The sequence below is a fragment of the Oenanthe melanoleuca genome, chromosome 2 (assembly GCF_029582105.1).
Source record: "Oenanthe melanoleuca isolate GR-GAL-2019-014 chromosome 2, OMel1.0, whole genome shotgun sequence".
Lineage (NCBI taxonomy): Eukaryota > Metazoa > Chordata > Aves > Passeriformes > Muscicapidae > Oenanthe > Oenanthe melanoleuca.
In genome coordinates this window covers 1,720,300-1,790,112 of record NC_079335.1, presented here as the reverse complement: position 1 = coordinate 1,790,112, position 69,813 = coordinate 1,720,300, and the positions used below count along the sequence as shown (strand labels likewise).

At 48.6% G+C, this 69,813-nt stretch overlaps 2 protein-coding genes across 15 annotated transcripts; one reads left to right on the top strand and one right to left on the bottom strand.

Moving 5' to 3' along the window:
* Positions 1–5,622: 5,622 nt before the first annotated feature.
* TOP1MT (DNA topoisomerase I mitochondrial) lies at positions 5,623–17,781 on the bottom strand. The gene is made up of 13 exons (XM_056484327.1): positions 17,210–17,781; positions 15,306–15,421; positions 14,071–14,192; positions 13,423–13,545; positions 12,874–13,061; positions 11,943–12,087; positions 11,124–11,267; positions 9,647–9,832; positions 9,143–9,211; positions 7,918–8,032; positions 6,848–6,975; positions 6,249–6,343; positions 5,623–5,776 (listed from the first exon to the last, which is right to left on the bottom strand). The coding sequence occupies exons 1-13, from the start codon at positions 17,779–17,781 to the stop codon at positions 5,623–5,625; spliced, it is 2,157 nt and encodes a 718-aa protein (XP_056340302.1).
* An 8,758-nt stretch (positions 17,782–26,539) lies between these two features.
* Positions 26,540–53,715, top strand: RHPN1 (rhophilin Rho GTPase binding protein 1). Of its 14 annotated transcripts, none has more exons than XM_056485197.1 (17): positions 26,540–26,610; positions 27,061–27,158; positions 27,268–27,447; positions 34,614–34,729; positions 38,292–38,420; positions 40,468–40,543; positions 40,805–40,882; positions 41,820–41,944; positions 42,332–42,498; positions 42,941–43,128; positions 43,242–43,398; positions 45,390–45,509; positions 47,236–47,430; positions 47,637–47,713; positions 48,429–48,575; positions 49,675–49,833; positions 50,624–51,669. In XM_056485197.1, the coding sequence occupies exons 3-17, from the start codon at positions 27,358–27,360 to the stop codon at positions 50,819–50,821; spliced, it is 2,022 nt and encodes a 673-aa protein (XP_056341172.1). In that variant the 5' UTR covers positions 26,540–26,610; positions 27,061–27,158; positions 27,268–27,357; the 3' UTR covers positions 50,822–51,669. The 14 variants fall into 14 exon arrangements, with proteins under 14 accessions (XP_056341172.1, XP_056341163.1, XP_056341167.1 ...); XM_056485188.1 differs by having other exon boundaries at positions 34,611–34,729; XM_056485192.1 differs by lacking the exon at positions 27,061–27,158 and adding an exon at positions 53,205–53,715 and having other exon boundaries at positions 26,550–26,610; positions 34,611–34,729; positions 50,624–50,932.
* The last annotated feature ends 16,098 nt before the right edge of the window (positions 53,716–69,813 follow it).

The window sequence follows — 69,813 nt, the reverse complement described above, 5'->3', positions numbered from 1 at the left end:
ATGATATAGGAACCTAGAAAGAGTTATAGCATCCCTTCTACCCCTAGTTTTGGGTTACAACACTCCAGGAGATATCTCCTGTTAATGGGCATGGAGTCCCAGTGCATGACTGATAAAATTCCATCATCCCACTGGGAGATGCTCCAGCCAGGGGGAGGAGCCAAACATTTCCTACCTGGATAAAAACTGAGATTTGGAACACCAAAGCTGCCCTCACCCACTGGTTTCCAGGGGACAAGAGCTACCAGAACTTTCTACAGGATCACTGCTCCAACAAGATCACTTCATCTGGGCTGCTGCCACCACTCTATTCTGACTCTGTCAATGGTTTTTCCTTTGTGCTATTGCATGTATTTCATTTTTCTCTTTTTTTCCCCTTTTAAACTGTATTTCTGACTTGGAGTCTCTCACTGGTTTTGCTTTCAAAACCATCACATTGTGGCTGCCCCATGCCTGGAAGTGTTGATGTCCAGATTGGATGGGGCTTGGATCAAGCCCCTTCATGGCAGGGGGATGGAATTCCATTATCTTGAAGGCACTTTCCAACACAAACCAATCCATGAGTCCATGATTTCTCTTCCTTCCAGGCTCATGGCAGCAGAAGGAATTTGGGAGCCTTGCTGCAGCTGGGAGAGCCTTTATCCCAAGGCTTATTGCTGAGCCAAGCCAATCAAATCATAATTGCAGCTTAATCCCAACTTGGATTAAGACTATTAACAAAGTAATTTATTTGGATTTCTCCTGCCCCAGCCTGCAATGGCTCAGGAATAAAGCCTGGAGTTGCCAATCTCAGAGCTTGGGACAACTCAGCTGAGCTTTTCCCAATTTTTAATTTTGTTTTGAGTAACAGAGGTGTCCACTGGCCAAAACAGGGATAGGAAGAGCCAGGCTAGATGTTATCCACTCATTCCTAGTGGGAGATGTGCAGCCAGCCTCACCCCACAGCCAGTGTCAGTGGGTACAAACCTGAGATCCTGGAGTTTCATCCTTCCTTGGGATCCTTTCCTCTGCCCCTCATTCACCAGTGCTTCAGTTTATCCCAGGGATTCCTCCCAGCTTGCTTTCCTTGTTTCCTTCCAAACACGTGGATAATGGCTCTGGAATTCGGGCTGGTTCTCTATCCACCGAGCCTGGCTGAGTGTGAAGGGACACAAACCCAGGGAGCTCTTTCAGCACATGTTTTATTCATGCCAAACCACAGCCCTGCTCTTGTTCCCCACCAAGAAAGATGGAAAAGGAAAAGCCTCCATTCACTGAGCTCAGAGACAGTGTCTAGATCACAGCAGCCACAGCCTCAAGTGTCCTTTTCCTTTCCTCTCAAGCTGACAAAACATTCCCTTGAAAGCTTCCCTTCCTTATTTCCCTTTTTTTTTTCTCCTTGTTTTTGCAACATCAGACCTCACAGGGAGAAGGGCAGGGAGGAAAAATCCTCTGGAAATCCTTCACTTTTATTTTTTCCCTCAAACCCCCGTGGGGGTTCCCCACCTTTGAGTCTACCAGGCTGCAGGTGGGTGGTTTTCCCTTCATCCCATCACTCCAGGGACTGGATGCAAGGGAGAAGCAGCAGCCAACGCTCCATCACCTCCCCTTCCCTCTCCAATTCGGATAAATCAGCCAGAATTCCATCTCTCCCTAAGTCTGAAGGCCCCACCACGAAGCAGAGAGAGCAGCCAGGCAGAGCTGATGAGCTCCTTTTCCCAAAGAGGCTGAGTCACCATTCCTGGAGGGATGTGACAGACATGGAAATGTGGCACTTGGGGACATTGGCCTGTGGAGTGCAGCAATTAACAGCTGCTCTTGATGAACTCAAAGGGCTTTTCCAACCTAAATTCCATCATTTAGATCAGCTGATTGGCCAGGGGAGGGGAGGACCAACCTGGAACTGGAATGTGGCTCTGGAAAACAGGAGGCTGATGAGGTTTTTTTATCCATAAGGAAAATAATCTGTTGGACACAGAGCAAGATTCTGACTCATCCCTCTGAGAGGGACATGGGAATGTTCCTGATGAGAACTCCAGAATTTTATCTCCAGGCTGCTGATGCAGAAACAAGGAGCAGGGATGGATCACACTGGATCTTCCAGCTGCTCAAACAAGTTCTGTGGGAAGAGGAATTGCTTGTAGAGCCCCCAGCCATACTCAGACTGGGGGAACCAGAGCTGAAGCACTGAATCCAACTCTGGGATCATCAGCACAAGGATGTGGAGCTGCTGGAGCAGATCCAGAGGAGGCCATGGAGATGCTCCAAGGGCTGGAACCAGTCTGGGAATGTCCAGACTGGAGAGGGGAAAGCTCCAGGGAGAGCTCAGAGCCCCTTCCAGTGTCTAAAGGAGCTCCAAGAGAGGGACTGGGGACAAGGGATGGAGGGACAGGACACAGGGAATGGCTTCAAATTGCCAGAGGGCAGGGAGAGATGGGATAGTGGGAAGAAATTCTTGGCTGTGAGGGTGGGCAGGACCTGGTATGGAATTCCCAGAGAAGCTGTGGCTGCCCCTGGATCCCTGGAAGTGTCCAAGGCCAGGCTGGACAGGGCTTGGATCACCCTGGGACAGTGGAATTGCCTGGGATAGCCCATGGCAAGGGGTGGAATTCCATGATCTTTAAGGTCTCCTCCAACCCAAACCATTCCATGATTCTTTGATTTTAAGTTCTAAATCCCAGAATTTGGGGCTAAATGATCCCATGGAATGGACAGGCTGAGGAATTGCTGCCTTGAACAGGGACAATTGCAGAGCTGATGTCCAAGGATAATCTGGCTCTGCACAAAGAACAAGCAGCTGCTTCCAAGATGCATCAAGGGAAACCCCAAGCAGCCACAGGGAAGGAAAAGCTTTGCCAGGGCAGTGATTCATTGCTCCATCATCCCTCAGGGTCACTGTTTTGGAAATCTCCCTCCAGAGAAACACTGAAATAAGGAGAAATTTGAAATCTGAGAAAACCCTGAACAACCCAGCCAGAGCTTGAGCCCTCCAGAGATCCTCCCAACCCCGGATTTTTGGGAAGAGTCTGGGCAGGAGCAGCAGATACCATAACAAGACAAAAAAAATCTTCTCCCCACTTTCTCCCATCCTTAAATTTATCTTCTCCAACAACTCTTCTACATCAATGCTGCCCAGGGCAATCAGCATAGGACATCCCCAGGCTGCAGGAAGGGAACAAACTTTTCAACCCTTACATGCTCTTTGGGGATTTTTTCATTTGTTTGGAGTTTTTTTGTTTTTGTTTTTTTCTTTTGTTTGTTTGTTTGGGTTTTTTTGGGGTATTTTTTTTTTGTTTGTTTGTGGGGTATTTTTTCTTTTTTTGTTTTGGGTTTTTTTTGGTTCATTAAAGCTCCATTATGTACCTTTGAACAGCCCTAAGCTCCAGCATCAGCCTTAGCAGTCAACTTTGTCCCTGGTAGATTTTGGGTGAGGTCTCCTCCCAACCCACAGTGAAAAAAAAAAAAAAAAAAAAAAAAAAAGACTTTTATGAAAACCCATTTAGGCAACCAAGAAGTCACAGGGGAAGGTGTCATTTCTGGTTTTGTCACAAACCACAGCTTCCCATTTTTAAATAAAAAGAGGAAGTCATCACAATGGAAAAATGTTAAACTTTTGCCTTGGAGTTTTGCCAAATGCTGTCATGACCTTGGGTTGCCAAAAGGCATCAAACACGGGTTTTCCTCTGCCTACAACCTCAAAAATTTGGAAAAGACCTTCAGGATCATCCAGTCTGACCACCATGTTCACCACCTGAACCAGATCCTCAAGTGCCATTTCCAGAGGGGTTTTTTCAGCACTTCCAGGGATGAAGACTTGGAAAAACATTGGGAAAAAAAAAGGAGCTGAAACCATGCCTGGAAGGGCTAAAGTGAGAAGGGATCATCTGAGCACATCTGAGCCACCAAATAACCCCAAATTATTGGGGTGGGAGATGGATCCTCCTGTCTGGGATAGGAGAGTGATCCTGAGCAGGAGGAAAAGCTCCTGGGGAATTGCTCCTTCATTTTATAGAATTCCAGAATGGTTTGGATTGAAAGGAACCTTGAAGCTCCTGCCATGGGCAGGGACACCTCCCACAATCCCAAGTTCATCCAGCCTAACTTTGGCCACTTCCAGGGAAGGAACATCCAGAACCACACATGGAATGAGTTGCAAAAAGCCTCCAGTCATGGATACTCAGGGAAAAAAAAAATAAATAAAATTACTCCTGGTTTTAATTAACTCCATTTCCAACCAAAACAGCAACAATTTCAACATGAGAATGAGTGGAAATGAACACATGGGAAGCACCAGGAGCTTTGGAATGCAGAGCTCTGGATGTCAGCCCTGAGGTGCCAGGAGGTTTTGCTGCCAATGGAACAGTTTGCTCACACCTGGGGTTCACTGGATGTGGGAATTCTGCCAGGAATGTGTTGAAATTACCTTTCCTGGGGATGTGGAAAGCAGCCAACACAACCAGTTTATGCTGTTGGTCCCTGCCTGCTCCATTCCCAGCTGGAGTGAATCCTGTGATGATGCCAGAGGTGTCATCCCAACACAGGAGCAGCTCCAGGAACACTGATCCCACATCCCACAGAGCCTGGCCCAGCATTATCCTATTCCCTGGGAAATTCCTTATTTCCTAAACCTCTGGCTGGACAGTTCAGTTCCTGCTCTGGATACAGGAGCTGGGCCAGAGCCAAGTGAAGAAAATCAGGAAATAAACATGGTTTCAAGTCAGATGTCCTATCCCAGACAAAAATTTACCCACATGGGGTTGCTTAAAATAAACTTTGTTCATGACCAAGGTGAATTTTAACCCCCTGCAATGTGAAACTGCTTTTAAATCAAACATCTTCCCCTCTGATGACATGACACAAACTCCCTCCCAGTTTTTTTTTTCCATTTAATATCCCTGCAATTGCACAATTTCTCCTCTCCTGGAGGTGAAAGGGCACAAAGTCCCCCAAAATGTAAAACCCTGAGGTTTTTCCTTTCCCCCAGTTGCAGTTCCCCATTTTCCTGCTGTCACCACCTCATGTTTCCCCATCCCTCCCACTCAGTCTGGAAAGGGCAGCACAGCTCCACTACACCAAGGAAACAGGATTAGACCTGGTCTTGTTGATCAGCACAATTAAAGCTCTTATTTAATCTCCTTACAAGACTCCAGAGGAAGAATGAAAAAAATCCCAAGTACTTGGAAACTCTGAAGAGGAATTCAGAGTTTCCCAAAGTCCAAAATCCCAATCAGCAATACCTGTTTGAACTGGAAATACAAGTGTTTGATTTTCTATACAACAACAACAAAAAAAAAAAAAAAAAGCTTCCCAACAGCAGTAAATGAGCAGGATTTGGGATTTAACATGGAAGGCACCAGCTCAGAATTCAAAGTCCTCGCCAGCCATGTCGATGGCCCAGGCAAATTTCTCCCTCTGGGTCTTGTTGTAGATCTTCTCGATGGGAATCCCAAATTTCTTGCACCTGTGCAGAAAAAAAAAACACCAAGTGGGGACCAGTAATCCAGCAGTGTTCTCTGCACTGCATCCCTGGCAGTGTCCAGGGCCAGGCTGGATGGGACAGCAGAAGGTGCCTCTGACCACTGAACACCACAAATTTTTAGGTTCTTTCCAACCCAAACCTTTCTATGATTTCACACCCAAGACTCACCAAGCCACACTGATCCTGGGGTCCAGGTAATTCAGCTTGGATGTGCCCAGAGCTATTTGCTTGTTCTCTTCCTTGTCTGTGGCCTGGACATTCAACTTGGCCAATTGCTCCTCCAGCCTCTTCAGCAGCTTCTTCTTCTTCTCCACGTTGCTGAAAGCAGAGAAGGAACAACACAGAATGTGCCAAAGCCCAAAAATTCTCTGGAATGGCAGAGTCAAAGGTGCCATTCAGCACTAACATGTTTTTAAAGGGTTTAAGTATAGTGAGATGCTTTTTTAATATTAAAAATGGACAAAAAAAAAAAAACAAACATGCAATTTCCACCACCAAAAGTGGGCAAACAAAACCTGGAATGGGCTGCTCAGAGAAGCTGTGGCTGCCCCATCCCTGGAAGTGTCCAAGGCCAGGCTGGACAAAGCTTGGAGCAATTTGGGAGAGTGGGAGGTGCCCCTGAAGGGAACCACCCACAAGATCTTAAGCATCTTCCAAACTCTCATGGGACAAGCAGAACCAATCCCAAACATGAGCATTTCTGTTCTGATGGGGGTTGGGACACATCAGCCCCATCCTTGGCCCCTCTGGCTCCCTCTGCTAGAGAGGATTCCAATGAAAAACCACCCACGCTTCTGCTTTGGCATCTCCTGTGCCTTTACACTCATCCTCAGCTTTTTTCACTTCTTCCTCAGCTTCCTCCACCTGTTTCTTCTTGGCATCAATCTGTGAAGGTGGAAAAGTCAGACAACACTTCCAACCTCCCTCAAGGTTTCAGCTCCCTCCCTCTTTTCCTTCACACAGCATTCCTCAGTTTCTTACCAACCCTACTTCCCAAATTTGTCCCTGCAGCATTTTCTGGGCTCAAGGATTTTTTAGCATCTTCTAAAATATCATCCCAGCCCAGATGCCACAAACACTTGGAGCTCCTAAATCTGTTCATCTTCTGTATCTGCCTGAGGGAATTGTGACAGCACCAGAGCCCTCAGAAAAGTCCCAGTCCACCAGTGGGGTGTGAGCAAAACCTGAGGACAATTAAAATTGGGGTGAGCAGCTTAAAAATACCTTAAATTGCCAATTTAATTTGTCCCCCCTGGGCTGCAATCCACTATTCCCAGCACATTCCCTGATGCTCCTGACCAAGATGATTCCTTCAGACATCACCCCAGCCCAAAATTAAAACCCAGAGGCTGGATTAGGTGTGGGATCTCCCAGCTGGGTCTGTCTCACCTTTTCCTGCAGGGCTTGCATGGACCTGGCAAAGGTCTTTGGCACAGACCTCTGGTGGTTGCACAGGATGGCCACGGCTCGGTTGGCTCGGTTGTAGGACAGGAGCTTTCCTGCAACGCTGTCTTCAGCTGGAAAGACAGGAAAGCATCACCCTGACTCCATTCCAGGAGCTGGGAAAAGCTGGGAAATGCAGGGAATACAGCAGAAGGAAAGGCAAACAAGGTGCCATCGCATCCTGTCCCCCAGGGAGGGCAGAAATGGTCGTGGGAACTGGGGAAGGACAACTGAGCATCACAATCTGATGCTGTGGCTCATCCCTGGTGTACCCAAGGAGGCAGAAATAGTGCAACCAACCAGCAACACAAGGGAAAGAAGGAAAAATATTCCCATCCTGGCCATAGTTACCATTTCTCACCTACCAACACCCCCAACTTGCTGCTCACCCCCACGTGCTACTCCCACCCCACTGTGGGGAGCATCAACTGCCCAGGTGGGGCAGTTCTAGGGATCCCAAGGCAATGGATGGACATTCCTGAGCCCTTTGGTCCCAGCCCTGCTCTGGTGACAGTTTTAGGGATCCCAAGGCAATGGATGGACACTCCTGAGCCCTTTGGTCCCAGCCCTGCTCTGGTGACAGTTTTAGGGATCCCAAGGCAATGGATGCACATCCCTGAGCCCTTTGGTCCCCACCCTGCCCTGGTGACAGTTTTAGGGATCACAAGGCAATGGATTGATACTCCTGAGCCCTTTGGTCCCAACCCTGCTCTGGTGACAGTTTTAGGGATCCCAAGGCAATGGATTGATATTCCTGAGCCCTTTGGTCCCAGCCCTGCTCTGGTGACAGTTTTAGGGATCCCAAGGCAATGGATGGATATTTCTGAGCCCTTTGGTCCCAGCCCTGCTCTGGTGACAGTTTTAGGGATCCCAAGGCAATGGATGGATATTTCTGAGCCCTTTGGTCCCAGCCCTGCTCTAGTGACAGTTTTAGGGATCCCAAGGCAATGGATGCACATCCCTGAGCCCTTTGGTCCCAGCCCTGCTCTGGTGACACCCCCAGCACTGGAACTCACGGTTGGTGAGAGCCTTGAGCTGCTCCTGCAGGGTGATGGAAGCATTGTAGGTCCTGAAGACTTTGGCTGTCAAACCATCCATGAGGTGCTGGAGGTGTTTGTTCAGGAAGTTTGTCTGGAGGAGGGAAAACAGGGAAAAGTGTGAGAATACTCACAGCAGGGGCTCCAGTGACAGGAAAAGGAGGAATGGCTTCAAATTGACAAAGTATTTAATGGGATATTGGGGAGGAATTCTTGGCTGTGAGGGTGGGGAGGCCCTGGAATGGAATTCCCACAGAAGCTGTGGCTGCTCCATCCCTGGAGTTGCTCAAGGCCAGGTTGGATGGAGCTTGGAACAACCTGGGATAGTGGAATTGTCCCTGCCCATGGCAGGGATTTGGAACTTGGCAGTCTTTAGGGTCCCTTCCTACCCAACCCATTTCATGATTCCACCAAGGAATAGAACAGGGAGAAGCCTGGACAAATCTCTTTTTAGACCATCTTCTGCCTAAGCAACCAAAATTAGGCATGAACAGCAGTCCTGCAGCTTGTAGAGCTACTTCAGGTCATCATCTACACAAAACTGGCCTAAAATTCTGCCTAAACCCACAAAAAAACCCAAAACTCTAAGTCAACAATTTCTGCCCATCCATGTCCAAGAGGACACACTGGCACTTGGGGACATGGTTTAGTAGTGGACCTGGCAGTGCTGGGTTATTGCTTGGATTTGATGATCTTAGAGATCTTTTCCAAATAACCATTCCTGATCTCACATCCAATATCACATCCCTGTTCTACAGAGAACACAGAGCTGCTCATCCATCCCATATCCCATCCCAAGGCAGATGAGGGAGGAGGATTTTCCAGGAGGGAAGGCAGCTCATCCCTCCAGCAACCTCTCCCACTTCTGCGGGGCCCTAATGAGGTGCATCCAAAAGCTGAGGTCTGGCACCTCCAGTAATTCCCCAAAATGTGGGCACACCTTCCCAGGCTAAAAAAAAGCCCAAGGGGGAGAGTTGGAGGAGGGAAGGAGCAGGATCCAGCTCCTCAGCAGGGATGCTCCAGGGCAGAAAGAGGCTGAAAAACCTCACAGGGTGTCCAAACAGTGACAGTGGTGTCCCCTAGAGAGCAGAGAGCTAAAATAAGGCAAAGGGATGACCAAAGGTGGCCAAAGGTGCCATGGTTTGGTTTTTCCTCCCCCAGGGCCACCAGTGCTGTTTGAAAAGCTTTTGAGCTGACAACTCACAGTGAGCTGGTCAAAGAGGTCATCAGTGGGCTCCTTGTTCTTCATGAACAGCTGCAGGTTCTTGAACACCTGAAGAGGTGGAAAGGACAGCCCTGGTCATGGCCAAGGAATGAACTGCTCCCAGACATCTCCCTCATCTCTCTCCTCCTCCAGACAGACTCTGATTCACTCTTGTGTTGGCACATCCCACCAACCTTCTCAACTTCGAGGTGCCCTGACCTTCCAGTTTCTCCACCAACACCATTAAAATCTTCTTTCCCATGAGCAGAGGAAAATTATTCACTATAAATGGAGAAACTTCAAGTCCTGACACCCACGAGCCAACTGAGGCTGCTCCAGCAAGAGCTGGGACTTCTCCCTCGTGGTTCAACCTTGGCAGTCCTATCCCAAAATTTCCCCCCGTTCTCCAGGGTTAGAGCACATCTTGGGGTGGGAATTTGGGACTGATAAACACGGAGGGAGTGCAGAAAACCAAGCTCTTCCTCCAACTCCTGCCCTGCTCACCTGCTTCTCCACGGACACTCTGTTGTAGTAACGGATGGAGTCTTTCCCAAGGAAGTCAAACTCCACCACGTGCTCCTGCCCATCCAGCTGGGGGTGCAGCTGGATGTGCTGCACCCTCAGGGAGCAGCAGCCCACCGTGTCTGCAGTCTCCCCTTCCTCCTTCTCGTTCCCAGCTCGCAGGGCCAGCTGGGAGGAAACGAGAAAAAACGCCAAACTTATTAGGATTTTTCCTTAAAAGTTAGTTATTTACTAGAATCAATTAAATACAAATGGATAGACAGGCCTTGCTGAAAATGATTAGAAGGAAAACCAGGCTTGAGGTAGTTATCTGTAACTGAAATAATTGATTGTCTGTCACTTCATGTTTGCTCAGCTGCGCTTACAATGGGAAAAGACAAAACTAGTGAGCAGATCCAAAGGAACATGGACAATGCAACCAGAAACCCATTCTTTGGAAAACTGGACTATCCCCAGAAGTCATTTGTATTGTCAGTGATAGAAAAGGTTGAGAGTTTAGGGTGAGGAAGACTCACATTACTTCCTCCTTTTAAGAACCCTCATGACAAAAAAACGACCCCAGACTTAATTTAAGAAGTCAATCAATGCTTGAATAGCTATTAAGCTAATTACCAATGGAAGAGAGGAATGGGAGGGGCTGTTATTATGAATATGTATTTGTTTGAATCCTTTGTCAATAAATAGACTCTGATCACCTGTGATTTTGCAGTTTGTATTGGAGGATTACCTCACACTGCTGCCCAGCACTGAATAAACACACACTTTGTAACTTTAAACTGTTAGAGAGTCTTTTGTCTGTCACAGCTGAGTATCAATATTAGACCAACACTCTATTATTAGAGTATTATATAGAGTAGAGTATTAATAGAGTATCTATTAGACCAATATTCAGTATTTACCAATACTTTGGTAAATCACAAAGAATCATCCATCCCATGACATCTCACCTTTGGTAAATCACAAGGAATCATCCATCCCATGACATCTCACCTTTGGTAGATCACTAGGAGATCATCCATCCCATGACATCCCACCTCAATTCCCCCTTCCCAGGTTGTTAAAGTGGGCTGGAGGGAGGAGATCCAATCATCTCCATCTATGGATTCATGGAATTATTTGGAAGGGACCTTCAAGATCACTTGGTTGCAATCCCCTGCAGTGGGCAGGGACACCTTCCACTAGAGACAATTTTAATCTTGCACACCTCTGGAAATACTCAAATCCAGGCTGGATGGGTCAAGTGGAAGGTGTCCCTGCCCACAGCAGGGGGTTGGAATGAGATGATCTTGAAAATCAACCAAACCATTGCAGGATTCCACAATCATTCCCAAATTCCTCATACAGAACCAGCCTGGGTGGCAGAACCAGCAAACCCCAAAATCTACACGGTGGGGAGGAGCAGGGAAGCGAATTCCCAAATTCCACATGGATGAGGGACCTGGGGTGAGGCTGTGGGTACCTTATCAATGAAGTAGAGGGCCACTGCTCTCTGCCTCTCCTTGATCTCCTTGGATTTCCAGTCTCTTCTGTACTGAGCCCGGATTGTGTGGACAACACCCTTCAGGCGCCGAGCAACCTCGTATTTCTCCCAGTCCTTCTCCCCCTGGGATGGGAAACCAGGATATTTTATCTTTATTCCACCCCTACCAGCCAAGTCCTGCTCTAGAAACACCTCCAGCATCTAAATCCTGCTCAAACCCCACTGTTTTCTTGGGAAAAAAATAATCCATGAAGGGAATAAATTGGGAAAACAGCTCCTGCAGGGTTTCTGTGCTCTCTGCTGGCTGTGCTGGGTCTGGATCCTGGCCAGGTCAGTGTTCTCCACCAGCCAGAGCCTGGCAAGGACCAAACAGTCAATCCATGGCCAAAGGTGCTCCTTGGACACCAGTGTGGACTGGCACAGAACTGGCTCAGTTGTGTCCACCTGGGCAGCATTCCTACTTTCCTTGAGCCATTGGAAATAACCTTAAATCCCCTTTATCTTCCCACAGAGCTTAATCCCATCTCTTCCTACCCTGCATTCCATAAATTAACCCAACTCTGGTCCCTGTGGATCCCAACATGTGGCACCAGGGTGGCTCTGCCAGGAGCAACCAATTCCTTGGAATTGTCATTTGTCATTTTTGTCATCTGTCCTTTCCCTCTCACCCCTTCATTTTATTTATCCACTTTTAAGAGAAGAGCCAGGGGAAAAAAAAAAATAAAATAAAAAAAAATTGCTATTCCATATCTTGGCTTTCCCAGATTTTTTTCAGCTGACCAAGGGCACCACTACAACCTTCAGCTTGGAGCTGGGATTCAGCATGATGTACTTGAAGGTGTTCTGGATGTTCTCTGTCCACGAGGCCAGCCAGGTGACCGTGTTGTCAAAGCGAACCTCCTTCCACTTGTGACCCTCTGGGGGCTCAGGAATCTTGGAATCCCTGTGGGAAGAGCAGGATTAGAGCCCTCAGGCCATCAGGAATGAAGTTTTCAGTGAGCCAAGGGTGCTCACATTGGAAAACACTGAATCCACCTGGAATTACTGCACAACATGGAATTATTAAAGTTGGAAAAATCCTGCAAGATCGAGTCCAGCCATGAACTGGCACTGCCAGGACCTCCAAACCACGTCCCCAAGTGCCACATCCACACAGCCTTCACATCCCTGCAGGGCTGCTGGCTCCACACTGCCCTGGGCAGCCTCTTCCAGTGCTTGACATCCCTTTCTGTTGAGTTTTCCTTAATCTCCAAACTAAACCTCCTCTGGCACAACTTGAGGCCATTTCATTTTCTCCTAACCTTTCCTTTTTTTTTTTTTCCTCTCCCCCCCTGGGAGAAGAAGCCAAGCCCTATGTGGCTTCACCCTCCTGTCAGGGAGTTGTACAAGGTCCCCCCAAGCTTTCTTTTCTCCAGGCTGAGCCCCTCCAGCTCCCTCAGCTGCTCCTGGTGCTCCAGACCCTTCCCACAATCAGTTGTTTATCATTTGGATGCTGGGAATAACAGGAAAACTTGCTGGACTGGTGGGGAATGTTTTGAACCAAGATCTTCAAAAATGGGTGGCTTCAGACCAGTCCAGCTCACATAACTCAGAGGGGAAAAAGCACTCTCAGGATAAGGAAAACTGGGATTTTAGAGGATGGAAAAACCCCAGTTCTGAGCAGCAGAAGTTCCCAGTTCCCCCAGTCCCAAGGGAAGCCCAGGAGCTCAGCATTGCAAGGACAGCCCACCTGCTGCAGTTGATGATGACATCTTCTGGCATGACCCTCTTCTTCAGCATCCCCATCTTGGGGTGCTCCCCACGGCCACGGAAGAGCCCTGGAGGTTCAGTTTTGAAGTTGCCAATCTTCTCCCTGTGCCCATCCAGGATGCAGTATCCATATTCCTCCTGGATCTTATCTGCCTCCTCCTTCAGCTTCTGAAATCAGGACACCACCAAAAATAAAAAAAAAAAAAATATATAAAAAAAATAAATAAACAGAATGGTTTGGATTGGAAAGGATCTTTAACATTCCAACCAAGAAGTCTGAGTGCCATCATCCCCCTTGGCAAAGTCCACAATCCTCTGGGCATGGAAAGACTCCAAAAAATATCCAAGGATGATTGGCACCCTGCAAAGCCATGGGATGATAAAATTCAGGAAATGGGGACAATGACCATGGAGACAGAGCTGGATTAAGGAAGTCCAAGCTCAGGGCACAACACCAGGAAAGACAACAAAAAATAGCCAAAATTCTCAAAACTGGACCCAAAAATGTGTCACAGGAACCAGCCCTGACCTGCTTCTCCTCCTTGGGAAGCGCTTTCCGAGCCTCATTTTTGTCCACAAAATATTTGTGGATCTCCCTGAAGTCACATTTGTCCAGCTCCTTGATTATCTCCTGCTCCTCTGAGGTCATTTCCTGGGAAAGAGAATGATGAGAGGGGCTGGGGAAATCCAAGAGGCAAAACTGATTCCACATGGAGCTGCTGCTTGTGCCTGTCCTTGGAAAAGGGAATAGAGACTCACATTCCAGCTCTTGGAAAAAAAAAAACAGCCAGTTTTGGGGTGGAAAAGCCTAATATGGGAAAAAAATCCCCAAACACAACTGCAGGGACAGCACCAAATATATTTGGGAGGTGCAAACATTCCTTAGAAAGAGTTTTGGGTTGTTTTGGGATGAGAGGTCATTCCTTCATTCCTTTGGTGCCCCAAACTGGTTTTGGAGCTGTTTGGAAGACCCACCAGCTGTACCCATCACTAAAACTCAAGAGGGAGCACAGAAAGCAAATCCCAGCCCAAACCCACAAAAAACATGGGAATAAATCAGGATTTAGAACTTCATAATTATAATTAAGGAACAAATCCCCCCATTCCCTCCATCCCACACCACAGCCTGGGGCTGGTGGGTTTGAGGGATATCAAGGAGCCCTTCCAGGGGTGGTACCTTCCTCCAGTCATGGAAAAAGTTGTTCTGGAAGATCTCCTTGGTGGTGTACTCATGATCCAACATTTTGGCATAAAATGTGGCAATTTCCTCCGTGGCCAGGCTCAGCTTCAGGGGTTTTCCTGGGAAAAGAGAGGCAGGGACACTTCTCACTATCCCAGGTTGCTCCAAGCCCTGCCCAACCAGAATCTTGGATTATTTCTTAGATTTTCGAAGGATCTTGAATCATTTATTGGAGGCAAAGTCACCTTCCCCTCCTGAGCCCTTTGGCTGGAAAAATGCAACAAAACCAAGGAATGTCTTGGCTCATCATAGGAATTACTTGGAAATAACTTTTTTTTTTCTAGGAAAAAGTCCTCTGCAGATGTCCAGGGAATGGTTGATTCCTATTTGAACCACCTTTTTTTGGGATTTCTGGACTGAAGGGAATTGAGCCTTGCAGCAGCCCCATGACAACCCCCACACCCCAGCTCATCAACCTGGGGTTGTTGCCTGTCCACAAACACTTTTCCACCCAAGATCAGGGTGTTAGGAAAAAAAAAAAAGTCAACATCAAAGATCCCAAAGCCCCCAGCCCAGATCCAAACACCTCAAAGATCACAGAGAAGGTGCAAACCCTGTCAAGGCTCCTCCTCATGGAGCCAAAATCCCTGACAGCCCCATGGATGTCCCAGCAGTGCCTCCTGCTGCTGCCAGGCACCCCCTTTTCCCAAAATTGCCTTTTCCCTGCTATAAAAAAAAAAAAAAATATGGGAAGCCCCAGGGAACTGAGGAACACCAAGGGAAAGTGATCCCAATGCAACCCCCAATGTCTTTATTTTCCCCTCTCCCTTTGATCCATCAGAAATGAGTTGAGGGATGAAGTGAGCAGGGAATGGCAGGAAAGCACAGAGGAAAACTTGGCTGTGGGATCTGTCCTGCCAGTGACAGCCTGAGCTGCTCTAAGGTGACATGAAGTGACCCAGGGGACATCAGGAGCTTGGATGTGTCAGTCACTGAAGCCATGGGTCAGTAAAATCCCATTTTTCCAGCTCGTGGGAAACCACAGATGAGCTGACAAACCCAGAACTCAGCTTAATGAGGAAAAACCAGGCATTAGGATCAGCTTCCCAAAAAAACCCCCCACAATTCCAACCATGTGTAAGATCCTCCAGCTTTAACCCATGGCTTTTCCAAAGGGATATTCATCTTCCCTGAGGAGAGGGCAGCACCCCAAGGTCCCATCACAGCTGTACCATCATAATAAAACTGCACATCCTCGGGCAGGGGCTCGTAGAGGGGCACAAAGTAGGGCCCCCTGTGCTCCAGCTGCATCCATTTCACTCCATCCTCCTTCTTCTCCTCTTCCCACCTGCAATGGGCACACAGGAATCCATCAATATCCCAAATCTACCCAATATCCCCAGGTCACACTGGGAAGGTGCTCAGAGCAGTGAGAGCTGGCACAAACTCCAAGCTTGAGGGATTTTTAATTTTTTTTTTCTGCTGCTGCCTCAGTTTCCTTGTTCTTTAAAAGAAGGAAAAATTAAATTGAGGTGTGGTGACATGGAGGAACTCAAGGGGAGAATAAAGAGATCCTCATTCCAATTATTTTCCACCTTCCATTAATCCAGGTTGCTCCAAACCCCAGGAAAAGGAAAACTTCCAGGGATGGGGCAGCCAGGGCTTTTCTGGGAAACCTGTCCCTCATAAATATTTAAAACTTCGATTTTAATGCAAATAAATATTAAGGAATCTTTCCCTGATTTTAATGGAAATAAATCTTAAGGAATTTTTTCCCCCCTGCTGGAGAAAATTGGATTTTAAAGCCACTGCAAGTTTTAACTGTGAGGATTTAAACAGCAACAAAAATCCAATAAAATTAAATTTAAAAATTTTTAAAAATAATCATGTCAAGAAATCCAACCAGAAAAGCAGGGCTTTAAAAAGAGGGATAAAACCACAGGTTAGGGACAGAGGAAGAGCGCTGGTGACAGCAGGGGACAGACAGGGATCTGTGTCCCACAGCTCAGCACCAGCCAGGCTGCCACTGACCCCTTAATCCCAGCATCTCCAGGGGAAAAAAAAAAGATTTCTGGAGAAAAAAAAGCAAGATTCCACACAGAGAAAGCAAAATTCCTGTTTCTCACTCAGCAGTGCCCCAGAAGTTATTTGTGATTTTTTTTTTCCCTCCCCATAGGGAGCAGAGTGGAATAAATCCATTATATCCAAAAAAGTGTTTTGTCATAAAAAAACAGAGGAAGTTAAATAGTCAAGAAAAACCAACAAACTCCAGGAATTTGGGCTGAGAGCATCAGAGAAAAGCAGCAAAAGGATCATTTTGTGATTGTCTCTCTTCCCAAAATTCTGGGATCCCAAATCCCTGCAGAGCATCCCCCAAGCCCCTGAACCCACCCAGAGGCCAAGGAGGGTGACCCAGGGGAATTTCCTCGTGGGAAATGTGGCTGGGGATGATTTTTTGGGATTGAATTCCTATGGAATTCCTGGCCTCTCTCCTGGGATCCAGCCATTCCAAACAAGGCATTGATTAGGAAAAAAATACATAAAAATCCCACTTTTCACTTCACCCTGGATCCTTCAAAGCTCCCAAAAAACATCCCAAAATTCCTCCCACCCTGTCCCAGACCTTGGGGAGATCTGGGAGAGAGTGACACCAAGTGGTTAAAGTCACACTTCCAAAAAATAATCCAGCAGCCACATCCTTTCCTGTAAAAAACCTGCCTGGATCATCCCAAATCTGCTGGAGAAGGAAGTGGGGAAGGAATTCAGCCCCTTCTGCATCTCCCTGAAAGAAGTGCTGCTGTCTTGAACTTATTATTATTATTATTATTATTATTATTATTTCCTTCCAATAATTATGAGCTGCTCCCTTCCCAGAATGAGCACCAGGAAAATTATCAGAGGAGATATAATTATCAGCATTATTTTTTCCTTTTAAATTTATTTATGATACAAATCCTGCTGTGCATCCAGGACCTTTCCCTTATCTCTCATCCATTTCCAAGGAGTGGCAAGTTCAAAGCTAAAGGGAATATAGAAAAATAGCCAAAAAACCAGGAATTTTCACCCTTTAGCCCACAAAATAAAATTAAGATCCCAATCCCAGGGTTAGACCTGCCACAGGCATGCTGGAATTTACCATTTCCATTTTTTTTCTGCCTCTTTTTCTTCTTCTTTCTGTTTTTTGGTCTTTTTATTGTTCTTTTCCTTCTTTTCTTCTCCCTCTTTGGATTTCCTTTTCTCAGTTTTCCCTGGGGTTTCATCCTCTTCACTCTTTTTCTCAGTTTCTTTTGTGTCCCCCTCTGGCTTTTTCTTCTTTTTCTCTTTCACTGGAGCATCTCCCTTCCCTTCATCCTCCTCCTCCTTCACCATCCCTGCACTCCCAGTCTCCCCCAATCCTTCCTCCTCTTTTTCATCCACCTCTTCCTCCTTTTTTATTCCTTTTCCATCTCCACTTCCCTTTCCCACCCTCTCCTCCCCTTTCTCCATCTCTTGCTCCTCTTCCAGCAATTTTTCCTTCTTTATTTTCCTCTTCCCCACCTCTTCCACCCCCTTCACTTTCCCCTTCCTGTGTTTCTTTGCTTTTCCTTTCTCCTGCTTTTTTTCCCCATCATCCCATCCCTGGCTGCTGTTTCTTCTTTTTTTGGCTCTTCCCTGTCCCCCTTCCCAATTCCTGCCCTCATCTCCCTCCTCTTCCTCAATGCCATCCATCAAATCCTCCAATTTATCCTTCCTCCCTCTTTTTCCCTTCAATCCCTTTCCCTGCTTATTTTCATCCTGTTCCTTCCCTCTTTTTCTCTTCAATCCCTTTTCCTGCCTATTTTCCTCTTGTTTCTTCCCCATTTTTCCCTTCAATCCCTTTTCCTGCTTATATTCCTCTTGTTTCTTCATTCTTTTTCCCTTCAACCCTTTTTCCTGCTCATTTTCCTCCTGATTCTTCCCTCTTTTTCTTTCCAGGGTTTGGGAATCCTCTTCCTGCTGTGGGATTGGGGGATCCAGCTCCTTCTCCTCACTCTCCATCACAGCTGTGAGCCCCACATCCCTTTCCAAAGGATGTCCAGAGGGGGATGCAACCCCACCAGCAACACCTTCATTCAGGACCTGTGGGAAGCAGGAATAAGGGAAGAGATGTTGGGAAAGGAAAGAGGTGATCCCAAATCCCAAAGATTCAGGATTAGGTGCAGTTTTCCTACCCCAATTCCATTCTGGGTCTCCAAGAGCTGCTCTCCCACTGCAGGTCCTGTTCTCTGGGATTTGTCCCAGGACCTACAATGACACCACAGCCAGTTCTCACCACCAGCACACCCCAAATTTGGGAATTGCTCCCTCATTTCCCTCCAACCATGGCAGCACCACATGGAGATATCCCAGTGCAGCAGGGAATGAATCAAGCTGGATTTTCTGGGATGAGGAAGCTCAAAGGAGCAGATCCAGGAGTGTTTCCCTGCTCAGCAGAGAGCTCAGGTGAATCTTTGGGAATTCTGTGGGATTTGCAACCACTACAAAGCACCAACCTGCCCCTATAAATTCTCCCAAAGCTTCCAGCCAGGCAGGGAGCTGTGAGTCTTCAAGTTGTTCATATTCCAGAAAAACCAAGTAAAATAAGAATGAGGAAACAGCTGCACAGCCTAAACCAAGCTCACGTCTCCTAGGCTGAGCCTACAGCTCCAAAGGGTGGATTTAGGTGGAGCATTAAAAAAAAATTCCTGATTTCCAGTGGCCAAGCACTGGAAGAGGCTGTTCCATCCCTGGAAGTGTTCCAAAAACCTTTGGGACAGGGTTTAGTGGTGACTTGGGATATTTTTTCCAACCCTAAGAATTCCATGAGTTTAATGTTGAGGTGATGGTGTCCCTTTCCCACTGGGAAATCTGAGGCTTTTCCTTCTGGGTCATTGTCACCTCCCAACCAAATGCTCTGCTCCATCCTAGCTAAGCCTGGAGTTCAGCTCAAGCCAGGAATCAGATCCATTCCCTGCTTTTCCCAGCTCCAGGAACCCAGCACAGCCAAAAAAAAAAATAAATTTGGAAATCCAGTTTCCTCCTCCCAAGCAAGACCATGATCACTCTTCCTGGACTTCCAAATAGAGAAGAGCCACAATTCCTGCTTTTAGCCAAAATTTCTGTGAATTTTGGCCCCTTCCTATGAATTAATCTAAGCAGATAATTAATTACCAGGCTGTGGGACATCAAAGCAAGGAAAGCCTTTGAGCTGGCTTGGGAGGGAAATAATTTCCCAATAAAAAAAAAACAAAACCAAACCAGGAGCAGGATGCTTTTTCCACACTGGAGCACAGATTACACAATCCCCACTAAAATCCTTAGGGAAAATCTTCCTGCAAAACACACTCAGCCCCTCCATTGGCAGATCCAGGACTCAAAAAGCAAAATCCCAGCGATTTTTTGGGATTGGCTCCTTCCAATTCCAAATTCCAATTCCAAAAGTTTTATTAGAGAACTGGCAATTTTTAAGAGGATTAAGCAGCTTTAGGAATTTTTGCTTCCCATCTCTGCCAGGATCTAGAAGGAAAGAATTGCCTCTGCTCAGGATTTGGGAGGTTCCCCAAATTTATGTAGGAATGTGCACCTGAGCAAATCACACCCTGCTGACTGGGGAGGGTGGATGGGGCTGGGACTTCCCTCTCCACCCTCAAATTCCTGAAATTTGGAAAGCTTTAAAGTCATAGAAAACACCAGGATGTGGGGAAGCTGCTCTGGGGAGGCACCAGCGATCCAGGAGGGAAAACCAGGAATGTGCAGCTCCACAGGGAGGAGAAAAAAAAGACAAAATTCCAGTTCTCTGGAAGAAAAATAACCCAAAAAAATGACTCAACTCACCTAGAAGAGTCTTCCAGCCCCACTGGTGACCCTTGAGGGGGATTTGCTTTGGTCTCCTGGAAAATATCAAGGATTTGGGAAAGGTTCCCTGGCACAGCATCACCCTCAAACCAGCACTTTTTCCTCCCTCTTTCCCTTTGGCTGGAATCCAGGAACTCAAAATACCAGTTTTTCCCAAGTTTTGAGGTTTTATGGGGTTAGGAAATCCCTGGTTTCCTTCCAGCAGCACAATAAAGGAATTTTATGGATAAATACAGGAAAACTCCCAGTCCTCCTTAAGCACCTGCTCATGGGAAGCACTGCTGGGAGAAAAATCCAGGGAACAGAAGGGATGGGAGGGCTCCAAAATAAACATGGATCAAATTCCAGGTGCTTGGAAGATGAAATCACCCTTGCAGCAGATGGCAAGAGGGGAAAGAGAGCTGGGGAGCAAAGGCACAGGGTGGGAAATACAATGAGGATGAGCAGAAAGCAAGAAAAAAAAATACAGAAAATGGGGAGAGAATCTAAAAGAAAATGAGCTCAGAGGGGACACAAACAAATCCTTAAAATGTGACTCTTGGAGGCCACTAAAAATCCTGGAGAAAGGAAAAAAAAAATCAAAATATATGGAAAATGGGGATAGGAGCTAAAAGAAAATGAGCTCAGAGGACACAGAAAGAGATTTCTAAAATTTAGCCCATAGAGGTCACCAGAAATCCTGGAGAAATGAAAAAAAAACCATAAAAAAAATAGAGAAAATGGGGACCTAAAAGAAAATGAGCTCAGAGGGGACAGAAACAGATCTTTAAAATGTGACTCTTGGAGGCCACTAAAAATCCTGGAGAAAGGAAAAAAAAATCAAAATATATGGAAAATGGGGATAGGAGCTAAAAGAAAATGAGCTCAGAGGACACAGAAATAGATTCCTAAAATTTAGCCCATAGAGGCCACCAGAAATCCTGGAGAAATGATAAAAAAAACCATAAAAAAAATGGAGAAAATGGGGACCTAAAAGAAAACGAGCTCAGAGGGGACATAGAGCCCTAAAATGTGACCCATGGAGGCCATGAGAAAACCTGGAAAATGGGGGAAAAATAATATAGGGAAAAAATAATATAATATAGGGAAAAAAATAATATAATATAGGGAAAAAATAATATAATATAGGGAAAAAAATAATATAATATAGGGAAAAAATAATATAATATAGGGAAAAAAATAATATAATATAGGGAAAAAAATAATATAATATAGGGAAAAGAGGGACCTTAAAGAAAGTGAGCTTGGAGAGGACACAGAGCCCTAAATCCTGTCCCTTGGAGGCCACCAGAAATCCCATCCCACTGTTTCCACACTTGTTTCCCCAGCTGGAACCATCTTCTCCTGCTCCTGACCACACAAAGCATCCCAAAAACTCATCCCAGCCTCAGCCAGGGCTTGCCAAGCACTGGGGTTCTCATTTTAAACCCTGACCTCCCCAAGTTTCTCTTCCCAAGGCTTTCAAGGGAAGCCAAAACCACTCAGGGATTTTGCCCTGAGAGCTGCTGGGTGAATTCATTAAGGGGCCAACAAAACCCTGAGTTAATTACAGGTTGGTTATGTCCATATAAACTTTCATTCCCTGGGAACACTCCTGCTCCTGGATTCACAATCCTTCAGAAACTCTGCTGGGAAACTCAGCCATGACATCCCAAAGTCATTTTTGCCTGTAAAAATGGTTGTACCAGGAATGTCAGGGGGGTTTCAAAGCTGCTCCTTGGATTTGATCCATCCAGGAGAGTTTGGGGATATTTGGGATCATGTTTGTGAGAGGGATGGAAAGAGGAGAAGAAGGAAAAGCATCTCTGCTGGATTTATTAATGCAAATTAACCCAAGAAAAGCAAAACACAGTGGGAATTTGCTGGGATTTGTGCTCTCCAGCACCAGCCAAAGACCATGGAATGGTTTGGGTTGGAAAGGATTTAAAATCTTCTCATTTCACCCCCACCTTCCCCTGTCCCAGGTTGAGCCAGGTTCCATCCAACCTGGCCTTGGACACTTCCAGGGGGGGCAGGAACAAGGAATACAGTGAAAAAAATCAAATTTCTGAGGAAGGGATTCCCAATCCCAACCTCCTGCTTAGGAATTGAGAATCATTCACATCCTGCTGCTCCCCACTGGTGCCAGTTTGGGCCAACACCAAAGTGTGATGGATTCAACCCCAAACCCAGGAAATTCCTGCCTTAATTTAACTCCAGATGCTCCAAAGCTCCTTTCAGGGAGCACAGGGATGCTCCCCAACCCTTCAGCCCACATACCAAGCTGGGTGCAGCTCCCTCCTGGGCTTGGATCCCATTCCAGAGGCTCCAGCCTTTCCCATCTGCAGCCTCCTGCTCCAGGGAGCTTCTTGGCCAGAAAGGGACAGAGAAGGGACACACACACGTTTTAGGATCATGGAATTGGAAGGAATCATTTTGTTCCACAGGCAGGGACACCTTCCACTATCCCAGGTTTTTCCAGCCTGGCTTTGGACACTCCAGGGATGGAGCAGCCACAGCTGCTCTGGGAATCCCCTGCCAGGGGCTCACCACCCTCCCAGGGTGGAATTCCTTCCCAACATCCCATTTAAACCTTCCATCCTTCAGCTTAAAATGATTCCCCTTTTCCCATCACTCCATGCCCTTTATTTTTCCCTATTAAAATCTCCTTCTGATAACACAAGCAGAGCTGATTGTGGCATTTCCCAGCTGGAAAATCCCAGCCCTGCAGATCCCATCCCAATCCCAGGGCTGACCTGCTGATGATGTTCTCCTGCACTGGCTTTTCCTTGACTTCTGATGGATTCTTCTTCTTCTTCTTCCCTTTTACTGTGGAAGGCTTTGCACCAGGACAGAGCAAGATAAAGGAAAATGAAGTTCCTGCCATGGGTTTGATTCCCACAGAATTTTTGGGATGATTACAAGGCTCCCCCCAATGCTCAGAGGGGTTGGTACCTTCACTGTGGATTCCAGCTCCTTCTTCTTTTTCTTCTTCACTGGGAGCACCTTTGGCTTCTCCTGCTCCTTTCCCAACTCATTCCTCCTTTTCCTGGGATAAGAGAGAATTGATCCCACTGAAACCAACCCCTCAGTGGTGACAACAAACCATGCCATGATGCCACACTTCCTAATCCTTATGCCCAGCAGCACCAAAAATTGCTTCCCAAAAGGAATTCTGGGCCAATTCCCAGAAAAACCAGCGGGACAGCAAAGCTGGAGCCCCCCAAAACTTCCCTGCCATTCTCTGTGGTACTCACCTGCTGCTGCTCTTCATCCCACTGGCTTTTGACACCCCCATGGCTGTGGCATCCACAATTTCTTGGGAGTGCTAAGGCAGAGAATCCAAGGATGGGCCCTGGAATGAGATGGAAGCAGCACAGGGTTGGTGCCGCCCCAGGTTTGCTTTCTAAGGAAACCCCAACAGCTCAATCCCAAAGTTTGGGGCACACAGGTTCAAGCTCAGCTTTAACAAAAAATAAATTGTTGAAAAAAATCCTTTAGCTCAAGTTCCTGAACTTCTGTTGGAGGTGGCAATATAAAATACAAGAAAAGGAAAAAAGAGGAAATTTGCTAAAATTGCTCAGGAATTCACACCACCACAATTAATACTAATTAAGCACAGCAGAGAAATGGGGTAAATTGAGATATTCCAACCACCACCTCTCCCCTCCTTTCTTCTCATGAAGCAGCCAGACTCTCCCAAATCCCTGTTTTCCCTAGAAACTCAAGAGAACACAAGGAATACAGGTCATATTCCTGGTCTCCATCCATGAAAAACCTCCACACCGAAAACAAAAATTTAAAAAATCAGGATTTCTTAAAGAGTGAAACCCAGTATGAAACATCCTGAAAGTTTTCTGGGAGTAGAAAACACTTGGAAAATATGGAAAAACTCCATATTTTACCAGGCTTTGCTGTTCCAAGAGCATTTGGAGTGAAGCTCAGTTGGTTCAGAAGGATATTCCCAATCCAGCCAGCCTGAGAACACCTCACTGCTCACCCAGCTGCTTCCCTAAGGAAAATCCCCCACCCCAGGAAACTCCTTTAAAGTTCCCTCAGCCTGATTGGAGGCTCCCAGCCCAAGATGCACCCTGGGAAATGAAGTTTTAGCCCAAAAGCTGAATTTTTGGGACCACCCCTCAACCAGCAACTCCTCAGCAAGGAGACTGGGAAGCAGGGAAATACTTTGGAGCACTCAGGTGGAGAATGGGACCAAAAATACGGATTTAAAGTTAACCTGGAAAATCCTACTTGGCAGGAGATGCTTCCTCTTCAATTACATCATTAAATTAATCTCCCAATCCATTTTTTCTCAGCTGACTCTCGTCCATCAGAGCTCCATGGTTGGATGTGGAGGGGTCTGGGAACAAAGCCCAGATCCCACTGGATCCTATTGCCCATAACTCTCATCCTGAAACTCATCCCACATCCTGAAACCCATCCCACATCCTGAAACCCATCCCACTCCTCCCCAGCCCTTTTCTGGGATGAATCCATTGCTCCCACCTGCCCCTGATGTCTCCAGGATCCTCATCCCAGCTGAGCCTTGCAAAGTCCTCATCCATCCCAAACCAGCAGAACACCTGGGAATGGGATGGGGACTAGGGATAACAGGGAAAAGTTTCCCCAAATTAGGGGGGGAAAGAAGGATCCAAGGAGAGCTCAGAGATTGTTCCAGTGTCTACTGGGGCTCCAGGAGAGCTGGAGAGGGACTGGGGACAAGGGATGGAGGGACGGGACACAGGGAATGGCTTTAAACTGGAATAAAGTGAGATTAGATGGGATTTTGGGAAAGAAGTTTTGGCTGGGGGGCTGGAGTGGAATTCCCAGAGAAGTTGTGGCTGCCCCATCCCTGCAAGTGTCCAAACTCTTGGATCACCCTGTCCTAGTGGAAGCTCTGCCCTCTATACTGGATGACCTTTCAAGCCCATTCCGACCCAAACCATGCCATAATTCCAGCAAAACTCAAGGATTTGGGGCCGACAAAGGCCACTCCTGCCCGTGGAACCCCCAGGCGGGATGAGCGGCGGGGGGACCCCGCGTTCCCTTGGGAAGGTCCCGCCCGGATGGAGGCGGGGAGCGCACACCCCGGAGGGAGGGCTGGAGCTGGGAAAAACCTCTTTGATCCCTGTTGCACCATCCCAGGAAAACACAGGCAAGCCACCTTTCTGGCTGGATGAGTAGAGGCTGTCCAGGGATGCGAGCCAGCCCCAGGGAAGGACAAATTCAAGCCAAGGCTTGTTTGCCCTTGTCCACCTCCTTCCAAGGACAGCTTGGGTTCGAATTTCTCCCATTTTTCCCTGGATTATGTAAGATTTTTTCAGCTCGGTGGAGGTTTCTCCGAAGTTTTCTGTGTCCTTGATGGGAAAAATGGGTTTTGCAGGGATGTGAGTTGGGAAAAATCTGTCCTAGCCTAGAGCAGCTCCAGTTTGCCCCTCAATCCAAGCACAACATGGATGAATCTCTTAAGAACTAAACTGAGTTTTGTGTATTTTTATACTCTTTGCAATAAGGGGAAGGGGAATGGGATGGCTCCATCCAAAGCTCTGCTTGGGAAAAGTGGAGCACAAAGGAGGTTTGGCTCATCCTTAGGGGAAACCAGACTGGAGTGCACTGTCTGGGGATGTATCCATGAAATATTCCAGATTCATCAGTAATTCCACTCTTCTAGTACAGCTGTTCCTTTTGGATTGAAAAATCCTGGAGGAAGAGAAGCCCTTCCTTGGGATCACACAGTCCTTGAAGCCCTGATGAGAAAAAATAACTGGGAAATGTGGAACAGGTTTAATAAACACAGTCATAAAATGAATCCACACCCTATAAAATATTTAATAACATTTTCCACCCAATAAACAGCTGGATCCACACGGAATTCCCTGTGTCCCATGGATATGAATGGGATTTATCACTCTTTAATTTTATTGTGACCCATGTAGACTCAGGGAACTTCTTGTAGTCGCTGATAAAGGTTCAGACTGGGAATATGGGGCAGGATTTGCCTGCAAAAAGGAATAAAGCCGGTTTATTTCTTCATTAATTTTTTATTATATTTCATATTGAACTATGGTTTATATTAGAGCTACCATGGCTACAATAGGGTAAGGGCACAGCTGGGGCAGAATGAGGGAGGGACCACCCGGATGTGGCCAGGGGGGTTAGAAGTGGAGTAGCCCAGATGTGTCTGGGATGGGGATGTCTGGGATGGGGGCGGGGGCTCCTTGTGGTAGGTGGGGCCATCCAGATGTGGCCGGGATGGGAACAGACAAGCCCCCAGATGTGCGGCAGGCAGTGGGGACAGGCCCAGACGCGGGTGGAATGGGGGAGGTCTGTCCAGATGTGGCCGGGATGGGGAAGGCGCCCCTTGTTTTGGCTGGGCTCATCCAGCTGTGCCCGCTCTGGGATCCAGATGTGGATCCGCGGGGGGGGCCGAGTCCAGCCGCTCCTGGGGGCGTGGCTTAGCGCCCCGCCCACCGTGACGTCACCCGCGTTCTAAGTCCCACCGTTGCCACGGGCAACGGCCCCTCCGCTCCTCCCCCCCACCGCCTCTCCCAATCCCGCGCTCCTATTGGGCAGCGCCGCTGCCAATCAACGCTTCCCCGCGCTCTCATTGGCTGTGCCGCGGCTAAGCCCCGCCTCCCCGCCCTGCTTATGCCCCGCTCTCGGCGCAGCGGCCGCGGTGGCGGCGGGGCCTGAGGGGCGCCGGGGGTGAGCGGGGCACGGCAGGGCCGGAGGGTCCGGGGCTCCCCGGGCTGGGATCGGAATAGGAACGGGGGCTGGGGCTGTAGGGCAGCGGGGTTTGCTCTGGAGCGAAGTTTGGGGCGTCCCCTTAGCTGGAGTGTCTCTAGGAGGGGGATTTGGGGGTGTTGGAGCTGTGAGGGGAGGGTTTAACCCCACCCCCCCCCCCCTCCCTGTACGAGGTGGGGTTTAAATCCCTGTAGTTCTAAAAAGGTTTAAACTTTTCCTCGCCCCCTATTTAGGATAGTTCTGAAAGGGAGTTTGGAGGGGTTCCCTCCCTGTAAAGGAGTTTTTATGGGGTTTAAACCCCCCCCCCCATCCCATTTAGAGTAACCCTTGTGAGTTTGTAAGGGTTTAAACCCGTATTTAGTTCAGGGGACTTTGGGGGTTTAAACTCCTTTTTTCCCTTATTTCAAGTAGCTCTTCCAAGCGGGGTTTGGGGGGTTTAACCATCCCCCGTTTAGGGTCTGGTGGGATTTAACATCCCTTTTCCTGGCATAACCCTACAAGGAGGATCTGTGAGTATTACCTAAATTATTTCAGTTGAGGGGGAAGCTGTGGGCTCGCATCTGGCCAGATGTTGATACAGCAGAGCAGGGTTTAGGGGGGGTTTAAACCCCCTTTTAGGACAAGCCTGGCACCCGGATTAAAGGAGGGGTGACCCAAGAGCAGCTCCAGCCCCCGTCGGCAGCCGGTGGATGCGCAGCCCCGCAGGAGATGATGCCCCCCGAGGAGGAGAGCCCGGACGGGGACGGGGACAGCGACCTCGCCCTCCCGCACGGCCCCAGGAGCGGCAGCGCCCGCAAGGTGAGGGTGGCATGGATGGGATGGGATATCCCCAATCCCTGCCCCATCCATAGGGCTGGAAATCTTTTTCTGCCCCATAAACAGCTCCTCATCCCTAAAACTCCACTCCTGAATCCCATATTTTCTGGCTCTATCCTTGCTTTTCACCTAATTCCCCAATATTTTGGGTTTTTTTTTTTTTTTTCCTTTCTTGCCTGTGGGTAGCTGATCCAGCCAGGTGTTCCCACAGCTGGTGCTTCCTGAAAAGTGTTTTTCCTCAGCAGCTGATCCCAGGAAAGTCGGGGTGTGTGGCAGAGATGGGGCTGATTGCTTTGCTTCATCCTTGTTTAATTAGGAACAACTGGGATGGAATCAGTGGGAATTGTCCTCAGGTTACCACCAGCCCCTGATTTCTTGGGGTCAGAGAGTTTTTAGGCAGCAAGGAAACACGAAAAACTTTTTTTTTTGTTTATTTAAGCATTTTACTCTCTGAGATCCACTGGGATAAACCAGCAGCAAGTTCACTCCATCATCTGAGCTCTTCTTGCAAAAAGTTCCAAAACCTAAAACACCCCAAAAAAAAAAAAAAAAAATCCTAAATAACCAAGAAAGCCAAACTCAGCCAAACTCTGGAAGGGAATTTTTTTTTTTTTTTCCCCTCTGGATCAATCTGATCTGGAGTCACTTGAGCCTGGGCTGCAGCTCAAGGGGTTGCAACCTTAAACCAGGTCGAGGTTTAACTGGGGGCCTTGTCTAAGGAGCAGGTGCTGCTGCTGAGGGAAGATTAACAGGAAGGATTTGGGACTTTTTTCCCAATTTTTTTTTTTTTCTCTTTGGGTCTGGAGCATAAAGAAAACCATGGAAAATATTACCAAGCTTTGGAGGGAGAGCTGGGCAGGGCATCAGCAGCCTCTGTCATAATATGATTGTTTTTTAAATAAAGCAGCAGAACACCTGATCAGCTCTATTACTTTATTTTTGTTATTATTATTTAAAAGAAGTCATCAATACAACCTTTTCCTGTTGTTTTTATCACTCTGACAACATCAGGATCATGGATCCATATTTTCTCCCTTGCAGGGGGATCCTGGATGCTGCTGAAAAAGTGAATTTTAATCCCTTTTTTTTTTTTTTTTGCCAAGTTTTCTGTCCTAGGAGTGAAGACTTAATCCACCTGTTTCCTGCTGGCACCTTGCCCTGATTCTGTGCCTCCCCCACCTCCTCAGAGCACTTTCACCCTCCTAAAATTCAATTTTTAGCTGCAGTTTGTGCTGTTTAGAGCCCCCAATCCCCCAGATTTTTATTCCCACCCCTGGGTTTATTTTTTCCTTCCTCTTGCTGACTGCATGAACCACCAGTGAGGCCACTTGGGAAATTTAAAACCTTAATCCTCCCCTCATTTGTTCAAAGGCTCTGTGATGTAACCATATTCTCAATAAAAGGTTTTAGAGGTTTTAGCTGCTCCTGTCTCCCACAGAAACCCAGCTCAGAGCCAGGGTGCTCCATGAGATTAATTCCATGATAGGGAATTTCCTATCTAAATAGATTTTCAAGGAGTAAAAACCCACTTACTGTCACTTCCTGCTTGTCTTATAACAACTCATATTAATTTCTTAAACTCTTCTGGCTGGAAAAAAAAAAAAAAAAAAAAAAGGAAGGAAATTCTGGATAACCATGGGGAAAAAAAAGAGAATTTCCAAGCTTGTTTTTGTGTGTGGATGGTTCCCTGGCTTTTGTTTTCCTCTCTGTCCCAGGGGACAATGTGGCTAAAGCAGGGTCACTTGGCCACTTCTGTGCTGGCCTGACTCATAAACTGGTGGATTGCAAAGAGGAATAAAAATTCCAGCTGACAGCTCTGTGAAAATGCTTTCAAGACCAGTGTGGCTGTGGGATTAAAGCAGGTGCTCAGTGTTATCCTGTTCCAGGCTTTCCAGCTGCTGGATCATGTGTGCTCTTGGAAAGTTCCTGTTTGGAGGAAAAACTCTGTGTTAGGAAATGCTGGTGCTGCTGAGAGGGTGTGGAAATAAATCTTTGGTTTTATTTTCTTTGGGTTTTTTTGTTTTGTTTTTTTTTTTTTTTTTTTTTTGAGTGGGAGATGATGTAGGTGTTTAGTGGGAGAAATTTATGGGGTTGAGGTTGGAGCTGCAGACCATGGGGTGGGATCATGGATTGTGGTGCAGCTTTGGGCTCCAACAGCACAAGGATGTGGAGCTGCTGGAGCAATTCCAGGGGAGCCACAGAAATGTTCCAAGGGATGGAGCCAGGCTGGGAGAGCTGGGAATGTCCAGCCTGGAGAAGGAAAGGATCCAGGGAAACCTCAGAGCCTGAAGGGGCTCCAGGAGAGCTGGAGAGGGACTTGGGACAAGGGATGGAGGGGCAGGACACAGGGAATGGCTTTAAAGTGGAGTAGGGTGAAATTAGATGGGATTTTGGGAAGGAATTCCACCTTGTGAGGGTGGTGAGGGGCTGGACTGGAATTCCAGAGCAGCTGTGGCTGCTCCATCCCTGCAAGTGTCCAAGGCCAGGCTGGACAGGGCTTGGAGCAACCAAGGTGTCCCTGCCCAGGCAGGGGGTGGAATTCCATGATTTTGAAGGTTTCTTCCAACCTAAACCATTCCATAATTCTGTCATCCCTTCAGGATCCCTTCTCCTGGCACAAAAGGCTCTCTGTGTGTTCCCCACTGCCCTGCCAACAATCCAGACTGGCTGGAGTCCTGCTGCCCTTCATTCCCTGCCCCTGTCTCCCTGCAGGTGGGGCAGGCTGTGGAGCTGAGCTCACTCTCTGCCCACATTATGGATGTCTCGAGTTTCCTTGCAAATTAAACTTCCTCACTTTGTCTCTGGCCATTCCCCAGCTTCCCTAAGTGGGAGGAATCCTGGTGGTGACTCCTTTGTGGCCAGAACTGGTCCAGTCTTGGGCAGCTGAGCTCCTGGGATCCAGCCAGGTTCTCCCACAATCTCCAGGAGCTCTTCCTGCAATTCCTGCTGGGGCTGTCACTCCCTGTTAGCAACCCCTTCCTCATTTCTCTGGAGAGATCCATGCCTGGGTTTTACCAGCACATTCCTGATCTGTGCCAGCTCTGCAGGAACTGCATCTCCATTCCTCTCTTCCTTAAAACTTTAACAGCACTTCCAAGGATCCCAGTTTTCCCTCTTGAAATTTCACTTAATATCCTTCAGTTTCACTTTTCTTCTGTTGCTTCCAGCTGCAAAATCCCTTTGTCATGGAATTACCCTTTGGGCTCAGTGACATCCACCTCCTCCTCCAGGTGCTCCAGTTTGTCCCTGGTGCTGGAAAACAGCCTTGTTTTTGTCACTGAGGTTACAAATCACTCTCAGGGTGTGGCTGTCACCCAAAGCTTCATCTCCTGGGGGTGGCAAGTTCAAAGTCCAGCCTAAGCAAACATTCCCTAAGGACTCATAATTGCTGCCCTGCATGGGCCCTCTGGAGCTGGGAGAGGTGGCTGCAGGTGGAAAACACCCTTGAGTCATTCCAAAGATAAAGCTTGATGAGCTTCAAAGGGGAGCTGTTGGTCTTGATTTCCATCTGGAAAGGAATTCTTATGGAATCTTTTCTCCTTCGAGTGGAGAGTCTGGATTTTTGATTCCATTGCTACTCCCAAAGGGATTTCCCCTAATTTTTATGGGCCTAAAGAGCCTTTTTGAATAAAATCATAGGATATGGGTTGGAATAGACTCCTGGGGATCACAGAGTCCAATTCCTGACCCTAATTCTGCTTTGTCACAGGTGATGAATGTCAGGGCTGGCCACACCTCCCTCATTTCCATGGATGTCTGATCCATCATTCCCTGTGTACAAACAAAAGCTGCTGTTCCATGGCTCCTCCACCATTTGTGCTCATTCTTCCTTTAAAACCTTTAACAGGAAGGACAAGTCAGATTATCTCCAGAGCCACTTTTTAAACCCCAAATTCCCTTTTCCAGGTGCACCCCAAAGCCTGGAGGAAAGATCCCCTCTTTCTTCTGAGCTTACAGGGCTGATCTCCAGAGCTTGAGCAAAGAAGAATTCAGTGAGGAAAATCCCTTTTGGAACCTAACAGTTGGATTTTGTTGGGATTTTTTTTTCCCCCCTTTATGTAAATCATGTTTAAATCCCTAGAAACTCATTCTGTGGCTTTTAGTTTTCAGTTGGAACTCTGACAGGAAAAACTTTGGGTTCCTTTGATCTGTTGGAAGGTGGAATTCTCTTCCCTTGACTCCTTATTTTCCTCATTTATATTTGGATTTGAAGATGTTTTATGCTTTCCTGGAGCAAAATTTCCATCTTGCCCCAAGATTTGGGGCATCACAACATTTCTGTGATGCTCCAGGAGCTCCAGCAGATGAGGCTTGGTTGTTCCTCATGGAATGATGTTTCTGTTGATCCATGCAAGCCAGGGGTGAATTTTTGGGATCAAGGCAGAGCCTCTTGAGGGCAGATGTGCAGCAATCTCTTATTCCTGCATTTTGCCTCATAAATGTTGAAGAAAATAAAAAAATTGATCTTAAATTCCTGACTTAACCTCAGAATGCTTTGGGTTTCTACCAGGGGCTCCTGGTTTTCCAGCACCTTTTTGCTGCTGACTTAGGAGCCTGGATAGGGTTTGAGAATTTATCTCATTAAATCTGATGGAGAAGCCAGGGGAAAAAAAAAAAAAAAAAAACAAACCCTCACAGCTCCATGAAGAGCTTTAGTGCTTCCCAGCAGGAGAAGTCAAATCAATTTGCTAAATCCTTTCATGGCTCCTGCAGGGAAGAGGTTTTAACCCTCCTGGAATATCTTGTGGAGCCATCCCAGTATCTTCTGCATCCCATTCCTTTCCTTCCTTCATTAATGGTGCTTTCCCTCAAGACAACAATCTTTATTTTGGGTTTGGATAATCCTTCTACTTGTGCCTTTTCCATCATTCCACTTCCCAGGCTTCTTCCCTGTGTCTCCACTCCTTTTTCCTCACAAAAATTCCTTTAAAATCCTTTGTCTGCTTCCAAACAAACCTTTGCCAGAGGTGGAAAGGACTTAAGGGTGCTGGAATTTGCAAGAAGAGATGGAGAAACTTCCCACCTGTTGAGCTTTGCATGGATTTCTGTGGATCTGGAGGCACAGAGAGGGAGCCTGGAACTGCCTCATTTGCATAAATTTGAGTCTATTTGCATATGTTTGTCTGTGGATCTGTCAAGCTCTCAGATCTCATCTTGAAATTTGAAATTAAACCTTGAAATTTTAATGAGCACCTTCTCTTTACATCTTGGCTTGATTTCCTGATCCTTACCCCTTTTTCCTCTGATTGCTAGATTTTTATTTTTTTTCCCTAGGGAGCCAACAGGATGGGTGGATTCCCCCCCAGGACAAATCCAGAAGTGGCAATTCTGGATCAAGCTTTCCTCTGTTTGCTCCTGAGTGTTTCAGACTCAAGATTTATGCAGCTATTGGGGTGTTTTCCTCAAATCCCACTGCTTTTCCAGTATAATTGGGATCTTGTGCTTCCAGCTTGCTCCTTTCAGCAAATTCATGGATCAGTGTAAAGCATTAATCCCACAGATTTATGGACCAGCTGGAGTCTCTCTGATTCCTCAGTCTCCAAGGGATCAATTAGGAGCTCAGATCTTTCCCTTAAATGAAAATCCCAGTGTGAATCCCAGAGCCTTTTTCAAAGGAAGCAGCTCTTGCTGGACTCCAAATAGGAGGAATTAATTTTAAGGAAGCTGAAGTCTATGGAAGTGCAAAATTTTCCATTTCCTCCTTGCCAGGTCCCAGCAGAGAGGTGATCAAGCATTCCATGGAATTATGGGATGGTTTGGGTTGGAAGGGACCTTCAAAATTCCCATTCCACTATCCCAGGCTGCTCCAAGCCCCATCCAGCCTGGCCTGGAACACTTCCAGGGGCATCCACAACTTCTCTGGGAAACCTGTGCCAGGTTTGAAATGAAATCTTAGACCTCTTCCAACCCAAACAATTCCATGATTTTGGGATCTTCCCATGCTTTGCAGGCTCAGAACTTTCCATGCTCTTAAAATTCCCAGCTTTGTGCCTTTCCAATTACAGATTTTTTTTATCCAGGGATCTTCTAAATCTTCCATTGCACAATGGGAATTGTCCCCACTTTTATGGCCCTGGATTCAGGGATGCTCCATTCCCTGAGTCATCCCATAATAACCCTGTGAGCCAGAGGGGAAATTTGGTGGCTGCTATTTCCTGAAGTGGGGAATTCAGTGTGTTTTCCCTGTCTGCAGGAATCCTGAGCCAGAAAGGATGGAATCAATTTAGTGCTGTGTGCCCCTCATTCCTGCATCCCCATGAACTCCTGACTCAATATCCCACAAATGGCCTTGGGATCACATTTCTTCCTGAGCTTTGGGGTCATACTGAGCTCATGTCCACCCCCCTGGATCTTGGCTCATGTCCAGAGCCTGGGAAGGGGATTTGGATTCCTGTTCAGAGCTCAGGGAAAGAAATCCCTGTTGGCAACACATGGGATTGGGGAATGAAATGGTTGTTCTGGGGGGGTGAGAAACTCAACATGTGCTCACATTCAGAAATTCCCAAAGTTCTAGGCTCATCCCACAGTGTGGGCAGCAGGAAAGTGGGAATTCTGCCCCTCTGCCCCACTCAGGTGAGATCCCACCTGGAATTCTGCATCAACTCAGAGTTCCAGCTGCAGAAGGATGTGGAGCTGCTGGAGCCAATCCAGAGGGGCCATGGAGATGTTCCAAGGGCTGGAGCCAGGCTGGGAGAGCTGGGAATGTCCAGCCTGGAGAAGGGAAGGATCCAGGGAGAGCTCAGAGTCTCTTCCAGTGCCTGAAGGGGCTCCAGGAGAGCTGGAGAGGGACTTGGGATGAGGGACAGAGGGGCAGGACACAGGGAATGGTTTTGAACTGGAATAGGGTGAGATTAGGTGAGATATTGGGAAGGAATTCTTGGCTGGGAGAGTGAAGCCCTGGGATGGAATTCCCAGAGAAGCTGTGGCTGCTCCATCCCTGGGAGTGTCCAAGGCCAGGTTGGAGCAACCTGGGATAGAGCAAAGTCCCTGATTATGGAAGGGATGGAATTCCATGATCTTTAAGCTCCCTTCCAGCCTAAAGCAGTCCATGACTCTGGGCTCTGTAAGTGCACAGTATGGACTGGAGGGATTGTTTAGAATCCCAAGACATGGATTTGGGATGAGAGCCTGTCCTTACCTCTCAGCAGGGCTGTGACCCCTTTGCCCAGACCCAGCGCAGCAAACTGCAGCACCGCCGGGCCCGGATCAACCAGCAGATCAACAAGGAGATGAGGATGAGAGCAGGAGCTGAAAACCTCTTCAGGTGAGTCCTGATCCCTGAGCATCCCCTGCCTCTGCCCTGTGGTTACAGACAGGAACAGAGTCTTGGTATCCAAGATCCAGCTGGTGGGTGATTGTTATAAAAGCAGGATGGGAGCAGATGGGATAAGGAGGATGAAGTTTTGGCTGAGTTGGGAATGCAGAGCTCTGGCCTGAAAACCAGCAAGTGGAACCAGTGGAGCTGTTGGAGTGAATCCAGATGTTCCAAGGGCTGGAGCCAGGCTGGGAGAGCTGGGAATGTCCAGCCCAGAGAAGGGAAGGATCCAGGCAGAGCTCAGAGCCACTTCCAGTGCCTGGAGGGGCTCCAGGAGAGCTGGAGAGGGACTTGGGACAAGGGATGGAGGGACAGGACACAGGGAATGGCTTTAAAATGGAATAGGGTGAGATTAGATGGGATTTTGGGAAGGAATTCTTCCTAGGGAGGATGGAGAGGGGCTGGAAAGAAATTCCAGAGAAGCTGTGGCTGCTCCATCCTGGGAGTGTCCAAGGCCAGGTTGGACATGGATTGGAGCAACCTGGGATAGGGAAAAGTCCCTGCCCAAGGCAGAGGGTGGAGCTGGAGGTTTCTGAAGATCCACCCCAAACCATTCCATGAAATCCAGCTTTAGAATCATAAATGGGTCAAAAAATCCCTTCAGGATTGAGTTCAGCCATTCCCCCAGACTGCCAAGGCCATCACTTGTCCCCAGGTGCCACAACCACAGGGATTTTAGGCCAAGGACAACTTCTTTTAGTATCTTTTGTGTTTATTTCATTTTTCCTTAATATTTTGGAGCACATTCCAGGCTGGGCATGTCTTCAGTATAAAAATTTCCATAAATCTGCCTTAAAATACCTTAAATTTAATGTCTTAATTTTTGGGGGAATATTTTACCAATTTTTTGATTGTTTCTATCCCAAGTAAAATTAATTTTCCACCTTGGAACTAGAATTATTTAACACCAATGGAGTGTTCCTGTTGCACCTGGAAGAAGGGGATAATGATTGAGCCATTAAAAATTGATGTTTTCCTGGGGGATGAGATCCCACTGCTCCATCAACACTGCTGTGCCTATTTTAATTAAGAAAAAAAAGCCACAGAATCCTAACTTCTACCTCTCCTGTGTTATATTTTAAACAAAAAAAAAACAACAGAAGAGGGAAATGTGCTGGCTCAGTAGAAATCAGCCTGGTTTTGGTTGGGATTGGAGCTGTGGGAAGAGGGAGTGAGGGAAACTAGGGTGCAGAACACATCTTAATTATCAGGGAAATGCACTGAGGGGGCTCTTTTTGTGCTGGCTCAGCACTTTGGGTGTCCTTTGGAGCAGCCACTTTCCCTCCCTGCCTGCCTCCCACAAATCCAGCTGAGTAATAAAGTTGATTTCTTGGCATTCCTGTGCTCCAGGCTTATGAAACTTGGGAAATCTCAGGGTGGGGGGGGGAGAAAAAGGAATAATCAAGCTTGAAATTAAAGGATGAGGGGGAGGGGGGATTATGTTGCAAGTCTAAAGGATATTGCTTCAAAATTAAATGTTTGTGGTGCATTGATAAAATTCCTTTGGATCTTCAGCCTGGGAAAAAAAAAGCTGTGGATTGTCTAGTTTTGAGCTGCATTTGTTGGGATTTTGCCTTTGAATTTAAAAACAAACTACCCCCATGCTTGGGAAAAATAATCCTGTTCAGCCTTTCCTGGAAAAGTTGGCAGGAATGGGGTGTTGGAAAAAAAAAAAAAATCCATGTGGTGTTTGCTCAGTGGATTTGTTTGCTGGGTAAATCAATGGGAAGAGCCAGAGCAAACCTTTTCCTTCCTTGTTCAAACACTGGGATTGAGTGAAGGGATGGGAGAGATAAAAATGTCCAGGATTTTGGAAAGGAAGGAAGATAAATCACAAATGAAATCCCAGAAATTCCCAGTGTCCTGGGCTCATCCTGTAGTGTGAGCAGCAGGAAAATGGGAATTCTGCCCCTCTGCCCTGCTCAGGTGAGACCCCACCTGGAATTCTGCATCAGCTCTGGGCACCAGCAGCAGGAGGATAGTGGAAAGTGTCCCTGCCTGTGGTGGAATTCCATGATTTTGAAGGTCTCTTCCAACCCAAAACCATTCCAGGATATTTCCTGTGTGTGCCACTTGCAAGTACTCCAGGAAAATCTTTACCTGGTAACAGATCCCTGGCAAAATCATGGAGCAGATCCTCCTGGAAACTGTGCTGGAAAATAATCAGGGGCCTGCTGAGAGCCAAAGAAATTGTTGGCAGCTGGAAACAAGGAGGGAAAACTCTCCTTAATCCATATGGGATGGAAATCAGACCAACAGTGTCCTGGAGGTGCTGGGATGTGTGGGGGATAAATAGGAATTAAATCCTGGTTTATATGGAAACACAGGGTGATGCTGCCTGGGGAATTGCAGCAATGCTGAAGAATTTTTCAGTGGAAGCAGCCACAGGGATCTTTGGATGTGCTGTGGTTTGGTTTGCTTAGAATCCAAAAATTCCTTGCTCTTGGAAAATCCCAGCAAAGGGGAGGCTGAACCACCAGATTTTCAAAGGAAAACCCTGGAGCTCCTTCTGCTGCCAAGGATTCAATCCATTAAAAAATCCATGTCAAAGGCAATACTCTGGAAAGGAAGGGAAGCATTTCCTGGTGGAGCAGGGCTTGTCCATGCGTTGTTTTCCCTACATCCCAGCATGGTTCAGCAGCCAGAGCCCCTCTCAGCTCTGGGTTATCTCTCCCTTTTTTCCTTTGGGGGAGATAAGCAGGGAATAATCAGCCTGGGAGCTTGTCCTGGAATCCATCCCTGGTGTTTACAGCTCCTGCTGGGAGCAGGGAAGGGAGGGCAGGAGCTCACAAATCCTTTCTTTTCCACAAGGATTCTTTGCACCCAAAAATGGGATTTTCCTTCTCAAATCCCACCCTTTATTTAGGATGGGAGAGCACCTGGACTGGTCACAGCCCAAGCTGGATCTGCACTGGAGGTGAAGTGGGAATGGGCAAGGGGAAGGTGGCTCTGGAGCAGGAATTCTGGGAGTTGTACCTGGGCTCAGCCTTTACCTGGATGTTCAAACTTCTCTAATCCTGAAAGGTTGGGAGAGTTGGGAATGTCCAGCCTGGGGAAGAGAAGGATCCATGGACACCTTCCAGTGCCTGAAGGGGCTCCAGGAGAGCTGGAGAGGGACAGAGGGACAGGACACAGGGAATGGCTTCCCACTGCCAGAGGGCAGGGAGAGATGGGATTTGGGAAGGAATTCTTCCATGTGAGGGTGGTGAGGGGCTGGAATGGAATTCCCAGAGGAGCTGTGGCTGCCCCATTCCTGGAAATGTCCAAGTCCAGGTTGGATGGGGCTTGGAGCAAGCTGGGATAGGGGAAAGTGTCCCATGGCAGGAGTTGGAATGGGATCACTCAGAGATCCCATCCCACCCAAACCTTTCCATCATCACCTGGAGAACCAGAGGCACAATCCTGTGGGAAGGTTGCACAGGGATTGGCACTGCTGGATAACTGAGTCTGGAGTGGAAAAAATCAATCCATGGATAAAAAGAGGGAAATTTGATCCATTGGTTTCTTGCAGGGCCACCAGCAACCACAAGGTGAAGGAAACAGTGGCTCTGGAGCTGAGCTATGTCAACTCCAACCTTCAGCTCCTCAAGGAAGAGCTGGAAGAGCTCAACAGCAGCATGGATGTGTATCAGAATGACAGGTGGGTCTGGGGAGAGCAGCCTGTTCCCCTGGGATTTCATTTTTCCCTCTGTTATGGAATTTTTCTGCTCTGGTTTGTCTGCCCTGGGATGACCTTCAAAGGTTTCCTCCCTTTCCATGGTCAGGGACCACGAGGTGGTGGCTGGAGGAGAGGGGAGGATTTGGGCATGGACCAGAATTCCTGGAATTTTTCATCCTGGGAATGTCATTGGCTCTCTTTTAGAGCTGCAAGGAGAGAAAAATCAGCTTTTCCTAAGGGATACTGGGATGCTTTGGGATAGATGGAGCATCCTTTGGATGCTGATGTCCCAAAGCAGGAGGAATAGGGAAGAAAGAACCATCTTCCCTTGTATTGTCCCTTTTTCCTGACAATCCCACCAGAGCTCTTCCCACCAGGATATTTTGGTGGTGGCAATCACCGTGCCTGGAAGTGTCCAAGGAATGACTGGATGTGGCACTCAGTGCTCTGAGCTGGATGGGATTGCTCACAGGTTGGACTGGATGATCTTGGAGGTCTTTTCCAGCCTAAATAATTTGGGGATGCTCAGATTTTTTTCCTCATTTTGTTTTTTTTCCTGAGGTGGATGGTGTTGAATGGCAACATGAGGTGGTGTGTGTGTGACATGGGATGGGATCCAGAGGGACCTGGATAAGCTCCAGATGAGCCTCATTAGGTTCAACAAAGCCAATGAAACCTCCTGCACCTGGGATGGGCAATTCCAAGCACAAATCCAGGCTGAGGGGGTGAAAAGATGGATAGCACCCCTGAGGAAAAGGATTTGGGAGTGTTGGTGGATGAAAAGCTGGAAATGCCTCATCCATGGGCACTCACATCCCAGAAATCCCCCCTGTCCCAGGCTCATCCCACAGTGTGAGCAGCAGGAAAATGGGAATTCTGCCCCTCTGCCTTGCTCAGGTGAGATCCCACCTGGAATTCTGCATCCAGCTTGGGTCCAACAGCAGGAGCAGATCCAGAGGAGGTCACAGAGCTGCTCCAAGGGCTGGAGCTGGGCTGGGAATGTCCAGCCTGGAGAAGGGAAAGCTCCAGGGAGAGCTCAGAGCTCCTTCCACTGCCTCAGGGGGATCCAGGAGAGCTGGAGAGGGACTGGGGACAAGGGATGGAGTGACAGGACACTGTGAATGGCTTCCCACTGCCAGAGGGCAGAATTAGATGGGATTTTGGGAAGGAATTTTGCCCTGGGATGGTGGTGAGGGGCTGGAATGGAATTCTCAGAGAAGCTGTGGCTGCCCCTGGATCCTGGAAGTGTCCAAGTCCAGGTTGGGTGGGGTTTGGAGCAGCCTGGTCCTGTGGAAGGTGTCCCATGGCAGGGGGTGAACATGGATGATCTTAAAACCCCTTTCCCACCCAAACCATTCCACAATTGCACCTTTCTGTGTCCATCCACGTGCTTTTCCAGGCACATTCCCTATCAGGGATGCTCAGTTATCCCAATTTGCCACTTGCTTGCCCTGGTTTGAAAAGAAATCAGGAGCAGCAGCAACAACCTCAAACCCTGCCCAGGCCAAACAAAAACCCCTTTGTTTATTCCAGGCATTGGATCCCTGTGGAATTCTCATTAGGGAATGAGCAATAATGACTTTCTGAACTAATTATAGCTCCTGGAGCTGTTTGTTCCAAGGAAAATGTGGGTGCAAATTCCCTGCCTTGCTCTCCTGGTTTTCATAACTTCCTTTGCCTCTTTTCCTCCCTGATGAATGATTAATTAATGAGTTATCAGCAATTTGGAGGAATAATGAGAAGGGTTGTGTTGGTGAGGGCTTGATCCTGCTTTGCCCACCCAGCATCCAAGATTCCTCTGAAAAGCAGGAGCTGGAAAAATAAGATGATTTGGGGATTTTTTTTTTGCACCTCTCCTCTTATGCTGCCATTCCCAAATTTTTTTGGGAACAGCATTTTTCTATGTGGAGTCTCTTAATAGGAGCAGCACAAGCCCAGGGCAAGGAGCTGCTTCCTTTTAATCTCCAACCCACAGGATCCATCCAAGATTTTTAATCCAACCACCAAACAGGTTCTTGTCCTCTTCCAGTGAATCCATCAGCGTTCCCATGATCCCTCTGGGACTCAAGGAGACCAAGGAGCTGGATTTGCTGGTACCACTCAAGGTGAGCTTTGGGGTTTCATTGATCAATGCTGAAACAGCTGAAATTCACTTTCCAGTTTGGAAAAGCTGCCAAAAAATAAATTTATGGAGATAAATTGGACTTAAAACATGGGAATGTGGGAGATGAGGCTCTGGGGAAGAAGGCAAGGAAGGAGATTATTACATAGTGGGGTGGGCAGAAGGGGAAAATTCTTGCACAGAATTGCCAGAAGTCTCTCTTTAAAGCATAAAAATCAGGATTTTCTCCTGTTTCCCAATCCAGGATTTCATCAGTGACCACTATGGAGAGGAGGGTGTCCTGTTTGAAAAGGAAATCAAGGAATTCATGGAGCTACGACAGGTTGGTGTCCCTTGGCTTCCAAAGTTTGGCTTGTCCAGGGTCACTCCTTGGAGATGCCACATTTCCCTTAGGGGAGTCCCCTCATCCTTTCTCCAAATTCCATTTTTATCCTTGTATTTCAGGGTGCAGCATTCCCATGCTGAAGCACCTTGGATTTGATTTATAGCTTCCAAAATATTACAGATGATTCAGGAAGTGTTAATTTTCCCTGTCCTCAATGCCCTGCTGACCTACAAATGAGCAGCAATAAAATTTATAGCACAATCATAATATTTGAGTATTAATTTACCCCTGAATTAAGGGGTGAAGTTAAGGATAAACAACTTCTCCAGGTGAGAAAAGGAAATTTCAAGCAGTCTGGGAAAGGAGAGGAAAAAATCCTGTTTATTCCCTAGGCTTTATAAAATCAGAATATCCATGAGTTTTCCCAGGCTGCTGCTTCCACATTTGGGTGTCCCAGCACCCAGACTTTCCCCATGGATGAAGCTCAGAATCATGGAATGGTTTGGGTTGGAAAGGCTCTTAAAGATCATCCAATCCCATCCCCTTCCATGGGCAGGGACACCTTCCACTATCTCAGGTTGCTCCAAACCCCATCCAGCCTGGACTTGGATGCTTTCAGGGATGGAGCAGCCACAGCTTCTCTGGGAATTCCATTCTAGCCCCTCTCTGGAAGAAGAGGAAGAATTCCCTCCCAAATCCCATCTCTCCCTGCCCCTGGCAGTGGGAAGCCATTCCTTTTGTCTTGTCCCTCTGTCCCAAGTCCCTCTCCAGCTCTCCTGGAGCCCCTTCAGGCACTGGGAGGGGCTCTGAGGTGTCCCTGGAGCTGTCCCTTCTCCAGGTGAACATTCCCAGCTCTCAGTCATCCTTTGAGGCTCTGACTGTCCCAGGGAGCCTTTTCCTCATCCCCATCCCCCTCTCCTCTCCCGTCCCCCAGGCCATGCGCACCCCGAGCCGCAACGAGGCCGGCCTGGAGCTGCTGATGGAATATTACAACCAGCTCTACTTCCTCGACAGCCGCTTCTTCCCTCCCACCAGAACCCTGGGTGTCTTCTTCCACTGGTGGGTGCAGCTTTCCCCATCCCACTGCCTGGGGAGGGAGTGGGGACCCAAATTTCCATGATGGAATCTCTGCCGGGGCTGGTGGACACCAGGATCTGGATTTGCTGTTGCCTTGGGTGGGTTAATTTGGGGAAGGAGAGGGAAACACAAATCCCATGGGATGTTCCATGATGGGAATGGTGCCTGCAAGCCCATCTGGGCACTGGAAACCCTTCAGGCTCCTCCTGCATCCATGGGGATCATGGAGTGATGTAGGTTGGAAAGGACCTTCAAGATCATCCAGTTCCAGCGCCCTTTGCGTAAATGATGCTTTTTGGGAACCGTGACAGGGACACTTTGGGGACCATGACCAGGGGATGGGCAGTTGTTGGCTCTTCCCTTCTCCAGGTATGACTCCCTGACAGGGGTCCCATCCCACCAGAGGGCTCTGGCCTTCGAGAAGGGAAGTGTGCTCTTCAACCTGGGAGCGCTGCACACCCAGATCGGAGCGCGGCAGGACCGCGCCTCCCTGCCCGGCCTCAGCCAGGCCATCGATGCCTTCCAGAAGGCAGCTGGTAGGTGGCTTCCCCTCTTCCTCCTCTTCCCAGGAAGCTTTTCCCAAAGGTGGGAGTAATCCACAGAAGCACAGGAAGGAGTGGGAGCAGTTGTAGGAAGAGGTGTCTCCAAGGGATCCCAGGTGGAGCTCCAGGTTGGTTGGGTGGGTTGGGAAGAGGAGTTGGGATGATCCAACAGCCACCCCAAAAGATGTCCCAGCTGTCAGAGGAGAGATGCTGGTCCCTCTCCCCATGGAAAAAACAGAGCCTGGAACTGGGATCACCCAGGGCTTTAGAGAAGAAATTGGGCACAAGGATGGTTTAGATGGTGAGGGTTGGACCTCAGATCATACCCACCATCAGTAGTGAGATGTTTGTTCTTGGAGAGAGACCTGCCTAATCCCAAAGTTTGATTCTCTTCCTCACAAGCCTGGTGACTTCCAGGAGCTTTTCTCTCCTCCAGGTGCCTTTAACTACTTGAAGGAAAACTTCTCCAACGCTCCCAGCCTGGACATGAGTGCAGCCTCCCTGACTATGCTGGTGAGGCTGATGGTGGCCCAGGTCCAGGAGTGTGTCTTTGAGAAGATGACCTTGCTGCGTGCCCAGAATGACTTCCTGGCCCGCCTGCAGCTGGCTCAGGAGGCAGCAAGGGTGAGGATTTTGGGAAGGAGAGGATTTGGTGGGATTTTGGGGCTGGCAGAACCTTCCAGGAGAGCACAACCTCCTAAAGGACATCCTGCATCCCAACTCTTCTCTCTTCCCAGGTGGAAGATGTTTATTCCCTGGTGCACCAGACCATGAGCCAGCCCCATGTCAAGGATTATGTTCCCTTCTCCTGGACCACCATGGTCCAAGTCAAGTCAGAGCATTTCAAAGCCCTCTCCCATTATTTTGCTGCCATTGCCCTCTGTGACTGCCCAGGTGAGTGTCCAGCCTGGAGGGAGCTTCCTGCTCATCCAGGTACCAATTCCACATCATTCCTGGGGTTTGGGGAGGGATTCCCCAACATAAAAGTTATGGATACAACACCTGAAGTTTTTGGAATGCTCTGAGCTGTGGATCTTCTTTATGGACTCAGGAATCATCCCCAAGGCAGATTTTCCCATATTCCTGGTTTTCATAGGGAAGAGTCCTAAGAAGGGGAGGAAAAAGCTGCTGGTGGGATGTCACCTGCTGTCACCTTTGGGGGTGGATGGGGAAATCAGGGTCAGCTGCCTGCCAACTTCAGCCCAGCATCCTTTGGGTTACCTTGTACTGGGCCAGCTGAAGGCTTCAAAAATAAAATTAAATCCAAAAATACCTTGGATTTAACTTCCAGCCTCATGGATGGATGTCCTGGGAAGCTCAGGGTGGTGGCAGTAAGGTACACAGGGTTCCATGGAGTCACTTGGAGTGTGACTTCAAGATGTGACCCTTGATCTCCATCTGTGCCACCACCCTGGGGGCAGTTTTGGGATGGAGCAGAGGATCTGGGGGTGGGCAGCAGATGCTCCTGGTGACTTTTGGTGCCACCAGAGGGGGGGGACTGACAAGCTTTTTGAGGGCTGGCTGCCAAAACCAGTGCTGTGACAGTGCCAGACTGTCCTCACACCCTCCCCCGCTCCAGAGCCTGCCCAAAATCTTCCTTGTCCCATGTGGGTGTTGCAGAAGCTGGATTCAGCAAGGAGATGGGAGAGAGGGGGATAATGTGGAGCTGGAAGGGCTTAAAGATGCAAACAGGAGAGGATGATGATGGAGATGGGGTTCCATGGGATTCCACAGGGCTGGGCAAACCTTCCCCTAAACTTTTTGGTGTCCTTAGGCACTGCTGGAAGCAGAAATCTGCAGGATATGTCTAATTTGGGAATTTTTTGCCTTCTGTTGGCATCTTATGTTCCTGTTCTCACCTCTCCCTTGTCAGAATAACAAATCTTTTGCTTTCATAACCAGCTGGGAATAAATTCCTTACTCTGCAGTTTAATCCCTCAGGGATGCTGACATGGCAGGAGCTGGCACAGGGAGAGCCAACCCTGGAGCTGCCAGTTCCCAACACTCTGGATCCCTGTGCTCACCAGGCTTTGGGATCCTCTATTTGGAGCAACAGAAATCCCTGGAATATTCTGGGTTCTTTCTTATCCCACTCTGTGTCCAGGGAAAGAGGCTGCCATGCAACTCTGAGTGAGACAAAGAGGATTAGGAATAATTTGTGTGAGAAAAAAGGATTTAAAGAGCCTAGTGTGGGGTTTGGAGAGCCTGGGAGAGCTGCATCCACCTCTGTTTTGCACTGTGGGCTGGAGAAAAGGCTCCAGGGGGACCTTAGAGCCCCTTCCAGTGCCTAAAGGAGCTCCTGGAGATGTGAAGAGGGATTTTGGACAAGGGATGGAGGCACAGGACACAGGGAATGGCTTCCCACTGCCAGAGGGCAGGGGTAGATGGGATTTGGGAAGGAATTCTCTGGGGGAGTGGTGAGGAGCTGGAATGGAATTCCCAGGGAAGCTGTGGCTGCCCCATCCCTGGAAGTGTCCTGGGCCAGGATTGATGGATCTTGGAGCCAAGTGGAAGTGTCCCTGCCCATGGAAAGGGGTTGGAATTGGATGATCCTGAAGGTCCCATCCAACCCAAACCATTCCATGATTCCCTGATTTTGTTGTCTCATTTGTGTCCATGTCCTCCAGGTGGGGAAATCCCAGGGCTCTTCATTCCCAATCCTGCTTCCACATTGGAGCAAAGAAAGGCAGGAAAGAGGAAAAAAAAAAATCTCTGTTCAGGACAAAAATCCTGCCCTGAACTTCAGATCCTTCCTGGGGTCATCCCTGTGCCCATCCATGATTCCTTGCAGGCTCTGGCTGGATGACAGGAAGGTGCTGCCAGGGCCAGCTGAATGTGGATGTGACCTCTCCCTAATCCCATCCCCATCCATTCCCTTCCCACAGCTCCCTCAGATGCTGAGCTGCTGGAGCAGGAGAAGGCTTTCCTGCAGTTCCATGTCACCATGCCAGAGGGGCCATCACTTCCTGTCCTGCTGCAGGATCCTGAGGAGAGGAGGAAGCTGGGTGAGCACAAATTCCTGGATCCCATCACAGTTCCTGCAAATGATGAGATTTTAGGGGGATCTCTCCAAGCACAGAGGAATTTCTCAGGAAATTTCTTCTCCTGGGAAGCAGAAAAGCATCACAGCCCCCTTGAGGGTGTGAGGTGCTTGTCCCAACCTGTCCAGCTCTGACAGGAAAAATTCCAAGTGTCCCAGGCCAGGTAACACCACAGAGAAATCCACAGGGACACAGAGATCCTGGAAGCTCCTTGGTTTGGGCTGACTTGGCTGGAAAACAAGACACAGCAGATGCTCAGGGGGTGGCTTTTTCAGCTGCAGTGAATTCTTGGGAGACAAGAACTTCTTCCCATGCAGAATTTCAGCTCCAGGGAAAGAACAGACGCTGCTTATTCAGCTCAAGTCGTGTTTTGGCAGCCCCTCCTCAACAGGGCTGCATCAACAGCAAACTCAGCACTCAGAATTTGGGGTGTTGCCTCCCTCAGGAGGCAGATCCCACCAGGAAGGAGTTTGGTCTCAGCAAAATCCTTCAGGATTCTCAGCCAGGTTTCACTGGGAACCTCCAAATAAACCCCAAAATCCAAGTGGTTTGTGGTGACCCTCAGATGTGGTTTGCATCAGCTTTTCCAGCTCTGCCTGATTTTCCTGGGAAAACAGGCTCTGTTCAGCATTCCTGGTAAAAAATATTTGTGCAGACACCAAGCTCAGCTTGGATTTTGTTTACAGGAAGGGAAGAACTCTAAGAGGTTGTGGATTTCCATGTTTTGGAGCACCCTGAGATAGTGGAATGTGTTCCTCCCTATGGAAGGGGATTGGAATGAGATGAGCTTTAAGGTCTTTTCCAACCCAAACCATTCCATGATTCTATTATTATTATTATTATTATTATTATTATTATTATTATTATTATTATTATTATTATTCCCCATAATTTCACATTTTATAAATTTTACACAAATTCTCAGAGGGGGCAGTCTCCTCTCTGCTTTCCATCCAACCCCAAAAATTCTCCTGGTTGTTAAGTTGCCCTGGCTGTGCATTCCAGGAGCCTGGAGCAGACCTCATCTCCCTGGATGCTGTTGCCACCGTGTGTCCTGAACGTGAAATGCCACAGGCACACGTGTTTCCATGAGACACACACAGAGCTTTTCTGGCACTTCAGCCTTGGATACTGCTGCCTTGGTTGCAGTTTCCCACGGAGGAGAAGCTTTGCTTTGATATCTGTGGGTCACTGGAATTTCAGCTCCTCTTTCCCCACCGCTTCCATTTCCTGAGGTGGGAACACGTTGAAGGCAAGTGGAGCAAAGAGCAGAGGATGGAGAGCAGCACCTGCAGGACAAGGAAGAGGCTTAGCCTAGAAAACAGGGATGAGTTGCACCTTCCCAAGGAGGACAGGGCTGGCTTGTTCTCCACCTTCCCATTCCCAAGGGATCTGAGGAAGTGGAGGGGAGTTAATTTGCTCAGGAGATTGAGGTTAAGCGTGAGCAGGAACGTCGGGGGTGGTTTTTCAGGAACATCTGCCAAGCTCTGGCATCAGGGGAGCGAAGTAGGTCACCCTTCAAGGTCCCTTCCCAGCCCTCCATCAGCTGGGACCGACCCCATTTCGGGCTGGGAACGTGACTGGGCTGTCCCTGAGTCACAGCAGGGTGGTGGCACCGCTCCTGCAATCCGTGGGCAGCGGCGCCGGAGCCGCCGCTCCGCCGGGCTCAGCTGCCTCTGCTCCCTGCCAGGCAAAGCCCACCTCAGAAAAGCCATCATGAGGCACGAGGAGGCCATGAGGATCCACGGCTTGTGCAAGATCCTGAGGAAGATGGACATCCTGCAGGAGGTCCTGTCCTTCGCCCACAAACGCTCCCTCAGCAAATACTCCGAGATCGACCACGAGGAGGATTTCTTTGAGACGGGAGAGGCTCCGGACATCCATCGTGAGTGGGGGTTTTGGGGAGGGGGTCTGTGGGTGGGGAGACTCCTCAGGGAGCTCTGTGAGTGGGGGACTGGATGATCTCTGAGTTCCAACCCAAACCATTCCAGGGTTTTAGGTCCTGGCTCTTATGGGGTCACATTCTCCCTCTTTGGGACAGCAGCAGCCTGAGGTCACCCCCTGTCTGTGCTTTTCTCTCCCTCCCATCAGCCAAAACGCACCAGAAACCAGAAATCAAATCTCCCAACTTCTCCCAGGTGAAGGTGACTGACCTCTTCCACAGGCTGGTATGTAAAGCTCTGGGAATGGGAATATCCCAAGGGAACAGCAGTCTCATCCTCCTCCCCTGCATGCTCTGCTTGCCTGGATTCCTTCCTCCTGCAGCTCTTCTCCCTCTCTCCGCTGGTTTTCCAAGGAGGAGCAGCAGGAGGAGGGCTGGGATCTGTCTCTGTGGCACCTAAATGGGTCACAAAGCTCCTCCAGTGACAGGGGAACAGGCACAGCAATTTTGGGTGGGCTTTTCCCAAGGGACCCTTGGGCAGAAGGGTTTTGGTGGCAGGAAAATCCCACTGGAGCTTTATCCCCACCCTCTTTAGGCTTTTGGGGTCCTGGGGAGCAGGACTGGGGTTCAGGACAGTGGTGGGGCCATCTCCTGAGTACCCCAGGGAGAGCTTGTGCATCTCAGCCCCAGGGCAGGCAGGAATATCCTGCTCCTGTGGGAATGGAAAAGCAGGAAAAAGAGGGGGAACTGGGGAAAAGTGACCCTGAAGTGGTGACCTGTCCCACTGCCCTGCTCCTGGACTAACCCTTGGTGGCATCCCCCAGATCCAGACAGTCTCAACCCCCCATCATTTCTTCTTGGATAATAGGATTGTTTTCCCTGCAAAAAACAGGATTTCTCCCTCTGCCCCCTCCCCACCCCTGGAATTGGGATGTTTTTCAGAAAGCTGCACAATTCCAGGGAGTTGAAAAGGTGCTTTTCACATTTCTGCCTCATCCCAGGGCCCCCTTTCCGTGTTCTCAGCCAAGAACAAGTGGTACCCAGCTCGGAGAGTCCACCTGATGAGAGGAGAGAATGGCTTTGGGTTCACCCTGCGAGGAGACTCCCCTGTCCTCATTGCTGGGGTCATCCCAGGGGGCTGTGCTGCTGTGAGTATCCCAGTTCCTTGCCATTCCCATGGAAATGCCAGAAGGGAGCTGCCCAGAGGGATTCCAGGTGTTTTTAGGTCTTAAAATGATTCAGGAGAAGACTCATCCCTGCTGAAACTCAGGTTTGCAGGTGGGTGTCAGGAAATGATTAAGATTAATTTTTAGGAGATAGCCAAGGGAAAAACATGGAATTTGGCTCAGTTTTTAACTGCTGGAAGCCCATCCAGCTCCCTTGTCTCTCATGTTGGGATGTGACAGTGGCTGGAACAAGACAGCACATCAGAAAAAACAGGGGCAGCTTTGTTTTCCATCAGAAGATGCTGGAGAATCCTGATGAGATGCCCTAAGAGTCTCCTTTCTCCATCCATCCAGATCCCAGCATCTCTGGAATAACACTCTCCTTAGCAGCAGGATCACATCCCTCTTTGGTAGACTCAAATCTCCCCAAAAATTGGGATGTGGATCAGCTGTGGTCCATATCTGGGGCAGAGTTGTGTTTTCTCCTCAGTCTGGAGAAGAGAGGGCTCCAGGGAGAGCTTGGAGACCCTTCCAGTGGCCAGAGGGGTCCAAGAGAGCTGGAGAGGGACTTGGGACAAGGGATGGAGGGACAGGATGAGGGAGAATGCTAGAGGGTAGGGTTGGTCCCAAGGGACCCTTGGGAAGAAGGGCTTTGATGGCAGGAGGCACCAGGAAAATCCCACTGGAGCTTTATCCCTGCCCTCTTAATGTTTTTGGGGTCCTGGGGAGCAGGACTGAGATTCAGGACAGTGGTGGGATCTGTGGTGGGGTCATGTCCTGAAAACCCCAGGGAGAGTTTGTGCATCTCAGCCCCAGGGCAGGCAGGAATATCCTGCTCCTGTGGGAATGGAAAAGCAGGAAGAAGAGGGGAAATTGGGATATTGGGAAGAAATTCTTGGATGTGAGAGTGGTGAGACCCTGGCACAGATTGCCCAGAGAAGCTGTGGCTGCCCCATCCCTGGAAGTGTCCAAGGAGCAGCCTGGGATGTGGAAAGTGTCCCTGGTGGGGCTGGATGATCTCAAAGGTCCCTTCCAAACCATTCCAAGATTCTCTATGCACGTTTTCCCTCATTCCCTGCAGGAAGCTGGGCTGAAGGAGGGGGACTACATCATCTCAGTGAATGGCAAGGACTGCAAGTGGTCCAAGCATGCTGAGGTTGTCCAGCTGCTGAAGAGCACCGGGAAGGAGGGGGTGGACATTGGAGTCATCACCCTGCAGGGCTCAGAATGCCCCAAAGCTGTAAGTCACTGTCCTGCTTTATTGGCAGACACCTGTTCTTCAAAGGCAGAAGCTTCTCTTTGAAATGGAGAATGTAAACCCCCTTCCTCCAAATTGTTATTATAACTGTGAAATTAAGGGGCTCTCAGGCAAAGATACGGGAATTAGGAATAACAGTTTTTTACTAGGAAAATTAAAATAGAAATACAGTATTAGAGCAATCCCAAAACAGTGACAGAGTCAGAATCCAACCTGACACCCTGTCAGTCAGGGTGTTGGCAGCAGTCCCATTAAATGGTGGCTGCATCCTCCTGCAGTGACAGATGTGGTTCAGCTGGAGCAGTGCTCCTGCAGAAGGTGCAGTTTTCCTCTGAAGGTGCAGGGATGATGTGGAAAGGTCCAGTGTTCCTCTGGAATGCAGTGGGAAGATGGTTAACTTGCTGTCCAAAATCTCAGTTTTTATCTAGGTAGGAAAGGCTTGGCTCCTCCCCTGGCTGGAGCATCTCCCAGTGGGATGATGTAATTTTATCAGTCACACAGTGGGACTGAATGGGCCAGCAGCAGATGATATCTTCCTGGAGGGAGGATGGGTTGTGGAAAAGATAAAGCTGGTTGCCCCAGTTGGTTTAAAGATGGCCCATTAGCAGATGGTATGTGCCACAGAGATCAGGAATCACTGCCCTACCCGTAGGTGATAGAATTCTGGCCACATCAACCCAGCACAGTCACATCCCATTGGGAAACCTCAGAATTCCATGGAGCTCTGGGTGCTGCCCTGCCTTCACTCCCCCTCCCCACCTTTCCCAAGCAGATGGACAGGAAGGCAGCAGTGATGTCCTCAGGATCTGGGATGCTGAAGAGCAACAAGGAGAACAGCAGGAAGAGCCTGATGAACAGCAAGAGCGCCAGCACGCTGCTGGTGTGGGGCAAGAAGAGCAAGAGGAGCAAGAAGAGCACCTACAGTGGTGTCCCCTTCAGCAGTGTGGGGGACAATGAGGCCATGTACTGACCCTGCTCCCTGCAGCTCCAGGACTGGCTGCCTGGGGAGCCCCCAAGCCTGGCTGGGCTGGGAGGGCTCCCAGAGCCGGGAATGCGCCGCTGGTCGGATCCGCGCCGAGAGGTGAGCGAGGCACCTCCCGTGCCAGCCCCCACTCTGGGGGATTGTCATTTTGGGATTGTTTTTTTGGTTTTTTGTGTTATCAAGGGGAGCTGTGCTAAAGCAGGGCCTGGTTTGTGTCTTCTGCTTGGCCAAAGCCAGCCCCAGCCATTAAAGCAGAAAGTGTCACCTTCTGTAGCATCTCCTGGGCTTTCTCTGCAAGGTACAAGATGGAGCTGCTGGAGGAGCTGAGTCTTTCACATTAATCCTTCCAGACTCCCCTTTTTTGGGAGATGGTTATCCCAGCACAGGGTCCAACCCAGGCAGCATCTCCCAGCTGGGGCTATCCCAACAAAATAGGCTGGTTTGACCATTTTTAGTGCTTTTGGGGAATGAACCCCCATCTTGGCTCAGAAAATCCAGCCCAGCTGCCCAGATGGATTCTTTGGAAGAAAAGGGAAGGACTTAACGTGCAGTTGTTGTCTGGCTTTTTTAATCAGGAGATGTGGATTGCCCTAAATATTCTGTGAGGAGATTAATAGCTAAGAGCCTTGGGGGGGGGGGGTTTATTTTTCCTGGGAGGAGATTAAAATTCCAGGAAGATATCTCCTCCAGATTATTAAACTCTTAAATTTGTGCTACTGTTGGATCTCACACATGTTGCTAATTCCCTAACTCTGCTGTCAGCATTCCTGAGCTGGCCTGATGCATCCAGCATCTTGGTAATTGTCCTGGAAATGCTGGGAGACTCCAGATCCACTGTTTCTGCCTGGTGCATTATTTTTTCTGAAGGCTGAGGAGCTGTGTGTTCTTCAGTGCTTGGATGATCTTGGGAGCTAGAAAATTCCCTTGGGAGAGATGGGGCTGTATTTTTGTACTTTTTAAGGTATTTTTAGGAGTGGTTTGGAGGAGCAATGGGATCTTGCAGCCACAGTGTCCCCTGGGATTTTAATTTCCAGTGGCTCTTTGTCCTTTTTCCAAGCTCTTAACCCTGATTTTATTTAAGGAAAACTTCCAGGTTGGACAGGGTTGGAGCAACCTGGGATAGTGCAAACTGTCCCATGGCAGGGGGTGGCACAGAGGGACTTTTTAAGCCCATCCTGGGATTTCATGAGCTCAAGGGAGGGGTTTTTAGCTCTGCTGTTGGCCAGGAGTCTTTTCCATTGCCTGAGGCATCACTATAGGATTCAGGATCTGCCTTCCAGCCCGGGGCCATCTGTAGCAGCCAGACTTCCCACGTCATCTTCCTGCCGTGGGAGAGGGAAGGAAAGGAGGGGGTGGGGTCACAGAAAAGGCCACCTTGCCCTTAAAACATCCTCAGAATGTGGGATGCCACCACAGACATCTCCAAGCTGGAGAAGATTTAATTAGGAGAAATGTTCTGCTCACATCACCCAAGCCCAGCGTCGTGTTTTGTGGGATTGGGATGATTTCCCTCATTCCAGGGTTTTATGGTGGGCTTGTTTTGGGTTTTTTTTTTGTTTGTTGTTTTTTTTTTTAATTTGTACATAGATTCTCACCTTTTATGGATTAAAAAGCACTGATTCAAACCCAGTTTGTAGCACTTCTGTTGGGAATTATGGGTGCACCATAATTGCACCTTGGCTGATCCTCCTATAAAGAGTCAATTTTGGATCATTTTTACACAAATCTGGAGCTGCTGAGGTTGGGAGAGATCCTTTGGATCTCCAGGATGGGCTGCTCCAAGAAAAACCAAGGTCCCAAGCATCCAAATTAAATTGGGTGAGCTGTGGTCTCCATCCCCAGGGTGGTTTTGTCATAGAATTCATGGAAAGTCACATGGGAAGTGAAGGGTGGGGCTCAGGTTGGATTCCTTGGGGGCTTTTCCCCTGGAAAAAAAAAAACAAAAAAGGGAATTGGTCAAGAAAGTAATTTTTGCTTCACACTGCTTTTTTGGTTCCATAAAGGATTTCCAATCCCTTTTTTTGGGAAGAGTTCATCAATGGGAATTTAGGCTGGGAAGCAGCAAATCCTTGGCATGGAACCCCCTATTTTCCCTTTTCCCACCTCCCCACCATCCTGGGAGGATGATCAAACTCATGGATTTGGGGCTGGGTTATGGGAACACATATCCCACAGGAGAAAAGTGGTTTTAAAACCCCTTAAATAGGAAAAAAACAAATCAGGGACTTTCAAAATTGGATTTATTTATGGAAGGTGGTGGGAGCTGTTTTGTCTCGTCTACCAAGCCAGGGTTGAAACAGCATCCAGCTTTTTTTTTTTTTTTGGGGGGAGGGAATAATTTTGGAATTTAAGGAGTTTCCCCTTCCATCAGCTCTCCTGTGCCAGGTTTTGGAAGCCACCCACAGTGAAGTTGTTGTGCTGCTGAAGATCCTTTTCCCACCCACGTTCAGTGGATGGGGAAACTCGTGACTCTGGAGCCAGCATTGCCTCCCCCTCTGCTGACGTGTGCTCAGATGGGATCTGTGCTCCAGCAGCAAGAGCCTGCTGCTCCTTCCCTCTTCCCTGAAATCCACGGAGCTGCATCTTTCCAGAGAGGTCCTGTATAGTAAAACATGGTCCAAACCACAAAAAAGGGGTAAAAAGAGCTTTACCAAGGAATTGAGGTCTCTCTGTCCATGCAGAGAGGAGCTCCAGGGGAATCAGCAAACAAGGAATGTTTGGATATCCTGGGCTGGGACCAGTTCATGCAGCTCTTGTGAGCAGAGAGGAGGTGGAAAGAGGATTTTGGGGCTTTTTTAAAATCACTGATGATTTCCAGGGCCTGAAAACCCCATCCTGGAGAGCCCAGTAAAACCACAGAGATTCACCCAAATTTCCTGATTTTCCTCCTCTTGGAGCTTCACCCTCCATAATAAAAATCTCCCAGCCCTCTGGGAAGGGGATTGGATTCTCTCCTTCATTAAGGACACAACACAAGAGGAGCAGGTCACTTCTGTGGGGTCCCTTCAGATCCTGTTGGCACCTCTGGAGCTGTCACTGGCTCCAAATCCGTGCTCCTGCCTTTCCCTGGGGAAAACAGAGGGAAAAAAGCTGGAGCCAGGCTCACTCTTAATAAATCTGGAATTTTTTAGAGGGATCAGGGGCTGGAGCTGCCTCCAACCACTCCTTCTCCAGGAGCAGTGGGATGGGGCAGAGCAGGATTTCTCCTGCTCCAGGATTTCTCTGTGGGATCCCTTGTCCAGCACCTCCTTCATCCCGTGGGAAGGGACATTCCCAAGCATCCGTATGGAATTCCAGCCTGAGCCCACTGGAGGGCAGCAGCACCCTGTGCAATGCACTCACTGCCCACAGCCCCCCCAAATCTGCCCAGCTGGCACCCAAGGGTGGGCACGGGTGTCCCTGGGGGGCTTTGGAGTTCAGTGCATCCCGAAAAAATGGCATAAATGGAGGTTTTAGTCCCTATATCCTGAAAAATTCCTGCTGGGAAAAGTGTGCAAGGAGTGAAGCCAAACATTGCAGTGCAGCTACACCCTGAGCCCATAGCAAACCCCATCCCATAAAGAGCTGGAATTTTCCTGGAAGCTTTGGGAGAACCTGCCTGCTCCTAAAAGCTGGAGCATTCATCCCTCACCCCCTGTGGGGCTGCAAAGGGGGAATTGCTCCCCTGGGCTGATCCTCAAAGCTTTGTCAAGGGACTCCCTGAGATTTCCAAGGTCCCCTCCTGGCCCTGTCCCCCCAGCACCTTGGGGGCACAAAATCCCTTCTGTGTCACCTCAGAAGTTCTTCAGGCCACCAGGGGGGTGTGAAGCCACCAGAGCCACCAGGGCTGGGGACCTCAGCTGGAGGGACCTGCAGGGGTGACAGCAGCAGGTCCAGGGGGGCGATGGCACCTGGTGGAGCTGCACTAGAGGGCACAGTTGGGACATGCTGGATCCTTTCTCCACATCCCTTCATCACTCCTGAGCCACCCCAGTCCCAAATTGTCACATGTGGCCACCCTTGGGTGTCACAGGGGTGGAGGTTCAGGGTGCTCAGCTCCAGAAATTGCCCAGATGGAATGAGAGAGGGACAGAAGGGACCTGCCTGTCCCCAGGGCCCCTCATCCTCAGCTGCTTCCCATGGGGACCAAAAGCTGGGATGGGGATAACCCCATGTGTGATCCATGGGGAGTGCTTGACCACCTTCTCATCCATGGGAACTTGGGGATAACCTGGGAATAACCTCTTATCCCTATCCCATTCCCATCCCATCCATCATCCCTGGGCAGTGCTTGATCATATTCCCAAGGATGGGAACAAGTGTCTCCCATATGGAAGCAGGTTAGACCTGGCCCAGGTGGAGCTGGCCTGGCCCAAAACAGGGATGGAGAAGGGAATTTTCTTGGATCCCTGTTTTCTGTAGGATATTGGTGGTTTCTGTGGGTCTGTGCTCTGTAGTCCAAAAGAGGAGGGAGGACAGTGATGGAATGGGGAAATGAGGGGTTGTGGTGGGAAGAAGGGAATTTGAGGGATCTGGAAGTCAGTGGGCTCAGAAAAAGCCCAGATGGTGTCACCTCTGCATGGCTGGATCACAGAATCCTGGAATGGTTTGGGTTGGGATCCATCCCATTCCAACCCCTTCCATGGACAGGGACACCTTGCCCTATTCCAGAGCTTCATCCAACCCAGCCTTCAGCACTTCCAGGGATGGGGATTCCACAATTTCTCTGGGCAGGCTGTATGGCTGGGATTTGCCTTTGGATCCTGCTCAACTCCTGGAAATCTGGGAAAACCAAACCCTGCAGCAGCTGGAAAAGCTTCATCCCAACACCCAGCAGCACTTTGGGATGGAATTCCTGCCTCTCCTCTTCCCTATTTCTCCAGCTCCTGCCATGCCCTCAGACTCTCCCAGCCACCCCATCCTATTTTTTTCCCATCTCAGGAGCAATCCTCTTTTCCCTGCTCACCAGGGCCCGGCCTGTGATGGGAAGGACAGAACGGAGGCGTTCGGAAATGGCTCCTGAATCTTTAATAAAGCAAACATTGCCTGGGCCATAAACATGGCATGACAGCTCCAGAGCTCCCAGGATTCCTTACTTAACTCTGCCATAATGGCTTTAATGGCCCAGCGGGGAGCTGAGGTGAAAGTCCAGTTAAAAAATGGATTCCCGAATTTAATTGAGGCTCCATCTGTGGGGGAAGATGGAGGAGAGGTCACTCCACAAGAGAGGGGGAAAAAAGCCACTCCTGCAGCAATTCCCAGCCCAAGTGGTGGCCCTGGGAATGTGCCTTGCCTGAGAGGGGACATCCCAGCTTGGATCTCCCTTTGCAGGGAATGAGGATCCACAAAGCCCAGTGGGAAGTGTTGGAAGTGCCTCCATCCGTACTGGGAAGCACTGGCCCCACAGGAGGGATGAGGGACTGTCATCCCACCTGTCCCACCTGCACGTGGCCTCCCAGTGACCCTTCAGTGTCCAGCTATTCCCACTGGATTCCTGGTCCCATCCTTATCAGCATCATCAATCCATTCACTCCAATTCCATCAATATCTGTTCATCCATCATTCCATTAATTCAACCCTGCCAGTTATCTATCCACCAATCCAGCTCCTTATTTATCCATGTATCCATTCTGCTGCCTATCCATCCATCCATCCCATCCATCCATCCATCCATCCACCCATCCATCCATCCGTCCCATCATCCATCCATCCATCCATCATCCATCCATCCATCATCCATCCATCCACCATCCATCCATCCATCCATCCATCCATCATCCATCCATCCATCTTCCATCCTTCATCCATCCATCCATCCATCTATCCATCCATCCATCCATCCATCCATCCATCCATCCATCCATCCATCCATCCATCTTCCATCATCCATCCATCCTTCCATCCATCCATCCATCCATTATCCATCCATCATCCATCCATCCATCCATCTATCCATCATCCATCCATCCACCATCCATCCATCCATCATCCATCCATCCATCCATCCATCCACCCATCCATCCACCCACCCACCATCTCTCTTTTCCACCAATCCATCTCTCCATAGATCCACCCACCTCCATCCTTCACTGATATCCATTGCTCCATCCCTCTCTCCATCTCTCCCGAGCTTTTCCCCACTCAGGGAAGATTGCACACGGATACCTGTACAGGTCACCAGGGATGAGCACAGCATTCCAGCTGGGAGACATCCCAGAGTCCTGGATCACCATGATCCGTGGTTGAACACTCAAAGATTGGGTTGTTTTCCCCAAAAAACTATGAATGATGGATGGATAAAGGGACAAGCGGACAAGAAGCAGATGGATGGACGGGAGGAATGAAAGAGGAAATATTTGGGACCGGGCAGGGAGATCAGTGGCAATCAGCCGCTAATTGCTGAAGGAGTTGGGAAAGGAGGAATTGGCTCCTTCCTCCCCCCACCCTGAGTCAGCAGCTCTGCCGAGGTCACGCCACCCGCGCTATTAATTGGATTAATAAAGATGTTCGTCATGGAGGTAATTAGCTGCTAATTGGGGATGACAAGGTTGTCAGGCTTTGTCCCTCCAAGGGACAATTTCCCGTTCCAGGCCCTCCCCTTTCCCAACACGCTCTGAGTCAATGGCATTAATTAAAAATCACCAAGTCCGTAACCTTGTGCTGCCGAGCCCTGGGGAAATTCCCACCTCGGGCACCCGGGGGACATCAGGGTGGTGGCGTTGTCACCTCCGGCCACCAGCTCAGCTGGGCATCCCAACTTTTTGAAGGAAAACCAAACTGCAACCCCCTCTAACACACAGGAATCCCTTTCTTCCAGACGAGGAAAAGCTCTTTGGAAAATGTTTTGTTAAAAGAAAATTCCCTGAGGAAAGATCTCAGCCTGATGATATCTCAGGGATGAGACATTTGTGTTCTCCCCAGACTTTCCCTGCCCTTTCCCTGGAGTGAATTCCTGTCAGTCACCAGCTGTGGATCGTCTCTGCCTCTCCCAGGAGTCCTTTCTTAGTGGGAATATCCAAAATAATTCCAAACCTGTTGCCTCATACGGCCAGAATTCCCTGAGACAATCCTGCACAGCTGGATGCTGAGCTGGGCACGGATCCTGCACAGCTGGAAACTGAATCCAGAACATCTGGATGCTGAGCTCCACATGGCAATCCAGAGCCTGGATACCGAATCCAGGAAAAAAAAAAATCTGCAGGAAATCAGGTGCAGCCTCAACACCTCTGCAGCCTGGAAGTGCTGATTTTTTGGGATCAAATAACAAATCCAGGCTCAACTGGGAGAGCAGAGCTGTTCCCATGGGGTGGGATGTGAGGAAAATCAGGGAGTCACCGCCTGGCAAAGCTCAAAAATTACCAGCAGGTGGGACTGGGAGAGTTGGGAATTCAGTACCTGTTCCTGCAGTGGGAACTGGTTGGGATGGGAGGCGACTCAAAGCTTGGAGAAAACATGGAGAGTTCTTGGTATGCAAGGATTTGGGCAGGTTTTCCTTAGATTCAGGTCAGCCCTGCCAGAAAATTTGGCTTTTCCCATGCCTGGTTTGCTTGGAGCCCCTGAATCCCTAGGGATCAATCCATAGGGATGGGAAACTGAGGCAGATGGGGGCAGCTTTGCTGCTGCCCCTTATCTTTTATCTTCCCTAATCACCAGGCTGAGGGGTGGGAGTTGTTCCCTCAGCTTTTTATGGGATACAATCCCATCATTTAATCCTTGCTGAGCCCAGATCTGCCTCCCTGCCCTGGCTCTGTGTGCTGGAAAACATGGAGATATTAAAGTGGATATTAAATCGCTGGAACAGCCATTAAAAACTGCCATCCACGTGGAATGCTGCTCAGATAATGATCCTACAGAGACTTGGTTTTCTTAATTACCCAATTTGGGAAGTGTTGACTTTATCCTGATTTTTTTAATATTTTTTTTTAATCTTTCCTTTAAATCAGGCTGAGGCAAACACGATTATTCCTGTGGTTTTGGTATCCCAAAATAGCCTTTTTCCTTCCATATCCACAGGGAAATGCTGCAGGTGTTGTGGTTTTTTTCCAGCAAAACTCAGCAGAAAAGAATGGGAAAAGAATCTGGGAAAGTGGGAAACTCATCCAGCTGGATTTTTATCCCAATATCAGGACAGATAGAAGAGATGATGGAAAGAAATGTTTTGATCCCTGGACCTGCCTGTTCCACGAGGTTTGGGCTCTGCTTTCCATGTTTTTCTCCTCAGAAAGGAAGGAAAAGGATGAAAACCTGATTGGAGAAAAGAGGTCAGGCTCAGGAACATTTCCAGGCTCATTCCCAAAGGGTGAAAAGTGAAAAGGAAAATAGGGAAGAACCAGCAGTGCTGTTTCCCAGATTCCTCTGGGAAAACCTGCAGTGGATGGGGTGGTCAGGGGGATGTCACAAGGTCTGGAATGTCCCTCTTTGAGAAGTGCAGGAAGCTCCAAGGAAAATCACAGCTGGAGTGATAAATCCTGGGAGTGGGGCTGATGACATAATAATGATGTTATGATGTCATCCCAGTCCTTCCCATTGATTTTTCCTTCCTTTTTTCCCACTTTCCCTCTTGCTGAGCAGGCTTTTCCCATCCATTACCCTGCCCAAGCCCACACAGACTCTGCTCCTGTGGCTCATTAGATCCAGATTGATCCCAGTGCTGGGAGAGGATGGAAAAGAGGGATCTGTGTGTGGATGCAGAATCCTGGGAGTCCCCTCTCCAGGGAGACCTTTCCTGAGGCACCTGGATTCTTTTGGGAGCTGGGAAAACCAGTTGGGCTCTTAAAACCTCATCCAGAGGGAACAGAAGGGTCCTGGCTCAGAGCTGAGCTGGAATTTTGTACCATGAGCTCAGGATGGTTTTGGGGAGGACCTTTAAAAGTCATCCAGTCCAATTCCTGCAATAATCAGGGATAACTTCACTAGATCTGGCTGCTCAGAGCCTCATCCCATCCTTTCCACATTTTCCCTTGTAATGAAAGAATTTTCCTTTTCCCCCCTCCAAATCCAGGTCAGCATTGCACCAACCCCCAGAGCTGCTCTCCCATGCCATGAGGAATCCAAGCTGGATCCTCAGCACCTTCCCCCTCACCTTGCAGGATTTTCCCTGTCCCAGCATTCCAGCTCCAGCAGGAAAAGTACCAGAATTCCCTGGGAAATGCAAGGACAAGTATTAATCCTGAGGATCCATGGAGCCCAGATCTGCCAAGGAGCAGCTTCCCAGCAGGATCCCTTCTCCAACACCACTGTCCCCTTTTCCAGCCTCAGGGATGGAGGGAAAAGCAGGAATCCCCCTCATATCCAGTTTTCCAAGGAATCAAAGCCCATCCCACAACGGGGGTGTTGCCCAGAAGAGTTTCACATCCAAAATCTGGGAATAAATACATGGATGTGAAGATGATTTCTGGCAGGTTTGGAAGCACTGAGGAGCTTGAATCCCACCAGGATGTTCCAATTTCCTGGGAATAACTCCTCCTTTCCTCACACCATCCCCATTCCCAAACCTTTCTGAGCCTTGGGGAAAGGACATGATGCCAAGCTCAGCTGGGAAAGGGAAAAATGGGGAGCAAGGAGGAGCTGATGGATTGGCTGAGCTGCTGCCAGCAATTTCCTGCTGGGAAAATCCATCCATCAGCCCAGCACGAGGAGAGGAGCCACCAGCAGCTGGAGCTGCCAGCTGTGGAGCACATCTGGCACCAGGGCAGGGGGGACATCCCTGTCCAAGAAAACTCTTGGCATTATCCTGATTTCTGGGGGATGGAGCTGCAGTGAAGGATTGCAGCTGCTGCAAGGATGGGAGTTGGAATGATGGGGGATGAGATGGGATTTTCACCCCAGATCCCAAGGGATGCAATGCAGGGATGAGCAGGGACAGGGATGTCACACCCTGGGATCCACTGGTGGCTCAAGGAATCCTGGACTGTTCTCAGGATTTGGGAATGTGGCTGAGTGACAATTTTGAGCCTTGTCTGTTCCTGTGGATCATGGACACGTTGCTGGGACATGGAAACCCCACTCTGGGCATCTCCTCATCCTGGCAGAGGTTTTCCAGCCCTTTTTTCCCTGAATCTCACCAGATCCTCCTGAAGAATCCCAGAGAGCTCTGGGATTCCTCTCCTCACCCCTTCTTTGTTGTTCTTTGCTTTTCCCTCACTTCCTGACACTGCAGTGGGATCCCATTTCCACATCTCCCTGGATAACCTCCAAGGGACACATTCAGAGCTGGATGGGCTTGGAATGAGCACTTTGGAATTCCCACCCAGGCAGCATTGGAGGAAAACCTCTCCAAATTCCCTGTGTGTGCTCAGTCCTCACTCCCACAGCTGAGCTTTTCCTGCAGGAGTGGGGCTGGATCCACTGGAAATTCCCTGGAAAAGTGCTGTGTGTGCAAATCCAGCCAGCTGGTCCCTCATGGAGAGTTTTTAGGGATGCATGGATGCCCCACAGAGGGATGCAGGGGGGTATGGAATGTGCTCCTTTAAGAGAAAATGGAGATTTTTTTTTTTTTTGGTGGGATGTTAAGGCTGCAGTGGGAATTGCTCCCTGATATTGAGCAGGTAAATAAAACTTGGGAAAATCCTCTGGAAATGGGATGTGGATGAGGCAGAATTCCCAGGAGTGTCCTTAACCTCCACACCAGCCCCACAGTGAGAGCCCTGAGCTGCTCCTGGTCCTCTTAACCCTTTCCTCATCCTCTGGAATCCTGGAAACATAAAATTCCTGTGCAAGACTCAGAGCAGACCAGTGAGGTCCAGCTCAGAAGGGTGGGGATGGTCAGGAATAATCCTGGGCATCTGCACACTCCCAAAATTCCCTGTTTGCTCATGGAGCTGCTTTGTTTTGGGAGCAGCTATGGAGGGAGAAAATCCAGGATTTTGGAGACTGGAGGGGATTCTGTGTCCTGCAGCAAATCCCAGAAGTCTGAAATCCCTCCTGAAACTCAGGCACAAGGTAGGGATGAATCCCATTTTTCCAGAGCCTCCAGCAGCAGGAGAATCTCTCCTTCCAATCTGGGAAATGAATCCCACAATCCTTCCCTCTTCCCAAATCATTCCCACTCATCTCATCCCTCATCTGACCCCTCCCCAGGGAATATTTTCCTTGTGCCCATCCCTGAAGGTCTCACTGGGGATAACCAGGAAGGATTTTTGTGGTCTGAGCAGATTTCCATGGATTTCACCCAGAAAAGTCTGGAGGATGCTCCCCAACATCTCCATATGAACACCACCTCTCCTGATCCTACAATCCCAAAAATCCACAGCTGGAAAAGTCCCAACCACATTCCCAAGTCCTATAATTATGGAGTGGCAATGAGTTCATTATCCCACAGTTTCCCCATGATCTTAGTGGATGTAAAATATTCCAACTCCCCTGAAAGGGAATCATGGCCAATATTTTATCAGGATTTTCACCTTCCCTTGGGAATACATTCATGGAATTCTTCCTGGTGGTCCTCAGTTGTGGACTCTGAGTGGATTTCCTTCAGAAATCTCCAATGAAAAGGTGAATTTTTTTTTTTAAGGGAGAAAAAGAAAAAGAGAAATTAAAATAAAAATGAAAACCCTGCAGAACCTGAACAAGAAGGAGTTGGGGATTGTAATTTGTTATTTAAACAAAATTCCCAGAAAAAGTAATTTTTGGATGGACTTTAAAAGCCCAAATTCCACAGGTATTCCAATGTTATTGTGATTCCATAATATTGTTTCTGTGTCATTGTTTAAAACCACCTGGTTTCCTCTGTTGACTTGATAGGAAATGTTTTTATTTAGGAAAAACTTGGGAATCAGGGCCTTTTTATTTCCTCATGAAAAACACAGAGGATTTCAGGAAAAATGAAGATGACTGAGAGAAAATCCCACCACAGATTTTTGTGCCCTTGTTAATGGATTTTTTAACAAATTCATGGGTGAAAATGGGATTGGCCTGATCCAGCCTGGAATCAATGGCAATGGATTGAGATTGGAGACACTTTTGGGGGTGATGCCTCCACTTGTTCCCAAAAATGCAAGAGATCCATGCCAGGAACATCCTCATGAGTGATGGAAAAGCAAAGCATGAGAAAAACCTCAGGAAATGTGGGGATCCCTGGGATTGGAGCAACGGGCACCTGCTGGGATGGAAAAGCCAAATTTCCAGTGGATTCTCCATTTGGAGAACTGGCTGCTCTTTGCCATCTCTCCATCACCCCAATTCCTCACCTGATTCCTGCTGATCTTCAGGAGAATCAAAATATCTGGATTTGGAAGGATCATCAAGTCTAACTCCTGGCCCTGTACAGGACAGCTCCAATAATTCCACCATGAGGACATTTTCCAAACTTTTCCTGAGCTCTGGAGGCCTTGGAGCTGTGACCATTCCCTGGGGATCCTGTTCTGAGGAGAGGATTCCTACACAGATTTATCCTCCAGGATTGCAGCATCACTCCAAAGTTCCTGGCCTGGCTCTAACCTGCTGCATTCCCATTTCCCAGTTTTTCCAAAGGCTCTGCAAGCAGGGCTGTGTCTATTTTGGATCATCCCAGGATAGCTGGAGACTTCCCACCCTGATCCCCTCAGCTGTGACACAAACACATCCCAAAAAACCTGATGGTGACAAAACTCCTCCAGAACTCCACAGTATCCCATGGGAAGCTCCAGGTCTCCCTGAATCCTCTCCCAGCTGCTCCAGCCCCTCATTTGCAGGCCAGGATTAGACAGGAATTTCCATCCCAGTATTTTTCAGCAGCTCTGCTGGGAATCCTCCTCCCCAGCCTCCCTTTTCCTGCCCTCCATTCCAGGAGTTTTGGCACAGAAAAGCCAAATAAACCCGAGCAGCTCCCAAGGACACCACAAAACCTGGATCTTTTAATCCCAAAATATTTCCTTTCTGGATTTTCCAACCCTTTTCTGAGACCACCAGACTCTGGAATGGGGTAAAGAACCCCAGGAGGATTTTCCAGCTCCAGGCAAGGAGCACAATTTAGGGAATGGCTGATCCCAAGGTTCCCCTTCTGTCTCCCTCCTGAAGGTCCCTTCTGGAGCCCACTTGGATCAGGGATTCTGCCCAGAATTCCTGCTTTAAGGATGTAGGAAAGGGTGTCCTGAATGTCTCAATCCCAAGCCTGATGGACAAATGTCCCCAAAACACTTCAGAGGGGACACTCACCTATCCCAAATTGCAAATTCAGGGATGAGTGCATCCAGAATTTCTCCCAATTCTCTCTTTCCCTCTTCCCTCAGCTCCTCCCACCCCACCCTGTGTGTGACATCCTGGTGTCCCCAGCCCCATGTGGGCTCTGCAGGAGCTTTGTCCTTGAATCATCCCCCAGATCCTGCTGAGGAACCAATTCCAGAGCTGCTGACTTGGCTGCACTCAGGAATTTTGGGAGCAGCTTCCCCACCTGGGCCCTGGAGCTGAAATCCAACACCAGGCTGACCCTTGGAATGATGCTGGGTGTCCTGTCCCTGCCAGGATGCTGCTCCCAAATCCCTTGGTGGGGTCAGACCAAGCTCTCAAACATCCCCACTCCTTTTTCAGGCCCAGGAAAAGCAGGGAGATCCTTCCCTGGACAAAATTCCTTGGATTTTGATGCAGTTTAACACTTCCCTCAGCTCCTTGTCCCAGCCCTGGAATGAGAAGATCCACAGGGTCCTGTTTTCCTGTTTTTTGGCCAAGATGAATCCACTGTTTCATGCCAGGGCTGAAAATGCTGCTCTCATTCCATGGAACTGATATCCAGGAGCAGCCTGGGAATGCTGTGCATGGAGGGGAGAATCCCTGCCATGCCAAGTGGGATTTGGAATGTTTTATCCAGGATTGAAGCTCCCACCTGCTCCTCCAGGAGAGGTTCCTGCAGAGTGTCCAGACTGGGAGGAGAAAGAGAGACCCCACAAGAGATGGGGAATTCCTGGGAATCCAAGCATCCAGTGCCTATCCCAGGCAGGAAAAGCTGGATCAAGCACCCAGCTTCATCTCTCCATCCCTCTCCAGCTTCCCAGGAGGAAAAATTCCCTGGAAGAGTGCTGGAAAATTCTCAGCCCCAAGTTGAGACCACTGGATCAGAGTCATTCCTTGATTTTCCTTGTTCCTCCTGCTCTCTACATCCACCTCCTTTCCCTTGGCAGCCACTGTGCTCCCAAGGGGAGCTGGTGCTGTAGGGACATCCTGGGAATTCTCTTGCACTCCATGAACCTGCTTTTTCCTTAATTCATCCCTATTTTATGGAACAGGAATAATAATTATATTTCTTTCTCCTTCATGGAAACATTTCCCTGTCTGAAGAGGAAAAATGGGAAGTGAAGACAGATCAGGTCCCATCCCACCATCCTGCTCCACATCTGCAGGAAGATTTCTTCTTTTATGGAAAAATTGAAATTCCTTTGTCATAGACACATGGGAACCTTTGAAGGGAAACACACAGGAAACTTTTTCCAGTTCTTTCCAGAGGTTTGGAAAATCCCCTCAAAGGCAGGGATGTGCCAAAGGAGCCTCATTTTGGTCAGTGAGAGGATTTGCATGGTGAAGGATGAATGATGGAATCAGGGAATGGTTTGGGGTGGAAGAGAGCTCCAAGATGATGGAATTCCACCCTTTTCCATGGGCAGGGACTCTTCCAAGCCCCATCCAGCCTGGACTTCAACACTTCCAGGGATGGGGCAGCCACAGCTTCTCTGGAAAACCTGGTGCAGTGTTTCACCACCCTCTGAATAAGAGATTTCTTCCTAATTTGAAGGTTTTTCCAAAAAAAATGGGAGAGCCAGGGCCACCAGAACATCTCCAAGCCACAGGACAGGATGGTTTTCTGCCAATTTGTTTGGAAAGAGGAGAAATCAGTTGCCTTAACCATGGATCAGGATAAGCAGGGAAAAAAGCAGGAAAAATGAATCCCCAGGAGCTGCCTCAATAACTTCACCCCTTAAGCAGCCATAAAAAAGGGCCCCCACCTTCCAGGCTCATTCCCTACTTCCCTGCATGGAAATAATTCCTTTTCACTTCTAAAGGGTCAAAGTTTAGTCCCTCCAAAACTAAAAAATCAAAATAATTCCAGGTGGGGAAGGAAAAAAAAAAAAAAAATCCTTGCTGTGCTTTGCTGGCAGAAAACAGAGAGGGGTGAGGGGTGAGGGAAAAAAATCAATTTGAGCTTGGGTCAGCGGCGTGTGCCAGAGAGACCTTTGGAGCAATGGAGATTAATTTAGTGGGAGAGGGAAGGCAGAGGGAAAAACAGGGAGGGGGGAGAGGAGAGAGCTCAGCCAGGACCAGGTTTGGCTCCTTCAGGAGGATCCCAGTGATAATTAATCACTGCTTGTTAGGACACAGATGCAAAAGTGCCACGTCAGGTGCTGCACTAAAGGAAAAATCCTTGGAGCTGCTGTGTCCCAAAGCCACCTTCCCCAGGAAAAAGGACCTGGATTTCATCCCTCTTGTTTGTCCCTGCTGCAAACTCTGCTCTGAACTTTTTTTTTTTTGGGGGGGTCAAAGGGGTTTTTTATCCCCAGCAGAGCTGGGATCCCCGTGGGTGACAGGAAATCTGGAGCCTCTGGAAGCTCCTTAATGTCAGGAGGGATGGATCCATCCCTCATCTCCACCTGTCAAAAGCATCATCCCTGGATTAGGTGCTGCTATAATTGGAGGGGGATAATAACCCCTGATCCAATGTCTGTCCCAGCCTTGGGGGGGATGAGCTCCCGAAAATCTGTCCTGCTCACCTGGGCCATGCCTGGGCTGCTTAAGGGCTTAGGGAGCCCAGCTGGCTCCTCAGAGGCACCTTCCAGGGCTTGGCATGGCAAACTGGGATGTTTGAAGGCAAAAAGGGGGGAAAATGAGGTGGGGCAAGGAAAAGGCAAAATTCATTTATCCCAAAACTGGATTCAGGAGGTTCCAGGCTGTGCCTGCTGGGGATGAGTCAGTCAGGGACTGATTGATTTTATCCCAATAACCCCTGGGAATTATTCTGAATGCTGACCTGATTGACCTGGCAGTATTGACAAGGATGAGAATTGCTCTGGGCAGCATCCTGGGATGACAGAGGGGAAGAGGAGAGAGATCAAGCTTTGCTTTTCCTAAAGATGCTCCAGAACTGCCAGGAATTCAAGGAACAATCCCAAGTGGGAAAGGGGAAGCAAAGGGGGACTCACAGCACCTTCCCAGCACTTGGAAAGTGCTCTGGGACTGATCCCAGGAGGGGGTGGAGGAGCAGGGATGGATTGGCAGGGATTTGGGAAGATTTGTCTTCCTCTCCAAGGCAGGAGATGCTTGGCCAGTTCTGAGAGCATCCCAAGGTGTGTCCTGCCTTCTGCCATCCGTGGGAAATGTGACAGCCTGGAAGGAAAACCAAGGATCCCATTTTAGGGGAATTCCCTGTCTTAGAATCATGGAATTATTTGGTTTGGAAGGGACTTCAAGCCCATCTCATTCCATGGGCAGGGACACTTCCCACTCTCCCAGATTGCTCCTCCCATGGATGAAAAGAGAACAAAACCCTCAGCAAGGAGAAATTTCTGTCTCTGCCCCCTCGTGCCTCACACCAAGAGATAAAGATGAGCCTGGTTTAGTGATGTAGGGATGACTTTAAGCTTGGCTGCTCCAGCCTGGGCCCAAGGCTGGGTCTGACTGCCCCAGGCTCTCAGGAACAGTGGGATCTCACCCAGCTGGAGAGGGAAATATTGCCAACAAAGCTGCTGTCCAGCAGGATTAATGACTCCCAGAATGACCCCAGGCTTTCCTTGTCCTCACCAATCCCACAGAGGAAATGAGGAAAGACTTTTTTAGTGCTGTTTAAAAAGCTTTTAGAGGAAAAAAAAAAAAAAAAAAAAATAAAACCACCTCCCAAAACACCCAGCAACTCCCCCAAAACCTTTTAATTGAGTCTGTAAAGGATTTAAATGCTTGAGTGGTCGGGAATTGCTTAGAAATTACCTCAGGAGCCACGGGGACTTCCCAGCCTGCTGGCATTCCCAAGGTTTGCTGCTGCTCACTGGAGGATGCTCATCCTCCAGGAGACCAGGATCTGGCCCCAAAAAAGATGCCAAGCTGAGAGCTGAGCAATCAGGATTGCTGGGAATGAAAAAGTGGCCGTGCCTCAGTTTCCCCCATATCTAACATGGATTAAATTGGGAATGAGGGGGCTGGGAGAGGGAGCTCAGCTGAAATATTAATATTTCAAGCCAAAGCAAAGCCTTGCCTTAAGTCTGTTTTGCTCATACTCATGCAGATATAACCATACCCACATCTATAAATTTATTTCTATATGAATTTCCTCCTCAGATTTAAGCTCAGTATGAAAGCAGCCAAGGAAATTTGCTCCCAAGGACTTTGTTCCTCACTTCCCTTAGGAAGAACACCAAGATCCATAAAATCCAAAGGGGAAAAATCACCTTGAAGAAGGAAAAAGAAAAAGAAAAAGAAAAAGAAAAAGAAAAAGAAAAAGAAAAAGAAAAAGAAAAAGAAAAAGAAAAAGAAAAAGAAAAAGAAAAAGAAAAAGAAAAAGAAAAAGAAAAAGAAAAAGAAAAAAGAAAAAGAAAAAAAAAGAAAACAAAAAAAAAAAACTAATTGATTTGACTTTCACGAGGCACCAGGAATTTTTATTTTACCAAACTTTCCCACAAAATGGCCTAAAATTGTCTAAAATTAGATCCAGGGAATTATTTTATATGGATGGGGAAAAGGCTGTTTGATCCCACAGCTGTAATGAGGAATTTCTTCACTTCCCAAACACCTTAGGAAGATGCTTTTGATGTTTTTCCCTTTTTTTTTCCTGCCTTGCCAAATGCTCCACTGATGATTTAAGGAAAAATTATGATGTGTTCTCAGGCCTGGCTAAGCCAAAGGTAGAGATTTGGTTTAAAATAAAAAGCTGGACTGGGTTTTGGAGTTTTTTTATTGTGTGCTCTGAGACAACAGAAGAGAAATATAAAATCAATCTCATCGTGATGGAATTCCCAGTGCTCCCTGTCCACCCCTCCCAGCAATCAGGGAATCCTTGGGATCAAAAAAAAAAAATCAGGACAGACAAAGGAAAGATCTTAAACTACAGAAAATCCTTCATGGGTTTGATCTCTAAAATCCTGGGAAAAGGGAGGGAAAGGTCTGGAGATCTGCCCTGAAGGAGCTGAAGCTTGTGATGATCCCAGCTGGAGAATCTTCAATATCAGGAGGATGTGGAGATGCTCCAAGGGCTGGAGCCAGGCTGGGAGAGCTGGGAATGTTCATCTGGAGAAGAAAAGGATCCAGGGAGAGCTTAGAGCCCCTTCCAGTGCCTGAAGGGGCTCCAGGAGAGCTGGAGAGGGACTTGGGACAAGGGATGGAGGGACAGGGCACAGGGAATGGCTCCCACTGCCAGAGGGCAGGGATGGATGGGATTTAGGAGGAATTCTTCCCTGTGAGGATGCTGAGGCCCTGGAATGGAATTCCCAGAGCAGCTGTGGCTGCCCCATCCCTGGAATTGCTCCAGGCCAGGCTGGATGAGGCTTGGATCACCCTGGGATAGTGGGAGGTGTCCTTGCCCAATGTTGGGGGTTGGAATTCCATGATCTTGAAGATCCTTTCCATCCCAAACCGTTCCATGATTCTCTTTCCACCCTTGTGAGTGGCACATCAAGGTTTGGGCTGCAACATTTCCAGTTCTCCAGGATCTCCCTGGGCTTGAGCAAATGGAAAGTTGAAAGTTTGGAATGGTGGGAAAGTGTCTGCACCCAGGGAGAGGAAACTTCCCCAGGGGGAAAACTCATCCTCAGGATCCTGTTGGGATTTTTCATCACCCTGCAAGCCCTGAAAGCATCTTACACTCACGTGGGGCTGTGGAAGGAGTGATGTCACCACATGGGACAGCTCAGCCAGCTTGGGGACAAAATGTCACCACAGATCCACTGCACGCAGCCCTGCAGGTGACAAATCCCTGCCAGCCCCTCAGGTCACTGTCACAGGGCACAGGACACATCCCAGGGTTGGGGCAGCCTCAGGCATGGCTCAGGTTGGTTTTAGCCAGGGAACCATCTGAGGAAAGATTGGGAAGAGGTTTTGAGGCCAGGAAGGTC

Bases quoted from the DNA above. Each gene is read 5' to 3' on its own strand.
- TOP1MT (XM_056484327.1), bottom strand. From the start codon at position 17,781: ATGGATGGCATTGAGGAAGAGGAGGGAGATGAGGGCAGGAATTGGGAA. The intron at 15,422-17,209 runs GTAAATTCCAGC...TGCCCATTGCAG, and splicing joins GCAGAAAAAAAATGGAAATG to GTGGGAAGAGGAGAAGAAGG. The intron at 13,062-13,422 runs GTCAGGGCTGGT...TCCTGATTTCAG, and splicing joins TTCCCAAGGAGGAGAAGCAG to AAGCTGAAGGAGGAGGCAGA.
- RHPN1 (XM_056485184.1), top strand. From the start codon at position 27,358: ATGATGCCCCCCGAGGAGGAGAGCCCGGACGGGGACGGGGACAGCGAC. The intron at 38,421-40,467 runs GTGGGTCTGGGG...GTCCTCTTCCAG, and splicing joins GATGTGTATCAGAATGACAG to TGAATCCATCAGCGTTCCCA. The intron at 47,714-48,428 runs GTATGTAAAGCT...GCCTCATCCCAG, and splicing joins CTGACCTCTTCCACAGGCTG to GGCCCCCTTTCCGTGTTCTC.